At 48.8% G+C, this 69072-nt stretch overlaps 3 protein-coding genes and 1 non-coding gene across 5 annotated transcripts; 2 read left to right on the top strand and 2 right to left on the bottom strand.

The window, feature by feature from the left end:
• Window positions 1-16399: 16399 nt before the first annotated feature.
• On the bottom strand, window positions 16400-25526 carry SARAF (store-operated calcium entry associated regulatory factor). Its single transcript, XM_038759325.1, has 6 exons — window positions 25239-25526; window positions 21381-21559; window positions 19245-19662; window positions 18153-18297; window positions 17587-17735; window positions 16400-16875 (listed from the first exon to the last, which is right to left on the bottom strand). Exons 1-6 carry the CDS (start codon window positions 25336-25338, stop codon window positions 16850-16852), a joined length of 1017 nt encoding a protein of 338 aa, XP_038615253.1. The 5' UTR covers window positions 25339-25526; the 3' UTR covers window positions 16400-16849.
• A 1567-nt stretch (window positions 25527-27093) lies between these two features.
• On the bottom strand, window positions 27094-27198 carry LOC119939883. Its single transcript, XR_005454838.1, has one exon. It is a non-coding gene; the product is annotated as a U6 spliceosomal RNA (small nuclear RNA).
• An 8060-nt stretch (window positions 27199-35258) lies between these two features.
• LEPROTL1 (leptin receptor overlapping transcript like 1) lies at window positions 35259-46441 on the top strand. Its single transcript, XM_038759328.1, is given in 5 exon segments — window positions 35259-35333; window positions 42382-42457; window positions 43302-43326; window positions 43328-43489; window positions 44067-46441. Coding segments are annotated over 5 exon segments (396 nt in total). The 5' UTR covers window positions 35259-35317; the 3' UTR covers window positions 44184-46441.
• Window positions 46442-54999: 8558 nt separating this feature from the next.
• DCTN6 (dynactin subunit 6) lies at window positions 55000-68561 on the top strand. Of its 2 annotated transcripts, XR_005454659.1 has the most exons (8): window positions 55000-55057; window positions 58339-58403; window positions 60789-60894; window positions 63526-63614; window positions 64327-64374; window positions 65749-65891; window positions 67194-67364; window positions 68279-68561. XR_005454659.1 is itself a non-coding variant. In XM_038759157.1 (7 exons), the coding sequence occupies exons 1-7, from the start codon at window positions 55035-55037 to the stop codon at window positions 67290-67292; spliced, it is 573 nt and encodes a 190-aa protein (XP_038615085.1). In that variant the 5' UTR covers window positions 55000-55034; the 3' UTR covers window positions 67293-67599. The 2 variants fall into 2 exon arrangements, 1 of the variants encoding a protein (XP_038615085.1); XM_038759157.1 differs by lacking the exon at window positions 68279-68561 and having other exon boundaries at window positions 67194-67599.
• The last annotated feature ends 511 nt before the right edge of the window (window positions 68562-69072 follow it).

Raw genomic sequence — 69072 nt, 5'->3', positions numbered from 1 at the left:
CACATAAACCGATAGATTCAGGCTTCTCTGAGAGGCTGTGAGCACGTAATCAGCCCATCAATGGTATTTACTGAGTGGTTACTGCTTACTGCAGAGCACTGGACTAAGAGTACATAAACCAAGGTGTACAGGCTTCTCTGGGAGGCTGTGAATGCATAATCAATCAGTTGATGGTATTTACTGAACTTTTACTGTGTGCAAAGCACTGGACTAAGCATTTAGTCCTGAAGCAGTAGCTGGGAGAATGTGTCCTGGAAAGAAAAAATTCAAATTCCTTTAAGGAGCTTATAATAATAATAATGGCATTTATTAAGCACTTACTATGTGCAAAGCACTGTTCTAAGCACTGGTTATAATCTCATGGGGGAGACAGATAGGCAGAAATGATGTACAGAGAGTAAAAGCCAGATGGACAAAAAACACGAAGTGGAGAGCCGTCCAGAACCATCAGGATGAAACAGCTGAACAAGCAACTGAATGAACAGATATATGTATGAATACAAATACACTTTGTATGCGAGTGTTGAGGATGGGATTAAATTCTGCGAATGCTAAGGCTGGGTGTTGTGCTGAAGGGACTGGGTGTTGGGAATTAATTGGGGAAAGCCTCCTGGAGCAGATGGATGCTTAAAGAGATTTCGTAGAAGATGGGGAGAGCTGTGGTCTGTGGATTTGTGGGAGAAAGGAGTGTCAGGCCAGAGGGAACAGTGTGAGTGAGAGGTTGGTGGAAGAAATGCCAGCGGGTCTGTAGTTCCCTACTCCTGCCCTCTCACACCCATATTCCCCCCCACACTCATCAACCACAGGTAAATAACGGTCCTTGATACTGCCCTATGGCCTGGAAAGAGTTTGCTTCAGGAGCCAAATGTTCACTCACATGTTTGGTTGGTTAGCAGACTGCCTAGCTGGCTGACAGGTCGATTGGTTGGTTGGCAGACCGGCTGGCTGACTGTTCGGTTGGTTGGTTGGTTGACTGACAGACTGCGTGTATGGCTGCTCTGCATACAGAAGATATCCAGTAAATACTACCAAATGAATGAATGAGGGAGTGAGTGAGTGATGTCATATGTAAAACAGAGCTATTTTCAGTTCCCAAAGAGCCTCTCTACAGGAGCTTTCCGAATGGCTGAAAGACCCCGTTGCCTTTTCCCATTTATATCCTTCTGAAACAGAGTAGGTCCTCCCCATACTGCTGCCACCACTGGTTTTCTGCAGGGAAAGCGAGCTAGTAGAAACTCCACCTCCTAGAAGCAATTAATGGGGAAGTCATTAGCAAAGAAGTAATTAATGGAGAAGGGCAAAAGCAAGATAATGCTCGTGTGTGTGTATGTGTGTGTGTCTGCGCGCGCACGCTCTAACTCGGGGGTGTGTATGTGAGTGTGTGGAAATGTTCTATCAACCTTCATTATCGGTCTACTCCTCTGACACTAAAATGCATGATCAGAACAAAAGAAGGAATAAATCAGCATTTCATCAAGGCCCTTCCACGCTGCCTGTTTCAAGAAGAAATTCATTGTAAGGGCACAGCTCAAGGGGCCACAGAGCCACCCTCCATCCTGTCTCCAGAGCCCATAAAATAACTTAATGATGGAAAAGTCGGGCTTAAAAGGTTTCTGAGCTACTAAGACCCCTGGCCTTGATCAGTGGTTTCTGCTGACACATTCTCCAATCGCCCAGGTTCTTGTACCTGAAAGAAGACAAAGTAACTCAAGCTGTGGCAAATACAAAAACCTTCAAAGCACTGGAAAGGGTAAGGCTAACAAAGTTGATGACCTAGAGATAATGGGCGAGGGAGAGGTGAGCGCCAGGACCTGGAGCCAGAGAGAGCCAGAGCTGGAGCCGTGAACAGCCAGACTGGAGCCATGGAGAGCCAGGGCCATTGGAAAGCCAGAGCTGGAGCCAAGAAGAACCAGAGCCATGGAGAGCCGGAGCAGGAGCCGTGGAGAATCAGAGCCGGAGCCTGGAGAGATATAGCTATTAGCATTGGAGCTGGTGCTATGGAAAACCAGTGCCAGAGTCATGGAGAGCTAGCGCCAGAGTTTGGAAGAGCCAGTGAGCCATAGAAAGTCAGTGCCAGAGCAATAGGGAGCCAGAGCTAGAGCCAGGAAGACCTGGAGCCAAAGCTGTAGAGAGTCAGTGTCATCAAGACCGCTCAAGAGCCAGCGGCAGAGCCGTAGAGTCAGAGCCGGAGCCAGGAAAAGCCACTGATCTGGAAGGCCCCTGTGACCAGCCACCTGAGTTGACACTTGACACCGATCCAGCCTGAAGCCTGGTGCCTCCCCAACATCAGGAGGCGACCGGGGGCAATCCCAAACTCTGGAAAGAAGAATGCACGGTTTGTACAGACCGGCTGATGGATCAGCAGTTCCTCGGCTGGTATTTCTGCCACGGCAGCAGAGCACAGTCCATTTGGTAGAGAACCTTGGCTTCTGAGCCGTGCTAGAAACACCGTTATCTGTCCCCGGGGAAGAGGCCCCGCTCCGGATGGGTCTATTAGCAATATTACTCCGTTGACACCAGATTTACGGTGGCCCTGGGCCTCCTGCCCTGAGCCAGGAAGATGTTTTAAGAGAGAGAAACTGAGCCAAGCAGCAGCCATGGGAGTAATTGGTTTTCCTAATGGATTTTTATTTACCACTATAAACTTCGCCACCGGCAGGCCAGCTCTGAACAGGAAAAGAGTTTGACTGCAGAAGCAGCCGTCTCTGAGCCACCTCACTCCGGGAACCTGCCTGGCCCCTACCGCCAACCACCACCTCCGGCCACCTCGTCCCACCTCCACCCACACCCCACCTCCAACTTCTCCCCACCATGCCCCAGCCAGGGACGGGCTTCATCCTCCTGCCAGCCACTTTCTCCCACAGGAAGGCCTCCTGCTGCTTCCTAGGCTGGGGAGCCCGAGTCATGGGCTGATCCAGAAGGTCACACTGAGGTCACGCCACATGATGTGACATGCAGCACGAAATTCCACGTTGAGGGAAGAATAGTGACGGCCCCTGCAGGGTCATGGTGGTTACCCTCACCATCCCACCCTCCTTTGCTGTATTCTCCCGTCCCCCTCGCTGTATCCCTCGCTGTATATGTCACTGCATCCCCAGCTGCCCCACAGCCCCAAGTGGTCACTTTCCACCTGTCTGAGCTTCCTCTGCTTCACCACCTTGTTTTCTCATGAACATCCCCACAGAGGGTCCGGAGGGAGAATCTAAGGGCTCATCATGCTGCCCGGGCCGCCACCCCAGGTTCTGATTCAAGCATCATTCCCATTTCAGTTGTGAGGGATTTCTTCCTGATTGAAGTAACGTTACCAATCGCCATCTATCATCCAGCTCCCACTCAGCCTCGCATGGAGCCCCCAGTTACGACTGCGGGACCAGGAAGATCATGGGGCCCCTGGGCCACATGGCCATTTCTATCTGTTTAGCACTTCGCTGCCTGCTTCCTCCTCAACCACAATTTCCCCTTCTTGAGCCTGTGGCTGTCGGCCCTTCAATCACGAGCCTCACTCTGTCTGTGTGTCCTGAATCCCAGAGAGCTTGAAGTGGCTCACTAACGGGCTCCATTTTTCTCCAAGCTCTTCCTCAAAATTGTCCTTCCTGCTTCACCGCCTGTATCCCACTCAGCGGCTTGAGTCCGGGAATGCCCCACTCCAGACTCCAGAGAGGGGGTCCAGGAGCATCTGGTATTTCACAGAGAAGAGGTGGGAGGTGCAATTCAGGAAGAGCTTGGGAAGCTGGAAGAGTCAGGAGTGAGTGGGGCAAGTCCACCAGTCTCCTCCCAGCTCCATGCTTCTCCCTGTGGGGAGGGGCAGGTAGTTACTGGGACAGGTCCACCAGCCTCCTCACAGCTTCCCCAAGTCGGGAGGGGTAAGTAGTTACTGGGGCAGGTCCATCGGTCTCCTCCCAGTTCCAGTCTTCCCCCGGTGGTAGTTGGGGTAGGTACTGCGGCAGTACCTTCCCAGTCTCCTTCCAGCTGGATTCTTTGCCCAGTGGGGAGGCTGGGGACAGGATCACCAGTCCCCTTGAGGAAGGTTTGCAGGGATGGTGGGCGAGGAAGGACTGGGTTGGGGCAGGTGAAGGAGTAGCTAGGAGGGGAAGGAGGGGAAGGAAGGGAGAAGGGGATGGAGAGGGAGGGGGGAAGCGGCCAGGCAGTAGAGGGACCCAAATCCCAGCCCAGAGGGTTTTAATTGATCCGAATGGCCACAAGAAGTCCCAGTGGTGTTTGAGCAGGGAAATGAGGGGACTGGATGGCCAGCTGAGAAACAATGAGTCACAAAGCCCTCCTGGCAGGCAGGCAGGCAGGCAGGCACACAGGCAAGCACACCACCCGGCCACCACCCACTCACACATTCGCAGCTTCCACCGGTATCGGGCTGTAACTCCTGGCCCTCCCACACACGCTGACCTCCGGCTCCCCCCAGACGACATCTCTGTCACGCTTCCCCACCGGTGCTCTCCCGGAAGCTCAAGGCCTCGACGCACAACCACAGGGGTTTTCCACACCCAGTCTCTGGCTGACGCAGATAACCCAGTCCTGCCTACACACTCACACCCTCGCATACCCTCAGAAGCACAAAGCAGGTGGAAAACGGTGAGAATTCTGATCCGGTGGACTGATGGATTCATGAACTACTGTGCCGGGGTGGAGCCGCCCCCTCTGGCCTGCCCCGGGCCCCCAGTCTCGCCCACGGACAAAGATCACCTGGTCCAGCCAGGACAGATGGAAGAACGTGGCTGGTGGAGCCTCTGGGGACCATCAATCAATCAATCAATCAATCGTATTTATTGAGCGCTTACTATGTGCAGAGCACTGTACTAAGCGCTTGGGAAGTACAAATTGGCATCACATAGAGACAGTCCCTACCCAACAGTGGGCTCACAGTCTAAAAGGGGGAGACAGAGAACAGAACCAAACATACCAACAAAATAAAATAAGTAGGATAGAAATGTACAAGTAAAATAAATAAATAAATAAATAAATAGAGTAATAAATATGTACAACCATATATATATATATACAGGTGCTGTGGGGAAGGGAAGGAGGTAAGACGGGGGGATGGAGAGGGGGACGAGGGGGAGAGGAAAGAAGGGGCTCAGTCTGGGAAGGCCTCCTGGAGGAGGTGAGCTCTCAGCAGGGCCTTGAAGGGAGGAAGAGAGCTAGCTTGGCGGATGGGCAGAGGGAGGGCATTCCAGGCCCGGGGGATGATGTGGGCCGGGGGTCGATGGCGGAACAGGCGAGAGTGAGGTACAGTGAGGAGATTAGTGGTGGAGGAGCGGAGGGTGCGGGCTGGGCAGTAGAAGGAGAGAAGGGAGGTGAGGTAGGAGGGGGCGAGGTGATGGACAGCCTTGAAGCCCAGGGTGAGGAGTTTCTGCTTGATGCGCAGATTGATCGGTAGCCATTGGAGGTTTTTGAGGAGGGGAGTAATATGTCCAGAGCGTTTCTGGACAAAGATAATCCGGGCAGCAGCATGAAGTATGGATTGAAGTGGAGAGAGACACGAGGATGGGAGATCAGAGAGAAGGCTAGTGCAGTAGTCCAGACGGGATAGGATGAGAGCTTGAATTAGCAGGGTAGCGGTTTGGATGGAGAGGAAAGGGCGGATCTTGGCAATGTTGCGGAGCTGAGACCGGCAGGTTTTGGTGACGGCTTGGATGTGAGGGGTGAATGAGAGAGCGGAGTCGAGGATGACACCAAGGTTGCGGGCTTGTGAGACGGGAAGGATGGTAGTGCCGTCAACAGAGATGGGAAAGTCAGGGAGAGGACCATCGGCCCTAGCCTGGCCGGCACTAGTCCCGCATTCATTGACTCGTTCAAACATATTTATCAAGCGCTTACTGTGTGCCAAGCACTTTACTGGTGCTTTGTACTGGTGCCTTGCATTGTACGTTTGGGAGAGCACTGTATACCAATAAACAGACAAATTCCCTGCCCACAACAAGTTCACAGTCTAAAGGAGGAGGCAGGCATTAATATACATACATAAATAAATAAGTAATTGCAGATATGTACATAAGCACTGTGGGGCTTGGGGAGGTGGGGATTAATGAAGGGAGCAAGTCAGGGTGACGAAGAAGGGAGTGGGAGAAGAGGGCTTAGGGAAGGTTTCTTGGAGGAGATGTGCCTTCAATAAGGCCTTGAGAGGGGGAGAGCAACTGTCTGTCTGTCTGATAGGAAGAGGGAGGGCGTTCCAGGCCAGAGGCAGGATGTGGGCGAGAGGTTGGCGGTGAGATAGATGAGATCGAGGTACGGTGAGAAGGATAGCACTAGAGAAATGAAGCATGCAAGCTGGGTTGTTGTAGTAGAGTAGCAAGGGGAGGTAGGAGGGGGCAAGGTGATGGGGTGCTTTAAAGCCAATGGTGAGGAGTTTTTGTTCGATGTGGAGGTGCATGGGCAACCACTGGAGTTTCTTGAGGGGTGGGAAAACATCATCTGAACGTTTTTGTTGGAAAATGATCCGGGCAGCAGAGTAGAGTATGACTGGAGTGGAGACAGACAAGAGGCAGGGAGGTCAGCAAGAAGGATGATACTCTCTTCCTCCCTTCAAAGCCCTACTGAGAGCTCACCTCCTCCAGGAGGCCTTCCCAGACCGAGTCCCCTCCTTCCTCTCCCCCCATCCCCCCCGCCCTACCTCCTTCCCCTCCCCACAGCAGCTGTATATATGTTTGTACATATTTATTACTCTATTTATTTTACTTGTACATATTTACTATTCTATTTATTTTATTTTGTTAATATGTTTTGTTTTGTTGTCTGTCTTCCCCTTCTAGACTGTGAGCCCGTTGTTGGGTAGGGACCGTCTCTATATGTTGCCAACTTGTACTTCCCAAGTGCTTAGTACAGTGCTCTGCACACAGTAAGTGCTCAATAAATACGATTGAATGAATGAATGAATGATACAGTAATCAAGGAGAGATAGGATAAGTGGTTGTACTTACGTGGTCCCTGGAGAGAACCAGGTCCAAACTGACCCAGACTTTGAGGCAACACTAGCAGGGTGCAACCCCCCACCCCTGCACCGAGCCAAGCTGGGTACACAGACCCCCAGTGAGAGCATGCGGCACCTGGAGCCTGGGCAGGAATTCTCTCCTCCAGCAAGGCAAGGACACAGGCTCATAACAGTAATAGTAATAATAGGTAATTGTGCATTTATTAAGCACTGACACTGGGCTATATGCTGGGATAGATACAGCTGGTTATCAGCTCAGAAGCAGTCCCCATCTAGGAGGAAGGGAAAGAAAGCGGGTATCTTATCCCCATTTTCAAGATGAGGAACTGAGCCCTAGAGAGATCAAGAGACTTGCATAAGGTCACATTATCAATCAGTGGTATTCACTGAGTACTTACTTCCTGCAGAGCACTGTACCAGGCCCTTGGGAAAGGACAACACGGCAGAGTTGGTAGACATGATCCCTCCCCACAAGGATCTTACAGTCTACAGGGGGAGCCGGACATGAAAATAGGTTGGGCGTAGGGGAAGTAGAAGAATATAAGAATATATGTGTAATTATTGTGGGGCTGGGGTGAATATCAAAATGTTTAAGGGGTAATAATAATAATAATGATGGTTATTTGTTAAGCGCTTACTATATGCCAAGGACTGTTCTAAGCACTGGGCACTGTAGCCAAATGCCTAGTTGACACAGAGGGGAGGGCGGATAGGGGAAATGAGGGCTTAGTCTGGGAATGCCTCTTGGAGGAGATTTGATTTTTAAGAGGGTTTTGAAGGTGGGAGAGTGATAGATTGTCAGTTATGAAGGGGAGGGAGTTCCAGGCCTGGAGGGAGAATGTGGGCAAGGGGTCAGCAGCCAGATAGACGACTTTGAAGTACAGAGTAGACTGCTGTTGGAGGAATGGTGTGTGCGGGTTGGGTTGCAGTAGGAAATCAGCAAGGTTAGCAATTTGGATGGAGATGAAAGAGCAAATTCTAAAGATGTTGTGAACTGACTGGTGTTAATGACAGAGTGAGATGAGTGAAGGATAATGTCAAATTATGGGCTTGTAAAATAGGGGTGGTGTTGGTATCTACAGTGATGAGAAAGTCAAGGTTTGGGTGGGAAGATGAGTTCCGTTTTGGACATGTTATATTTGAGTTGTCGTTGAACATACAAGTAGAGATGTCCTGAAGGCAGGACAAGCGTGGCATGAGCCTCGGCCTCCTGGTTCCCAGTCCTTTGTTCTCCCCACTTGGCCAAGCTGAGTTTTTCTACTTCCAGAAGTTCACTTGGCTTGGCCCAGGGGAAGAGTGGATGGAGCGAAGGGGTTTGTGAAACTGGAAACCCTTCCCTAAGGAGGCCCCTGCTACCATGGGGTGCCCCCAGGAGATGCTACTCTTCGGAAAACTCCTTCATTCAGATCTCAGGATTTTGGTATGAAAAACTGTGGTATTTGCTAAGTGCTTACTATGTGCCAAGCACTGTCCTAAGCTCAGGGACAGATACAAGATAATAAAGTTGGACACAGTCCCTGTCCCACGAGAGACTCACAGCCTGGTGATGCATCTGAGCCTGAGGGTGACCGTATATCTCAATTAAACCAGGACAGTCCCTGATTTTTGCAGCCATCCTGGGCAATCTTAGGAAACAATTCCAATATCCTGACATTGGAAACTGGTTAGCCTACCTTATGCCAACCCTCAGCTGATCTTGCTTACCTCCATGACAGGCTTTTTCATCTGGACTGCTCAGGCCAGGATCCATTCAAGCACTTAGTACTGTACTCTGCACACAGTAAGCGCTCCAATCAATCAATCAATCAATCATATTTATTGAGAGCTTACTGTGTGCAGAGCACTGTACTAAGTGCTTGGGAAGTACAAGTTGGCAACATATAGAGACAGTCCCTACCCAACAGTGGGCTCACAGTCTAGAAGATTGAATGAATGGATGTGGGCTCCTGGTGGATCCCAGGACTTTCTGGAGCTTAGGATGTTTATGGCTGTAGTGATTTTTGACTCCCCATGCCACCACCCCATCTCAGATCTGGAATGGGACCAAACTCATAGGAGGAGGAATAGGAAAAGGGGATGAGGAGTAGGAGGAGGGGGAAAAGGAGGGGGAGCATTTATTGAGTGCCCACTGGGTGTGGTACACTGTACTATGTGCCTGAGAAAAGCAGAATAACAAAATGACATATTCCCTGCCCACAGGGAGCTTTCTCTCTTAACAGAGGAGATAAAACTTACAAATATTTCACACATTGCCCTAGAAGTTTTGTTACAGACTGGGAACTGTGAAAGGAGTAAGGACTCCTGGAAGCCAGACGATCAGCTGAAATCTGAGAGAATGCCTTGACAGTGTAGAGGTGGGGTAGCCAGGTATTGGGGTGCAATTGTTTTCTGTTGTGAGACCTGTCGTAGAACGGCCAGCATAGCCGCCTTCAGGATTGGTCACTTGGGCTAAGCTAATGCAGATTGGAGGGCAGGTGACCGCCTGCTGCCTGTCCGGTTTCATCCCAAAATCCAGATGCCACGGGGCTTAGATTCGGTTGCCTGGCCCTGGCCTCACTGCTCCACAGGTTTGCTAGTCGGTGGCCCTCAGGAGAGCTGGCAGCCAGCATGCCGCTCACACCATTCATGTCCTCTCCCCGTGCCGACGTGAGACGTGGTTGGACACTCTGCACCCGTGGCAGGGCGGGAGGGCCCAGGTCTGGGAGGATGGGGAAGGCCCAGCCCAGCCAGGGCCCTTTCACTGGGATCGGCAGAACCCAATGGCCATTCCTGCCTCAATCAATCAATCAATCAATCAATCAATCAATCAATCGTATTTATTGAGCGCTTACTGTGTGCAGAGCACTGTACTAAGCTCTTGGGAAGTACAAGTTGGCAACATAGAGAGACAGTTCCTACCCAACAGTGGGCTCACAGTCTAAAAGGGGGAGACAGAGAATAAAACCAAACATACTAACAAAATAAAATAGAATAGATATGTACAAGTAAAATAAATAGAGTAATAAATATGTACAAACATATATACATATATACAGGTGCTGTGGGGAAGGGAAGGAGGTAAGAGGGGGAGGATGGAGAGGGGGACGAGGGGGAGAGGAAGGAAGGGGCTCAGTCCGGGAAGGCCTCCTGGAGGAGGTGAGCTCTCAGTAGGGCCTTGAAGGGAGGAAGAGAGCTAGCTTGGAGGATGGGCAGAGGGACTGGGGGCATTCCAGGCCCGGGGGATGACGTGGGCCGGGGGTCGATGGCGGGACAGGCAAGAACGAGGCCTAACGGTGAGGAGATTAGCGATGGAGGGGCGGAGGGTGTGGGGTGGGCTGTAGAAGGAGAGAAGGGAGGGGAGGTAGGAGGGGGCAAGGTGATGGAGAGCCTTGAAGCCGAGGGTGAGGAGTTTCTGCCTGATGCGCAGATTGATTGGTAGCCACTGGAGATTTCTGAGGAGGGGAGTAACATGCCCAGAGCATTTCTGGACAAAGACAATCCGGGCAGCAGCATGAAGTGTGGATTGAAGTGGGGAGAGACATGAGGATGGGAGATCGGAGAGAAGGCTGATACAGTAGGCCTCACCGCGGAGCTGTCAGCACACAAGCCCACGCAGGGTCTGCAACGTCAGTGCCAGGCAATGGGACCGAACTGGGAGCCACTGGGAGGCACTGGGCCTCCCTGGGCAGCGGTTTTCCAGGCGCGTACCCTTGGCAGTGGAGCGCAGTCGCCCTCTAGTGGTGAAAAAGAAAATGGCCTTTCTGAAGCGCGCCCCGGAGGCGCAAGCCGCCCGCTCTCCCAGAACGCGGAAGTAGCGTTCTCGCAGAAATCCGCGTTATGGAAACCTGACGGAGGGGCACTGTCCCCGGGACCGGAGCCACGCAAGAGCGCAAAAACGTTTCTTCTGACTCGGCGGACGCGCTTCCCCAGGCAGCCATGATGGCTCCTTTAACTCCCTATTGTGCAGGCTTTTTTTGGTCATTGTTTTTGCTTTTCTAGGGGTACTAGTTAAGCTCTTACAATGTGCCAGAGACTGTACTAAGCGCTGGGAGAGATACAAGATGATCAGATTGGACAGTCTCTGTCCCACATGGGGCTCACTGTCTAAATCAAAGGGAGGAATATTTAATCCCATTTTATAGATGAGGTAACTGATACACAGAGAAGTTCAGTGATTTGCCCAGAGTCACACAGGAGACAAGTGGCAGGGTCAGCATTAGAACCCAAGTCCTCTGACTCCCAGTTAATAATAATAATAATAATAATAATGGTGGTATTTGTTAAGCACTTACTATGTGCAAAGCACTGTTCTAAGAGCTGGGGGGGCTACAAGGTGACCTGTATGTATGTATATATGTTTGTACATATTTATTACTCTATTTATTTATTTATTTTACTTGTACATATCTATTCTATTTATTTTATTTTGTTAGTATGTTTGGTTTTATTCTCTGTCTCCCCCTTTTAGACTGTGAGCCCACTGTTGGGTAGGGACTGTCTCTATATGTTGCCAACTTGTACTTCCCAAGCACTTAGTACAGTGCTCTGCACACAGTAAGCGCTCAATAAATACGATCGATGATGATGATGATGATCAGGTTGTCCCACTTGGGGCTCACAGTCTTAATCCCCATTTTACAGATGAGGTAACAGAGGCACAGAGAAGTTAAGTGGCTTGCCCAAGGTCACAAGCTGACAAGTGGCGGAGCTGGGATGTGAACCCATGACCTCTGACTCCCAAGCCCTCGCTCTTTCCACTGAGCCACACTGCTTCCCCTAGGTCACGTTATTTCTATATCTGTCTCCCTCTCTAGACTGTAAACTCGTTGTGGTTAGGGATCATGTCTACCAACTCTATTATAGTGAACATTCCCAAGCGCTTAGTACAGTGATCTGCAAATAGTAAATGCTCAATAATACCACTGAGTGAAAGGCCTGGAAGTTGGGAGGTCATGGATTCTAATCCCAGCTCTGCCACTTGTCTGCTGTGTGGCCTTGGGAAGTCACTTCACTTCTCTGTGCCTCAGTTACCTCATCTGTAAAATGAGGATTAAGGCTATGTGTTCTGCACACAGTAAGCGCTCAATAAATACGATTGAATGAATGAATGATTGACTGTGAGCCCCATGTGGGACAGGCACTTTGTCCACCCTGATTTGCTTGTATTCACCCCAGCGCTTGGCACATAGTAAGCACTTAACAAATACTACAATTATTATTATTACTGATTGAGAGATTGAGTGGACAACATGACATAATGGATAGACCACGGGCCTGGGGGCCCGACTTCGCCACTTGTCTGCTTTGTGATCTTCGGCAAGTCACAGCGTCTCTGTGCCTCAGTTACCTCATCTGTAAAATGGGGATTGAGACTGTGAGCCCCTCCACCCCCCCATCTTACCTCCTTCCCTTCCCCACAGCACCTGTATATATGTTTGTACATATTTGTTACTCTATTTATTTTACTTGTACATATCTATTCTATTTATTTTAGCTTGTTAGTATGTTTGGTTTTGTTCTCTGTCTCCCCCTTTTAGGCTGTGATCCCACTGTTGGGTAGGGACTGTCTCTATATGTTGCCAACTTGTAGTTCCCAAGCACTTAGTACAGTGCTCTGCACACAGTAAGCGCTCAATAAATACGATTGATGACAAGGACTGTGTCCAACTCGATTTTGCTTGTATCCATCCCAGCGCTTAGTACAGTGCCTGGCACATAGTAAGTGCTTAACAAATACCTTAATAATAATAACTATTATTATTATCATTATTAGGCGGCACGGAACATGAGGTTGGCAGTGGCACGGTCCCCCTTCCCTGCGGCGGCCCCGCCACCCGTCCTGACCCCGCGGCAGATCCGGGCCGGACCGGTGCCCTGGGACACGGGCAGGGATGTATGCATTCATTTATTCATTCATTCAATCAATCAATCGTATTAATCGGACGTTTACTGTGTGCAGAGCACTGTACTAAGCTATTAGTACTCGCCTCCGCCCACTTCGGTAACCGGGTGAACGGGAGAGTCGGGCGGGGCCAATGTCCCGGCCCGGAGCCTCTGGGAATTGTAGTTTCAGTGACAGAGCATGGGTACGAATAATAACAACAATATATTACGGTATTTGTTAAGCATTTACTATGTGCCAAGCACTGTACTTAAGCGCTGGGGTAGATACAGGATAATCAGATCCCACATGGGTATCACAGTCTAAGTAAAAGGAAGCACAGGTATTGAATCCCCATTTTTGCCACAGAGAATTGAGTTACTTGTAAGAGCTCACTCAGCAGGTTGGGGGTAAAGTCAGGATTAGAATCCAGGTCTTCTGCTTCTCAGGTGAGTACTCTTTCCTTTGGGCCCTGGATGCTTCCCACCTGGATAGCTGGCATTGCTCAGGGGGTATTGTGCTGTGTATTTTAATCGATCGAAGGTATTTTCTGAGCACCTACAGTGTTTCCCCTTCTGTATGCCTAAAACGTGATCAGTTCTACTCTGATCTGGAGAGCTGACGCTTGGTCTTTTTTTAACTAGGTATTTCAATTCAGTCTTACCTCCTTCCCTTCCCCACAGCACCTGTATATATGTATATATATTTGTACGTATATATATATGTGTGTATATATGTATATGTATATATTTGTATGTATTTATTACTCTATTTTACTTGTACATATCTATTCTATTTTATTTTGTTAGTATGTTTGGTTTTGTTCTCTCTCTCCCCCTTCTAGACTGTGAGCCCACTGTTGAGTAGGGACCGTCTCTATATGTTGCCAACTTGTACTTCCCAAGCGCTTAGTACAGTGCTCTGCACACAGTAAGCGCTCAATAAATATGATTGTATGCATGATTGGTACTTAGCCACTTAGTTCAGCATTGTGCTCACAGGAGGGACTTAGTAAACACTGTGTATTTCCACAAGCCCCAGTTCTGAACTCATCTTCACAGCTGCTTTGCAAGAGCCCGAAAGCTCCTGAGGTCACTTGAGACCTGAGGGCTGTGATCTCTGGCCCCCAGAGTAGCTCCCATGAGACCATAAGCCTCCTGGAGGCAGAGGACCTTATCTTTGTGTGTTGTAACTGCCTTGGGTCCTAGTCCAGCCCATGGGGTGGTGGAATCCTAACCGGGCACGCAGAAAAGACGGTTGTGCCCTGCTCCTTCTCCCCAGATAGAATCTGGAGTTGGGGGTTGGTGGGGAGGGAATGACAACACCCTAAACTCCTCATCGCCCCGACAATTTACCAAGCGCCACCCCCACTGTCACCTCCCTCGTCCTAAATGTTCCAGGGGTCAGGCGGGAAGGGGGTTCCCAGGCCACGGTGGTTGGTGGTCCGGATGAGGTAGCTTCGGACCTCGGAGCTCCAGGGATTAAAGGTGATGCTCAGTCATGTCTTTCCCTTCCCCACCCCGTCCCAAGCTGTCAATCACCTGCTGGGGCAGGAAGATGTCAGGCCCAAGGAGGAGGGGGGGGGTCCCCACGACCAACCCACCCCAAGCGGGTTTATGATTCCAATGAACAGTGAGCTAGGTCCCAGCCCGCTACACTTCCATTCGGGATCGACAAAGCAGACACTGTCATGAGTGGGTTTTTGTTTATTGAAGGAAATGGGGGCAGGGAAGAGGGAAGGAGTACAGGGATGTGGAATTCACCGCAAAATCAGCACAAGAAGGTATCAGCATTGGCATTGGAACACACGGTACCCCTCACACACAACGCCTAGAGGAAAATTCACATTAATAGATTCTAAAGTAGTCTTTCCTTATTGGAGTCCAAAGAGGGTCAAGGAAAATCACAGTTAACTGAAATACCCTACTCACGTCCTCAGTAGAAGAACTGAGGTGCAGAATGCTGCTACGATAACCTGGCCCATAAGCATCTATGACCCTCACATCTCACAGAAAAAACTTCAGCGACCAAAGGGTAAAAAAAAAAAAAATATCTAATAGCAGCACCAGACCCTGGCATGAAAAACGAGGTACTCCCCTGCTCTCTAGTTACCCCACATTTGGGATATGTGTGATAGTACGATATAAGACTCAAGCTATCGATGTCGAAGTTACTTCTCTCAGCTTCAGCTTTAAAAATAAGCATTGTTAGAAAGTCTAAGCATTTTCTATTTACGTTTCCTTTTGCCCACCCCAAGCCTGTGATTTGGAAACAGGAAGAGGCAGGTGAAATGGCAGTGAGCTCGCTCAGCAGTAACTGGAGGAAGTGAGAAGGAGGGAGGGGGAGAAGGGCAAAGACGACCCAGGACCAGAGAGAGCTGGGGTAATATTAGTATTGTGGTATTTGTTAAGCACTTTCTATGTGCCAAGGATTGTACTAAGTACTATTACCCAATTGTAATCGGATGGAGCCCAAAGCCCCAGCCATTCTGGCCTGTGGCTGCTCTCGAATGTGGGCATTTCCCCTGCCTTGGGGCAAGACGGGTGTGAGGTTCACCGGACTTCCCAAGGGGATGGGCAGATGTGTAGCCAGGCAGAGAGCAGAGGCCAAAAGGTACACTTGTGGAAGAAAACTTTTAAGCTTTCGATTTCTGGGGAGTGGATTACCCAGTTAATAATGCACAAGTGCAGAGTTTATTGGGTCCGTACTACAGTTGTACTAACTGTACTATCTGCTGCAGTAGAGGATAATCTGGTCCCAGATTATCGAAGTAGGAGGGAAAAAGGTACTGAATCCCCATTTTACAGATGACAGAACTAAGGCATGGAGGAGTGAAGTGACTCGCCCAAGGTCACTCAGCAGACAAGTGGCAGACCTGGGATTAGAACCCAGGTTCTCTGACTCCCAAGCCTGGGCTCTTTCCACTAGGCCACACTGCTTCCTGGGCTCTGGGGTCTGAGGAGCGGGCCGGACTGGGCCGGGCAGAGCAGGGCGGAGCGAAGCCCAGAGGCCTAGGGCACAAGGGGATCTAGCACCTTGGAAAAACAAGGTTTTGATGGGAACCCAAAACTCTCAAGAAAAAAAAAAAAGCAGGCAGGGGAACTAGTCTGTGAGCCCGTTGTTGGGTAGGGACCATCTCTATATGTTGCCGACTTGTACTTCCCAAGCGCTTTGTACAGTGCTCTGCATACAGTAAGCGCTCAATAAATATGACTGAATGAACTAATCGGCCCGTTTGTCCCCGGGCTGTCCAAGAGAACCGACTGCCTGCTTACCCAGGACATTTCCCTCGGGCCAGACCCACTGACTCCTGGATCCTCTCCCTGTGGGCCTCCCTGCGCCTAGCTCAGGAAGCTTTTCTGGGCCTTTACTAGGCCCCAAGGGTCTGCAACACAGCCAGGAGATCAAGAGCCCGGCCAGCTTTCAAGTGCCCTGAGAAGGGTGGCCGGTTCCTTGCCTCCATTCCCTGCCCTGGTTTCCAAATGCTGTTCCAGGTACTTCAGGAACCCCCAGGCCAGAAGGCCAGTTACAGGACTGGCCAGCATAATCTATCGTACTTATTGAGCTCTTACTGTGTGCAGAGCACTGTACACCCTCCACTCACCAGGCCGGGGCACTTTTTTCTAACCAACAGCTTGATAAAATGCTTTAAAAAATCCCCACCTGAAGGAAATGCAACACAAAGCAAAGCAGTCATCATAAACTGTCTTGGGCACAACTTCTAGAAGGTAAAGCGGAGATCTCAATGGAAATGGGCAGCTGGGACCATGGTTTCTCCGGAGCTACTCCGCCCTCGCCAGGACCACCCTGTGCCCACTCTGAGAGGCAGGGACCCGGGTACCTTTAAGAAATGCAGAAGCCATTCGCCTAAAAGGGAGAAAGTGTAACGTGGGCTTGCTCTCTGCTTGAGGGAGTTGGAACGAGTCAAAGCCATCTCTCCATTCAAAGGAATGATCAAAAAAAGCACAATGAACAATTCTGCAGGGAAAATGACGGAACTACGGGGCTTTGCATCCAAAGAAGTTTTTATTCACCCTCCGGACTTCTCATCTCCTCTTGGTGCCGCCGAATCCTGGAAGGAGGAAGGCGAGACTCAGCCCCAAATCTGATGGAGCCCAAAGCCCCAACCTCTCCGGCCTGTGGCCACTCTTGAATGGGGACTTTTCTCCTCCCTTGGGGCAAGGCGGGTGTGAGGTTCGCCAGACTTCCCGAGGGGACAGTTGGAAGGGGACAGGCAGATGTGTAGCCAGGAGGAGAACAGAGGCCTGAAGGCACGTTCATGGGAGAACACTTTTAAGCTTTTGATTTCTGGGGAGTGGATATCCAGTTAATAATGCACAAGTGCAGAGTTTATTGGTTACTTACTACGGGCCAAGCACTGCGCTAAGTACGGGGGTCATTACAAGATCATCAGATCAGACACAGTCCTATCTCACATGGGGCTCACAGTCGAAGGGAAAGGACACATTGAAGCCCCATTTTACAGAGGAGGAGATTGAAGCCCAGAGAGGCTAAGTGGCCTGCCCAGTGGCAGAGCTGAGACCAGAAGCCAGATCTCCTTGAGAGCCCTGGGCTCTTTCCTCCAGACCTCACTCCCTCAGTAGCCAGCTGGTGACTGACCCAGGCTCCAAGGCTGATACCAGAGGCTCAGGCAGGACGGAAGAGGCCAACCACCTCCCACCCCAATCCAACAGAAAGGAAGAGGGCCGACTCACAGCAAGTGAAAGCCTGGAAAATTCTCGCATACAGTCTCCTTGGCAGAGGAGGGGCGACGGTGCCTTACCCGAAGCTGTTCTTGTTCTGGTCCCTGGATCTGGAGGTGCAAAGCCAGAGGAGTTGTCCCACGGCGGACGAGGCGGAGGACTGTTCCACGTGTTGAAGTGTGGTGGGGGGCAGGAAGGGTTGGCCCACGTGTTTGAAAAAGGGTTTGCTCTGGAGAGAGAGGAGAGAGTTCGTGCAATTCTGGTTTAGATGTTGTTCTCTCAGCGTGACTGAGTGAGACCTTCCTTCCTGAATTGGGCCGTGCGGGTAGGCTGAGTTTCTGCTGTTTTAGCTCTCCCTCTCTCTGCCCCCTGCAGTTACTGCTTGGGAGAGAGGGTCCCATTTCTGTCCCACCATGAGAAAGGCAAGGGGGGTGAAGTAGCCAGAGGATCAACTGACCAGCTAAACTCCCTAGAAAACTGCTTAGCCTTCTTCCCCTTAGCTGCCCCGGCACAGCCCCCTGCAGACAACCCCCACCAGCCCCACCCCCACTCCCCTAATCCGTCCCACCCCCACCAGCCCCTAATCCCAGGCCCAAACCAGGCAGGAAGAAGCAGCAGCAGCTGAAAAATCAAAAGCAGCACCTACCTGTGGCTCCCGCCAAACAAGTATCCCAGCACGCCTCCGGTACCCAGCCCAGTCCAGAACCCGGGCCCGGAGTTCCTGGTCCCTTGGTGTCCCGAGAAAGGATGGTCAAAACCAGATGTCTCCCCAAAACCGGAATTAGGTGCTCCTTCATTCAAAATGGAAACATTATTAAGTCGCTGCCTCTTCTGCTATCCTGTCCACGCCAAGACACTGCCACTTACTGTTGTTGTTATTAACACGTCAATTAATCACTATGATCACTTATGTGTTTATTAAGCTCTTCCTGTGTGCCAAAGCACTGTGCTAAGCACTGGAATCGCTAATCCCTGCCCTGCTTGGGGCTCACAGTCTAGGAGGAAGAGCAGGGATCTTATCGCCACTTCACAGGGGACAAAACTGAGGCCCAGAGTGTTCAAGTGACCAAACCAAAGGCACATAGCAGGGCAGAGGCAGAGCTGGGCCTGGCACCTGAGTCCTGCAATCTTCCAACTTTTGGTGTTACTTTTTCAGATACAAACCTTCAGTTTCAAATCCTTTCAAAAAGGTGAGGGGGGGAGGGGGAGCAATGTGACATGCTCGCTCGTTGTAATTTCAAAGATTCCCTTCAGAGACATTATGAGAGTCAGTAGTCACTCATCCTATTAATTCAATAATAGAAAGACAGCCTGAACAATAACCTTGATATGAGGAAGACTAGATGACATTCGCAGAATGAAGAATGTGGATTCTTTAATGACTGGAGAAAAGGCGCACACGCGTGTGTACAGACATACACACACATGTACAATGAAACTATCATTAAGGATGGGTTAACGCAGCAGGGCGTCATCAGTAGCTGCCTCTGTGATCACTCATTAGCTTATGTTTCAACTTCACCTCAATCTATCTCCTGAAACTAAGGAAAAGCTAATTATGTATCGCTAATCGCTACACCAGATTCCAGTTTGTTATGATTCCTAATTCCACTGTACGTTTTGGAGGCAGGAGGGAGTGAGAGTGCATGGGGGCTGGGGGGGGGGGGAAATGAAGCAGTGTAGAAAGGCAGGTGTCCAGGCACCTCCCCACCCCAACCCCTGGCTGCAGAGACGGTACCTGTGAAATGCGTTTTGAAGCCTGGAGGTGGGGGTCCCGCCGGGTGGGAGAACCCCTGCTGGTCCTGCCACTGAGTGTCAGGGTGGTCTGAGTACGGCGGAGGAGGGTCCCGGGGGCCGGAGAGGAATAGCTTGTAGATGCCGTAGGCCAGGACAAGAAGGACCACGATAACAACTAGTCCATTCCCGACAGAGGGCTCCGCCATGTCTGCTTTCTGAGAGCGGCCCGAGAAGTAGGAGAAGCCACCGCCTCCGCCACTCCTCCTCTGCCTCTGGCCATGCTCGGTCAGCTCCAGGTTATACTCCAAACCGCAGGACCCTCTGAGCACATAGGGGTCTTCGGGGTAATCGTAGCCCTCACAGCTCACGGCGATCCTCCCAAATCTGTACGCTTGGTCCAGGTCGGCCTTGCACTCCCACTGGGGAAAACAAGCGCAGACCGTCAACCCGGCCGCCCGAGGGCAATGGCACCGCCTCGATGCTCAGCGACCGCCACGGTCTCTGAGGTCCTGGGGCGCAAAGTGAACGGCCTGGGGACTAAGTGGACCAAACGTGAGAATTCTCCACTCTTAGCAAAGAAGAACAGCAGCGGGAACTCTGTGCCTGCCAGCCCCAGCCGAGGCCCCCAAGCCCACCCGGCCCCGGCCCCAGCCCTGGCCCAGCCCCAGCCCACCCAGATGATGGGCTGGGGGAGGCCTTGTCAGAGTCCCAGAGTCTGAAGCTTTAAGAGACTCGATCCCACAGGGACCTCAACGATGACCAAACACTTCTTCCAACCAGGTAAACAGGGCTGGCATCTCGAGAGGGGGGCAATGACTAATCGTTCAATGGTATTTATTGAGTGCTTACTGTGTGCAGGGCACTAAATTAAGCATTGGTAGAGTTCAATATGACAGGGTTGGTAGACATGTTCCCTGCCCACAAGGACCTTCCCAAGCGCTTAGTACAGTGCTCTGCACACAGTAGGCGCTCAATAAATACGATTGATTGATTGATTGATTGATTGACCTTAGGGTCAAGAAGGGGAGACAGACATTAAAATAAATGACAGCTATATACGTAAGTGCTGTGGGGTGAATATCAAGTGCTTGAAGGGTACAAATCCAAGTACAGAGGAGAGGGAATAGAGGAAATGAGGGCTTAGTCGGAGAAGGCCTCTAGGAGAAAATGTGGTTTTACTATGGCTTTTAAAGTTGGGAGAGTAGTGGTCTGTCAGATATGAAGGGGGGAGGGAGTTCCAGACCAGAGACGGGACATGGGCAAGGGGTTGGCAACAAGACAGAAGATTTCAAGGTACAGTGAGGAGGTTGGTGTTAGGTGAAGTTTGTGGGCTGGATGGTAGTAGGAAATCAGTGAGGTAAGATAGGAGGGGGTGAGTTGATTGAATGGCTTAAGGCTGATGGTAAGGAGTTTCTGTTTGATACAGTGGTTGATGGGCAACCACTGGAGATTCTTGAGAAGTGTGTAGATGTGGACTGAACGGTTTATTAGAAAAATGATCAAAGTGCAGTATGGCCTGGAGTGGCGAGAGAAAGGAGGCAGGGAGGTCAGCGAGGAGGCTGATGCAGTAGTCAAGGTGAGATCAGTGTAGAAGCAGTTTGGCTGGAGAGAAAAGAGGGATTTTAGTGATGTGATGGTTGAACTGACGGGATCTAGTTACAGACTGAATATGTGAGTTGAGTGAATGAATGAGAATAACGAGTTGAGAATAATGCCAAGGTTACAGGCTTGTGAAACATGGACAGTAGTGGTCTACAGTGATGGAGAGTCAAGGGGAAGACAAGGTTTGGGTGGGAAGATGATGAGTTCTGTTTCTGGAAAGGGAGAGGATTGTGGAGGTATAAGTCTGCCTGTCAAAGGCACCCCTAGCACAGGTCCTCCCTCGGGCATGAAGCTCGTGGAATCCAGCTCCAGGGTAAGTGCAGTAAGCGCTCAAATACCACTGATTGACTGGGTGAGTGAGTCCTTGGGGGCTGCTAATCCCCTGCAAATCCTGCTCCCCTTCAAGGAAGATGCCCCTTTGCCCCTTGGATAGGGGGCGGGAGAGAAGAGGGGAGGGCGGTGGAGCCCAGGGGCCGACCAGAGGTTGGGAGGGCACTCAGAGCGGCGACCTCCACTCACAGGCCGCGGGCGTTACCTGCACGTCAAAGCCATCCCAGCCTTTGTTGTGGCACTGCACCACGTCAGGAAAATAGGCGGTACAGCCCGCACTGCCACCAGTGCACTGCAGCTGGGGAACCGGAGCGCTGCGTCGGGCGCTGGTGAACTGGCCTCGGTGCAGGGTGAGGGCCTGGATTTCCCGCAGCAGGACTTTCTCTGAAACGGACAGAGGCAGGCGGTCAGGACTTGCGGGCGGCCCAGGGCCCCCTGGGCAGCAGGGCAACTCGGGGGAGATGCTGGAAGCAGAAATAGTTCAAAGAGGTGAAGGGGACCAATGCAGGGAGGGTGGCACCCTGTCACCCTGAGCCAGAGACACTGCCTTTGGCCCCAGCTCAAACACGCTGAAAGGCCTTTTGGAGCCGCGGGCCAACCCGTGGGACTGTGGAACGGGGTGGGAAGAGGCGCCACCTCCCTCTCGCCTCCTTTGCTGTTCCCCTCGCCATCCCTGAAATGGCACAAGCTCTGGGTCTGAGACCTGGGATTCACCTATCACCTTCCCACTGGTCCTCGTTCTTCTCGGGCGGGCGGCCAACCCTTCTTCAGCTTGGACTGACCCTCTCCCTGGGCTCTCCGGGATGGTTTCTTTCCCCGGCCCGCGGGCAAACCACTCACCTCACATTCCCTCCAAACAACTAGTCCGTGATGCTGCACCTCCAAATTTCCCTAGAACCATGTTCTTTGGCACTCGTGGCCATACCTTGACACACTATGGCTTCCTCCTACCTGAAATTTATCTTCGGGCCCGTCTCCCCTGCTGGACCGTAAGTTCCTCGAGGGCAGAATTCGTGTCTAACTCTACTGCACTCACCCAAGCGCTTAGTACAGGGCCCTACACACCATAGGTGCTCAGTAAATTCATTCATTCAATCGTATTTATTGAGCGCTTACTGTGCGCAGAGCACTATACTAAACGCTTGGGAAGTACAAGTTGGCAACATACAGAGACGGTCCCAACCCAACAACAGGCTCACGGTCTAGAAATACTCCTAAGGGACCGAATCGGAGCACTAGGTGTGCCTCTCTTTCGGCTTTTTGACCCCAAACGCCCCACCCCGGAAACATGTATATATGTTTGTACGTATTTATTACTCTATTTATTTATTTTACTTGTACATATTTATTCTATTTATTTTATTTTGTTAATATGTCTTGTTGCCTGTCTCCCCCTTCTAGACCGTGAGCCCGCCGCTGGGTAGGGCCCGTCTCTATATGTTGCCGACTTGTAATAATAATAATAATAATAATAATAATGATGGCATTTATTAAGCGCTTACTATGTGCAAAGCACTGTTCTAAGCGCTGGGGAGTTTACAAGGTGATCAGGTTGTCCCATGGGGGGCTCACAGTCTTAATCCCCATTTTACAGATGAGGGAACTGAGGCCTAGAGAATCAATCAATCAATTGTATTTATTGAGCACTTACTGTGTGCAGAGCACTATACTAAGCGCTTGGGAAGTACAAGTTGGCAACATATAGAGACAGTCCCTTGGGGGGCTCACAGTCTTAATCCCCATTTTACAGATGAGGGAACTGAGGCCTAGAGAATCAATCAATCAATTGTATTTATTGAGCACTTACTGTGTGCAGAGCACTATACTAAGCGCTTGGGAAGTACAAGTTGGCAACATATAGAGACAGTCCCTACCCAACAGTGGGCTCACAGTCTAGAAGGGGGAGATGGAGAACAAAACCAAACATACTAACAAAATAAAATAAATAGAATAGATATGTACCAGATAAATAGAGTAATAAGATAATCAATCAATTAATCGTATTTATTGAGCGCTTACTGTGTGCAGAGCACTGTACTAAGCGCTTGGGAAGTACACGTCGGCAACACATAGAGACAGTCCCTACCCAACAGCGGGCTCACAGTCTAGAAGGGGGAGATGAGACATACTTTTGTCCCATCTCCATGAGCCCCCTGCTCGAACATGGGGTGTCAGGTGAAAAAAGTCAAGACCCACATAAACCTCATTCAAGACCAGAGAAGTGAAGTGACTTGCCCAAAGTCACACAGCTGACAATTGGTGGAGCCGGGATTTGAACCCATGGACTCTGTCCTGCCATCGACCCCCGGCCCACGTCATCCCCCGGGCCTGGAATGCCCTCCCTCTGGCCATCCGCCAAGCTAGCTCTCTTCCTCCCTTCAAGGCCCTGCTGAGAGCTCACCTCCTCCAGGAGGCCTTCCCAGACTGAGCCCCTTCCCTCCTCTCCCCTTCGTCCCCCTCTCCATCCCCCCCATCTTACCTCCTTCCCTTCACAGCACCTGTATATATGTATATATGTTTGTACATATTTATTACTCTATTCATTTATTTATTTATTTTACTTGTACATATCTATTCTATTTATTTTATTTTGTTAGTATGTTTGGTTTTATTCTCTGTCTCCCCCTTTTAGACTGTGAGCCCACTGTTGGGTAGGGACTGTCTCTACATGTTGCCAATTTGTACTTCCCAAGCGCTAAGTCCAGTGCTCTGCACACAGTAAGCGCTCAATAAATACGATTGATGATGATGATGATGATGTCTCTATATGTTGCCAACTTGTACTTCCCAGGCGCTTAGCACAGTGCTCCGCACACAGTAAGCGCTCAATAAATACGTCTGATGATGATGACTGTCTCTATATGTTGCCAACTTGTACTTCCCAAGCACTTAGTCCAGTGCTCTGCATGCAGTAAGCGCTCAATAAATACGATTGATGATGATGACTGTCTATGTTGCCAACTTGGACTTCCCAAGTGCTTAGTCCAGTGCTCTGCACGCAGTAGGCGCTCAGTAAATATGATTGATGATGATGACTGTCTCTATATGTTGCCAACTTGTACTTCCCAAGCGCTTAGTCCAGTGCTCCGCACACAGTAAGCGCTCAGGAAATACGACTGATGATGATGATGACTGTCTCTCTATGTTGCCAACTTGTACTTTCCAGGCGCTTAGTCCAGTGCTCCGCACACAGTAAGCGCTCAATAAATACGATTGATGATGATGATGATTGTCTCTATATGTTGCCAACTTGTACTTCCCAGGCGCTTAGTCCAGTGCTCTGCACGCAGCAAGCGCTCAATAAATACGATTGATGATGCTGACTGTCTCTATATGTTGCCAACTTGTACTTCCCAGGCGCTTAGTCCAGTGCTCCGCACGCAGTAAGCGCTCAATAAATACGATTGATGATGATGATGATGACTGTCTCTCTATGTTGCCAACTTGGACTTCCCAGGCGCTTAGTCCAGTGCTCTGCACACTGTAAGCGCTCAATAAATACGATTGATGATGATGATTATGACTGTCTCTATATGTGGCCAACTTGGACTTCCCAAGCGCTTAGTCCAGTGTTCTGCACGCAGTAGGCGCTCAATAAATACGATTGATGATGATGACGACTGTCTCTCTATGTTGCCAACTTGTACTTCCCAGGCGCTTAGTCCAGTGCTCTGCACGCAGTAGGCGCTCAATAAATACGATTGATGATGATGACTGTCTCTATATGTTGCCAACTTGTACTTCCCAGGCGCTTAGTCCAGTGCTCTGCACGCAGTAAGCGCTCAATAAATACGATTGATGATGAGGACTGTCTATGTTGCCAACTTGTACTTCCCAGGCGCTTAGTCCAGTGCTCCGCACGCAGTAAGCGCTCAATAAATACGATTGATGATGATGATGATGACTGTCTCTCTAGGTTGCCAACTTGTACTTCCCAGGCGCTTAGTCCAGTGCTCTGCACGCAGTAGGCGCTCAGTAAATACGATTGATTGATTGATTGATTGATTGAAGGTTGGCGGGGGCCAAGTGAGCAGGCCCGTCCCCTTGGCCCCGGGTCACTCACCGTGCTGGTTCCAGCCGGAGGCGCCGCCCAGGGCCCCCAGGAGGAGGAGGAGGAGGAGGAAGGGGAGGAAGGGGAGACGAGGGGTCGCGATGGCGCCCATGGCGGTTTCAGGCGCCCCCCCGCGCGCCGAGGCCCCGGGGGCGGCGGTTTCGGAGCCCCCCGCGCCCGGAGGCCGATCGGTCGGAGGGCCCCGGCTCGAGGCGCCGAACAGCCGGGAGGGCGGCGGGGAGGAGGAGGACGAGGAGAAAGAGGAGGAGGAGGAGGACGAAGGGCAGAGTGGCCAGGGGCAGGGCCCAGTCACCAGGCCCAGGAGGGCGGCGCGCATGCGCCAAGGCCGTCGGGAAGCAACCAGGGCCGCGCTTTCATCATCTAATCAGGCCCCCAAATAAACAGATTCCTCGTTCCCCAGTTCCCTCCCCCTTCCAGCTCAGCACTCTGCTTAGGTCTGCTCTGTAGGGCGGCATTAAATAATCATAATAATAATAATAATGGCATTTATTAAGCGCTTACTATGTGCAAAGCACTGTTCTAAGCCCTGGGGAGGATACAAGGTGATCAGGTTGTCCCACAGTCTTAATCCCCGTTTTACAGATGAGGGAACTGCTTAAAAAATGATCAGGCCTGCTCCAAGCAAACCCCTGGACCCTCCTGGACCCCGGGCCCTTTAGGATACGACTGGAAATGCCTTTGTAAGGTGAGGGATGGGCAGCGGGTTAGGAGCCGCCAACAGAAAAGGCCGTCCATTCGTTCAGTCAGATTTAGTGAGCGCTTGCCGTGTGCGGAGCACTGGGCTGAGCGCTTGGGAAGGACAAGACTTTTAGACTGTGAGCCCACTGTTGGGTAGGGACCGTCTCTCTATGTTGCCAACTTGGACTTCCCGAGCGCTTAGTCCAGTGCTCCGCACACGGTAAGCGCTCAATAAATGCGATTGATTGATTGACAAGTCGGCGACATCTAGAGACGGTCCCTACCCAACGGTGGGCTCACAGGCTAGGAGGGGGAGACAGACAACAAAACCAAACATATTCACAAAATAAAATAAATAGAATTGATATGGACAAGTAAAATAAATAGAGTAATAAATACGTACAAACATATATACAGGTGCTGTGGGGAAGGGAAGGAGGCAGGGCTGGGGGGATGGAGAGGGGGAGGAAGGAGGGGGCTCAGTCTGGGAAGGCCTCCTGGAGGAAGTGAGCTCTCAGTAGGGCTTTGAAGGGAGGAAGAGAGCTAGCTTGGAAAAATACGGAACGCTTCACAAATTTTCATCATCATCATCATCAATTGTATTTATTGAGCGCTTACAGTGTGCAGAGCACTGTACTAAGCGTTTGGGAAGTACAAGTTGGCAACATATACAGACAGTCCCTACCCAACAGTGGGCTCACAGTCTAAAAGGGGGAGACAGAGAACAAAACCAAACATACTAACAAAATAAAATAAATAGAATAGATATGTACAAGTAAAATAAATAAATAGAGTAATAAATATGTACAAGCATATATACATATATACAGGTGCTGTGGGGAAGGGAAGGAGGTAAGATGGGAGGGATGGAGAGGGGGGCAAGGGGGAGAGGAAGGAAGGGGCTCAGTCTGGGAAGGCCTCCTGGAGGAGGTGAGCTCTCAGCAGGGCCTTGAAGGGAGGAAGAGAGCTAGCTTGGCGGATGGGCGGAGGGAGGCCATTCCAGGCCCGGGGGAGTACGTGGGCCGGGGGTCGATGGAGGGACAGGCGAGAACGAGGTACGGTGAGGAGATTAGCGGCAGAGGAGCGGAGGGTGCGGGCTGGGCTGGAGAAGGAGAGAAGGGAGGTGAGGTAGGAGGGGGCGAGGGGATGGAGGTCCTTGAAGCCCAGGGTGAGGAGTTTCTGCCTGACAAATTTTCGTGTCATCCTTGCGCAGGGGCCATGCTAATCTTCTCTGTATCATTCCAATTTTAGTATATGTGCTGCCGAAGCGAGCCATGGCTTCAATTACCACCTCTGTGCACATGATACCCAAATCTACATCTCCAGCCCTGACCTCTCTCCCTCTCTGCAGTCCACATTTCCTCTTTCCTTCAAGATCTTCACTTGGACATCCTGCCATCACCTCCAATTTAAGAGGTCTAAAATAGTACTCCTCATCTTCCCACCCAAATCCTACCCGCCCCTTGACTTTCCCATCACTGTAGATGACACCACCATCCTTCCTGTCTCACAAACCTGTAATCTTGCCGTTATTCTTGATTCCTCTCTCTCATTCAACCCATGTATTCAATCTATCACTAAATCCTGTCGGTCCCGCCTTCACAACATCCCTAAAATCTACTACTACCACATTAATACAATCACTCATCCTATCTCACCCGAATTACTGCATCAGCTTCCTTGCTGACCTCCCCACTCCAGTCCATACTTCACTCTGCTGCTTGGATCATTTTTCTACAAAAACGTTCAGGACATGTCACCCCACTCCTCCCAAAACTCCAGTGGTTGCCCAACCACCTCTGCATCAAACAAAAACTTCTCACCATTGGCTTTAAAGCACCCCATCACCTTGCCCCCTCCTACCTCACCTTGCTGCTCTCCTACTACAACCCAATCTGCACACTTCGCTCCTCTAAATGCTAACCTCCTCAGTGTGCCTATTGCCTATCTATCTGGGTGCTAACCCCTCGTCCATGTTCTGCCTCTGGCCTGGAACGCCCTCCCTCCTCAAATTCGACAGACACTGACTCTGGGAATGTGTCTGTTTACCGTTGCATTGTATTCTCCCAAGAGCTTAGTACAGTGCTCTGCACACGGTAAGCACTAAATAAATACGAATGAATTGAATGAAATGAACGAATTGAATGAATTGCCTGATTGGGCTTGATCAAAAGAAAAACGGGCAGTATTAGTGATGGAATGTATTTAGTGCAAACTGCATGTAAAATCACTCTACTAAGCACTTGGGAAAGTAGAACACCAAAAAGTGATGTGGTTCCTACCCTCAAAGAGAGAGAGAGAGAGACATAAAAAATACTGGCAAACTGCATGTAAAATCACTCTACTAAGCACTTGGGAAAGTAGAACACCAAAAAGTGATGTGTTTCCTACCCTCAAAGAGAGAGAGAGAGAGACATAAAAAATACTGGCAAACTGAAGAATTTAGAATGTACAATTGAAATAAGCCTGTTTGCACAAGTGTCGGGGATGGGAATGAATAAACAGACATGAGATTTGTCTTGGACCAGGGCTCAGAATTTCAATCCTTGCCTCTGCACTGGCACACTACCCCTGGGCCTGCAATGGCGGGGGTTCAAGGCAAGTCCAGGAACTGTGGTCACCTATTCAACCCAAAACGCAGCTACGTGGTCCAGGCAGAATAATGTAGTCCAGGCAGGACAACTTGGTCCAGGCAAGAAAATGTGATGTGTTTGTGCCCAAGGACTGCTGGGATTTGTAGTTCCAGCAAGTGCTCAGGAATAGCAATGCACAGGAAATTCCAGGATGCAGGATTGCTACGCTTGCTTTCTCTTTCAGTTCCCATGACTTTGGAGAAGGTTAGGAAATAACCTTCCTAAAAGGGGACAGGGGACTTGAGGTTCTCTAAAGTGAATTTCAATGTCAACAGTTGATGTCTGTCTCCACCGTTCTAGACTGTGAGCCTGATGTGGGCAGGGATGGTCTCTGTTGCTGAATTGTTCTTTCCAAGCGCTTTTAGTACGGTGCTCTGCACATAGAGCTCAAAAAATACCAATGAATGAATGAATGAATAGTTCCCTCACCCTTCCAGCTCAGCACTCTGCTTAGGTCTGCTCTGTAGGGCAGCATTAAAGAATAATAATAATAATAATAATAATAATAATGGCATTTATTAAGTGCTTACTATGTGCAAAGCACTGTTCTAAGCACTGGGGAGGATACAAGGTGATCAGGTTGTCCCACAGGGGGCTCACAGTCTTAGTCCCCGTTTTACAGATGAGGGAACTGCTTAAAAATTATCAGGCCTGCTAAAAGCAAACCCCTGGACCCTCTTGGACCCCAGGCCCTTTAGGATATGACTGGAAATGTCTTTGTAAGGTGAGGTAGTGGTCCATTGAGTGTGTGATGCCGGATCAAGACCCAGTGCCAAGGAATTCATTCTAGGCTTAGTGGTTTCTCCAGGGCCACTCACACTCTTTCGCCCCTGCCCTGTTAGACTGTAAAATCCTTGAGGACAGGGATCATATCTACCTGCTGTATTGTACCCTCCCAAGTGCTTAGCACAGTGCTCTACACACATTTGGTGCCCAGTAAATACCAATGATTGATTGACCGGTTCCTACTGGGGCTAGGAGTGCAGTGAGCAAGTAGGCAGGTGGGGAGCAAGCACAGTATCTGCTGATCCAAAGCATATAATGCACTTTTTTACTCATCTTCAACATTAGATATATATGTATATATGTTTGTACATATTTATTACTCTATTTATTTTACCTGTACATATCTATTCTATTTATTTTATTTTGTTAGTGTGTTTGGTTTTGTTCTCTGTCTCCCCCTTTTAGACTGTGAGCCCACTGTTGGGTAGGGACTGTCTCTGTATGTTGCCAATTTGTACTTCCCAAGCGCTTAGTACAGTGCTCTGCACATAGCAAGCGCTCAATAAATACGACTGATGATGATGATATATATATATTTGCTTTTCCAATTATATGTTCAACAATTTATTTTGATTCCTAGATTGAGAGCCCCCTGAGAGACAGGGTCCTGTTAAATTTGCACGTTTTGTTCTCTTCCAGTCCTTAGTTTAGTGCACAGCAAGGGCTTAATGAAATCTGTTACTACGGCTACGTGTCAGTACTTTCTCTGCTTCTCTCCTTAGAGTGTAACCCCCTTAAGGTCAAGGAATGTGTCGGTTGCTTGTTTTGTACCCCCTGCCCCGCCCAAGCATCTGGTACAGTACATTTCGCTCAGTAGGCAGTGCCACTACTGCTGCTGCTATTACTAAAACCCTCTTGTGATGGAAGCCCCTTGGCGCCAAGGTGCCCGGCCTGGGATAATAATAATAATAATAATAATAATAATAATAGCATTTATTAAGCGCTTACTATGTGCAAAGCACTGTTCTAAGCACTCGGGAGGTTACAAGGTGATGAGGTTGTCCCACGGGGGGCTCACAGTCTTCATCCCCATTTTCCAGATGAGGGAACTGAGGCCCAGAGAAGTGAAGTGACTTGCCCAAAGTCACACAGCTGACAAGTGGCGGAGCCGGGATTTGAACCCATGACCTCTGACTCCAAAACCCGGGCTCTTTCCACTGAGCCACGCTGCTTCTCGCTTCAGGGAGCGGAAGGGAGCCGATCTACAGGTTTTGTTTTGTTGTCCGTCTCCCCCTTCTAGTCTGTGAGCCCGTTGTTGGTTAGGGACCGTCTCTAGATGTACTGTACTGAGTACAGTACAAGTACAGTAGAGCACTGTACTAAGCGCTTGGGAAGTACAAGTTGGCAACATATATTCATTCATTCAATCGTATTTATTGAGTGCTTACTGTGTGCAGAGCACTGTACTAAGCGCTTGGGAAGTACAAGTTGGCAACATATAGAGACGGTCCCTAGCCAACAACGGGCTTACAGTCTATGATACAGGATAATGCAAGCTAGCCTTTTTTTCAAATGAAATCATTCTAATTGGAATTCTCCTTATCATGGTAAACATCTTCTTGTAAATATATCAGTCACCCAATTCCAAATTATGCTCTTGGTTTCTTATTCTCAATGACTACTTTATACATTTTAACTATCTCGGGGTGAAGGAATAGGAGGATACTTTTTTCAAGAAAGAAAATAAAAGAAGCCACTGTTGACAGTACATCACCTGGCTTGCTTACTTAGAATTAACTATAAAGGGAAATATTCTTTGAATGTTTGTACGTATTTATTACTCAATTTATTTATTTATTTTACTTGTACATATTTATTCTATTTATTTTATTTTGTTAATATGTTTTGTTTTATTGTCTGTCTCCCCCTTCTAGACTGTGAGCCCACCATTGGGAAGGGACCGTCTCTATATGTTGCCAACTTGTACTTCCCAAGCGCGTAGTCCAGTGATCTGCACACAGTAAGCGCTCAATAAATATGCTTGAATGAATGTTAATATGTTTTGTTTTATTGTCTGTCTCCCCCTTCTAGACTGTGAGCCTGCTGTTGGGTAGGGACCGTCTCTATATGTTGCCAACTTGTACTTCCCAAGCGCTTAGTCCAGTGCTCTGCACACAGTAAGCGCTCAATAAATATGCTTGAATGATGTTAATATGTTTTGTTTTATTGTCTGTCTCCCTCTTCTAGACTGTGAGCCCGCCGTTGGGTAGGGACCGTCTCTATATGCTGCCAACTTGTACCTCCCAATCGCTTAGTCCAGTGCTCTGCACACAGTAAGCGCTCAATAAATATGTTTGAATGAATGTTAATGTTTTGTTTTATTGTCTGTCTCCCCCTTCTAGACTCTGAGCCCGCTGTTGCGTCGGGACCGTCTCTATATTGTTGCCAACTTGTACTTCCCAAGCGCTCAGTTCAGTGCTCTGCACACAGTAAGTGCTCAATAAATATGCTTGAATGAATGAATGAATGTTAATATGTTTTGTTTTATTGTCTGTCTCCCCCTTCTAGACTGTGAGCCCACCGTTGGGTAGGGACCGGCTCTATATGTTGCCAACTTGTACCTCCCAAGCGCGTAGTCCAGTGCTCTGCACACAGTAAGCGCTCAATAAATAAGCTTGAATCAATCAATCGTATTTATTGAGCGCTTACTGTGTGCAGAGCACTGCACTAAGCGCTTGGGAAGTACAAGCTGGCAACATATAGAGACACTCCCTACCCGATGTTAATATGTTTTGTTTTATTGTCTGTTTCCCCCTTCTAGACTGTGAGCCCGCCGTTGGGTCGGGACCGTCTCTCTATGTTGCCAACTTGTACTTCCCAAGCGCTTAGTCCAGTGCTCTGCACACAGTAAGCACTCAATCAATACGATTGAATGAATGAATGAACAAATACGGTTGAATGAATGAATGTTAATATGTGTTGTTTTATTCTCTGTCTCCCCCTTCTAGACTGTGAGCCCGCCGTTGGGTAGGGACTGTCTCTATATGTTGCCAACTTGTACCTCCCAAGCGCCTAGTCCAGCGCTCTGCACACAGTAAGCGCTCAATCAATACGATTGAATGAATGAATGAATAAATACGGTTGAATGAATGAATGTTAATATGTGTTGTTTTATTGTCCGTCTCCCCCTTCTAGCCTGTGAGCCCGCCGTTGGGTCGGGACCGTCTCTAGACGTTGCCGACTTGGACCTCCCAAGCGCTTAGTCCAGCGCTCTGCACACGGTAAGCGCTCAATAAATACGATTGAATGAATGAATAAATACGGTTGAATGAATCATCATCATCGTCAATCGTATTTATTGAGCACTTACTATGTGCAGAGCGCTGGACTAAGCGCTTGGGAAGTACAAGTTGGCAACATAGAGAGACGGTCCCTACCCAACAGTGGGCTCACAGTCTAAAAGGGGGGGACAGAGAACAAAACCAAACATACTAACAAAATAAAATAAATAGAATAGATAGGTACAAGTAAAATAAATAAATAGAGTAATAAATATGTACAAACATGAATGAATGAATGTTAATACGTTTGGTTTTATTGTCTGTCTCCCCCTTCTAGTCTGTGAGCCCACTGTTGGGTAGGGACTGTCTCCGCACACAGTAAGCGCTCAATAAATACGATTGATTGATTGATTGATTCTACAGCCCAGCCAGTACATCCTCTGCCGCTAACCTCCTCACTCATCCATTCATTCAATCGTATTTATTGAGCGCTTACCGTGTGCAGAGCGCTGGGCTAAGCGCTTGGGAAGTCCAAGTTGGCAACATAGACAGACGGTCCCTACCCACCAGTGGGCTCACAGACTAGAAGGGGGAGACAGACGATAAAACCAAACACATCAACATTCATTCATTCATGCTTGTACATATTTATTACTCTATTTACTTATTTTACTTGTACCTATCTATTCTATTTATTTTATTTTGTTAGTCTGTTTGGTTTTGTTCTCTGTCTCCGCCTTTTAGACTGTGAGCCCACTGTTGGGTAGGGACTGTCTCCGCACACAGTAAGCGCTCAATAAATACGATTGATTGATTGATTGATTCTACAGCCCAGCCAGTACATCCTCTGCCGCTAACCTCCTCACTCATCCATTCATTCAATCGTATTTATTGAGCGCTTTCCGTGTGCAGAGCGCTGGGCTAAGCGCTTGGGAAGTCCAAGTTGGCAACATAGACAGACGGTCCCTACCCAACAGTGGGCTCACAGACTAGAAGGGGGAGACAGACAATAAAACCAAACACATTAACATTCATTCATGCTTGTACATATTTATTACTCTATTTACTTATTTTACTTGTCCATATCTATTCTATTTATTTTATTTTGTTAGTATGTTTGGTTTTGTTCTCCATCTCCCCCTTTTAGACTGTGAGCCCACTGTTGGGTAGGGACTGTCTCTATATGTTGCCAACTTGTACTTCCCAAGCGCTTAGTCCAGTGCTCTGCACACAGTAAGCGCTCAATCAATACGATTGAATGAATGAATGAACAAATACGGTTGAATGAATGAATGTTAATATGTGTTGTTTTATTCTCTGTCTCCCCTTTCTAGACTGTGAGCCCGCCGTTGGGTAGGGACCGTCTCTATATGTTGCCAACTTGTACCTCCCAAGCGCTTAGTCCAGCGCTCTGCACACAGTAAGTGCTCAATCAATACGATTGAATGAATGAATGAATAAATACGGTTGAATGAATGAATGTTAATATGTGTTGTTTTATTGTCCGTCTCCCCCTTCTAGCCTGTGAGCCCGCCGTTGGGTCGGGACCGTCTCTAGACGTTGCCGACTTGGACCTCCCAAGCGCTTAGTCCAGCGCTCTGCACACGGTAAGCGCTCAATAAATACGATTGAATGAATGAATAAATACGGTTGAATGAATCATCATCATCGTCAATCGTATTTATTGAGCACTTACTATGTGCAGAGCGCTGGACTAAGCGCTTGGGAAGTACAAGTTGGCAACATAGAGAGACGGTCCCTACCCAACAGTGGGCTCACAGTCTAAAAGGGGGGGACAGAGAACAAAACCAAACATACTAACAAAATAAAATAAATAGAATAGATAGGTACAAGTAAAATAAATAAATAGAGTAATAAATATGTACAAACATGAATGAATGAATGTTAATACGTTTGGTTTTATTGTCTGTCTCCCGCTTCTAGTCTGTGAGCCCACTGTTGGGTAGGGACTGTCTCCGCACACAGTAAGCGCTCAATAAATACGATTGATTGATTGATTGATTCTACAGCCCAGCCAGTACATCCTCTGCCGCTAACCTCCTCACTCATCCATTCATTCAATCGTATTTATTGAGCGCTTACCGTGTGCAGAGCGCTGGGCTAAGCGCTTGGGAAGTCCAAGTTGGCAACATAGACAGACGGTCCCTACCCACCAGTGGGCTCACAGACTAGAAGGGGGAGACAGACGATAAAACCAAACACATCAACATTCATTCATTCATGCTTGTACATATTTATTACTCTATTTACTTATTTTACTTGTACCTATCTATTCTATTTATTTTATTTTGTTAGTCTGTTTGGTTTTGTTCTCTGTCTCCCCCTTTTAGACTGTGAGCCCGCCGTTGGGTAGGGACCGTCTCTAGATGTTGCCAACTTGGCCTTCCCAAGCGCTTAGCCCAGCGCTCTGCACACGGTAAGCGCTCAATCAATACGATTGAATGAATGAATGAACGAATGATCCCCCACCCGCGCGCGCGCGCGCGCCCCGCTGCCGAGGCGCGCGGCCGTAGCGCTGACGGGGTCGAGCGCGCGCTCCGGCGGAAGGCCCTGCGGGCCGCACTTCCGGGTGTTGTCTCCTCGGCCGCGCACGCGCGCGCGCTCGTGCTCGTCCGCGCTCGCGCTCGTCCGCCCGCGTGCCCATCGGCCCATCGGCCCATCGGCCCGCCCGCCCTCAGGCCGCCGCCCGCCTCCTCAGGCCGGTCCTCGGGCCCGGAGCGAAGGCCCCGCCATGGCCGGCATCAAAGGTGCGGGGCGCGCAGCGGGACCGGGAGCGGGAGCGGGAGCGGGGCCGGGGAGAAGCAGCCCCGGCCGTCGGCGGACGTTGTTTTGCTCTCCGCCTCCCCCTTCTAGACCGTGAGCCCGCCGTTGGGGAGGGACCGTCTCTACATGTTGCCAGCTTGGACTTCCCAAGCGCTTAGTCCAGTGCTCTGCACACAGTAACCGCTCAATAAATACGATTGATTGATTGATTGACCCCCGGCCCACGTCCTCCCCCAGGCCTGGAATGCCCCCAATCCCTCTGCCCACCCGCCAAGCTCGCTCTCTTCCTCCCTTCAAGGCCCTACTGAGAGCTCACCTCCTCCAGGAGGCCTTCCCACACTCACTCCCCTCGTCCCCTCTCCATCCCCCCCCATCTTACCCCCTTCCCTTCCCCGCAGCACCTGTATATATGGATATATGTCAATCCATCAATCGTATTTATTGAGCGCTTACTGTGTGCAGAGATGTTTGTACGTATTTATTACTCTGTTTATTTTACTTATGCCTATCTATTCTATTTATTTTATTTTGTTAGTATGTTTGGTTTTGTTCTCTGTCTCCCCCTTCTAGACCGTGAGCCCGCTGTTGGGTAGGGACCGTCTTTATATGTTGCCAGCTTGGACTTCCCAAGCGCTTAGTACAGTGCTCTGTACACAGTAAGCGCTCAATAAATACGATTGATGACGATGATAGGCCACTCGGGAGGGGAGTGCGTGCGTGCCTCTGTGTGTCTCTGTCTGTGTCTGTCTGTCTGTCTGAGAGAAGAGAAGACCGTGCCTCGTTCTCGCCTGTCCCGCCGCCGACCCGCCTTCCCAGACTGAGCCCCCTCCTTCCTCTCCCCTCCATCCCCCCCACCATCTTACCTCCTTCCCTTCCCCACAGCACCCGTATATATGGATATATATCAAGCAATCAATCAGTCGTATTTATTGAGCGCTTACTGTGTGCAGAGATGTTTGTATATATTTATTACCCTATTTTACTTGCACATATCTATTCTATTTATTTTATTTTGTTAATATGTTTGGTTTTGTTCTCTGTTTCCCCCTTCTAGACTGTGAGCGCACTGTTGGGTAGGGACCGTCTCCGTATGTTGCCAACTTGAACTTCCCGAGCGCTTAGTACAGTGCTTTGCACACAGTAAGCGCTCAATAAATACGATTGACTGATTGATTGATTAGTACAGTGCTCTGCACACAGTAAGCGCTCAATAAATACGATTGGGTGAGTGGATGAATCCCCCCGCCGTACCTCCTTCCCCTCCCCACAGTACCTGTATATATGTATATATGTTTGTACATATTTATTACTCTATTTATTTATTCTACTTGTACATATCTATTCTATTTATTTTATTTTGTTAGTATGTTTGGTTTTGTTCTCTGTCTCCCCCCTTTTAGACTGTGAGCCCACTGTTGGGTAGGGACTGTCTCTATGTGTTGCCAATTTGTACTTCCCAAGCGCTTAGTACAGTGCTCTGCACATAGTAAGCGCTCAGTAAATACGATTGATGATGATGACCGGGACCGGGGAGAAGCAGCCCCATCGCCGGACGGACCCCCGGCCGGGGCTAGGGCCGCCTGGGCCTCTCGGGAGGGGAGTGCCTGTGTGCCTGTGTGTGTGTGTCTCTGTGTGTGTCCGTCTGTCTGAGAGAAGAGAAGACCGTGCCTCGTTCTCGCCTGTCCCGCCGCCGACCCGCCTTCCCAGACTGGAAACAGAGAATCCAGCGCTTAGAACAGTGCTTGGCACATAGTAAGCGCTCAACACATGCCGTCAATCAATCAATCAGTCGTATTTATTGAGCGCTTACTGTGGGCAGAGCACTGGACTAAGCGCTTGGGAAGTCCAAGTTGGCAACATAGAGAGACGGTCCCTACCCAACAGGGGGCTCGCAGTCTAAAAGACTGTGCCGTCATTATTAATTTAGGCGCTGCTGGGATCTGGGGGGTCCCACGGACCCTCAAAGAGAACGTCCTCTAAGGAGCCAGCGCTGGAAATAGGGGCCGTGGACTCGCCCTGGGTAGCGCGATCTGGAAAATAATACTACTAATGATGGTATTTATTAAGCACTTACTATGTGCAAAGCACTGTTCTAAGCGCTGGGGAGGCCGCCCATCTGCCAAGCTAGCTCTCTTCCTCCCTTCAAGGCCCTACTGAGAGCTCACCTCCTCCAGGAGGCCTTCCCACACTGAGCCCCTTCCTTCCTCTCCCCCTCGTCCCCCTCTCCATCCCCCGCATCTTACCTCCTTCCCTTCCCGACAGCACCTGTATATATGGATATATGTTTGTACAGATTTATTACTCTATTTTACTTGTACCTATCTATTCTATTTATTTTATTTTGTTAGTATGTTTGGTTTTGTTCTCTGTCTCCGCCTTCTAGACTGTGAGCCCACTGTTGGGTAGGGACCATCCCTATATGTTGCCAGTTGGTACTTCCCAAGCGCTTAGTACAGTGCTCTGCACACAGTAAGCGCTCAATAAATACGATTGAATGAATGAATGAATCCCCCCGCCGTACCACCTTCCCCTCCCCACAGCACCTGTATTTATGTATATATGTTTGTACATATTTATTACTCTGTTTTACTTGTACATATCTATTCTATTTTATTTTGTGAATATGTTTGGTTTTGTTCTCTGTCTCCCCCTTCTAGACTGTGAGCCCACTGTTGGGTAGGAACCGTCTCTGTATGTTGCCAACTTGGACTTCCCAAGCGCTTAGTCCAGTGCTCTGTACACAGTAAGCGCTCAATAAATACGATTAAATGAATGAATGAATGAACTTGTACTTCCCAAGCGCTTAGTACAGTGCCCTGCATCATCATCATCATCAATCGTATTTATTGAGCGCTTACTATGTGCAGAGCACTGTACTAAGCGCTTGGGAAGTACAAATTGGCAACATATACAGTCCGTACCCAACAGTGGGCTCACAGTCTAAAAGTCTTACTGCACACAGTAAGCGCTCAATAAATACGATTGATTGATTGATAAGCGCTTACTATGTGTCAAGCATTGTTCTAAGCACTGGGGGTGATATATACTACAAGCCAACCCACACACTCCACTCCTCTAATGCCAGCCTATTCACTCTACCTTCATTTTGTCTATCTTGCTGCCAACGTCTCGCCCACATCCTGCCTCTGGCCTGGAACACCCTCCCTCTTCATATCCAGCAGACAATTAATGTCCGCCTTCAAAGCCTTATTGAAGACACATCTCTTCCAAGAGGCCTTCCCCGACTAAGCCCTCTATTATTTTTTTCTTCTGCTCCCTTCTGTCACCCTGACTTACTCCCTTTATTCATTCCCCCACTTCAAGCCCCGCAGCGCTAGTGTACGTATCTGTAATTTATTTATATGAAGGTCTGTCTTCCTGTCCAGACTGTAAACTCACTGTGGACAAGGAATGTGTCTGTTATATTGTACTTCCATTCATTCATTCAATCGTATTTATTGAGCACTTACTGCATGCAGAGCACTGTACTAAGCGCTTGAGAAGTACAAGTCGGCAACATCTAGAGACGGCCCCTACCCAACAACGGGCTCACAGTCTAGAAGGGGGAGACAGACAACAAAACATGTAGACAGGTGTCAAAATCTCCCTAGCGCTTAGTACAGTGCTCTGCACATAGTAAGCGTTCAGTAACTATGACTGATTCATTACTAGTAGGAAGCTCCACCTCCCAGAGATTGCAAAATGGAATCTCAGCAGACATTGTTGGTCATTATTATTTGTGGATCTCAGTGCCAGATTGGGTACAAAAGAGATGTTGTGTGAACAGAGGTACTGTGCAAAACTGAATGTAAAATTTGGGAGGTTTTTTTAAATAACTTCCTTCCATTTTAGTAAAACTTTCTCTGTGTTTTTATGATGCAGTAATTTCTCCAGCACACAGCTGGCTCTGAAAATGTGGGATCTTTCTTCTACTCCTTAGTGTGTCTTCTTCCAAGAAGGCTTGTGGAGAAAAAAATGCATTGTGAAAGAAATCTAGGTGAAGTGAAACCTAATTTTGTGTTTTCAGAGGGTAACAGAAAGCGATCAAATGGAAGCCTTTTCTGAAAACATCCTGCCTTTCAATTTCATCCTTAAACAATATTGTTTGACTCTTTCAGACTTCATATTGAAACAGTGTAGAAGTTGAACATTTTCTCCCAGAAAAGCTTTTTTCTTTTCTGCTGCTTGGGGCAATTAGAATAGAACTATTGCCTTTGTCCGCCTGCTGTTGGGTAGGGACCGTCTCTATATGTTGCCAACTTGTACTTCCCAAGCGCTTAGTACAGTGCTCTGCACACAGTAAGCGCTCAATAAATACGATTGAATGAATGAATGAATCTCACTTTCAAGTGACTTACTGCTGTGCCAAATATTGAGCATTTTTCTAAGCTATCAGTGTTTTAATTCCTGTAAACCTCTCTGCAGGATGGAACACCTAATCAGGAAATAACAATTCAGTTTTGCTGAGACTGTTAAGTGCCTTGTGTTTTAGAAGGATTCATTACCAAAAAAAAAAAATATTTTCTTCTTTCTTGTAAACAACATAGCCCAAGTTGGAAAGAGCACAGTCCTGGGAATCAGAGGGTCTGGATTCTAATCTAGGCACTGACACTTGTCTTCTGTATGACCTTGGGAAAGTCATTTAATTTCTCTATGCCTCAGTTTTTTAACCTGAAAAGTAGGGGTTAAATGCCTGTTCTTCCTGCTCAGAGTATGAGCCTCTTGTGGGACAGGGAGGGACTGTGTCTCACCTGATTATTATGTATCTACCACAGCACTTAGCACAGTGCTTGAACAGAGTAAGCATTTAACAAATACCCCAACTGTTGTTGTTGTTATTATTATTACTACTACTACTAAATTATTTTGTGTCTGTCTCTCCCTCTAAACTGTAAATTCCATGACAGCAGGGATTGTGTGTACTTAGGGATGACAGAGCTCTGCACAGGATAGGTCCTCAGTAAACATGCTAAATATTATTGATTGGAAACAGAATTATACCTCCTTCAGTTTTCTTAAGGCATACGGTTGTCATAATTGTCTCAAGTGCCTTGTATTTTGGGTTTGAAAAGGGCCTGGTTTCCTTATTTGTAGCCTAACAGAATAATCATTTTGCGACACCCCTCACCCACATCCTGCCTCTGGCCTGGAACACCCTCCCTCCTCAAATCTGATAGACAATTACCTCCCCCTCCTTCAAAGCCTCTTTGAAGGCACATGTCCTCCAGGAGGCCTTCCCTGACTAAGCCCCCCTTTTCATCTCCCACTCCCTTCTGCATCGCTCTGACTTGCTCCCTTTGTTCTCCCCCACCCGCCCAGCCCCATAGCACTTATGTACATACCTGTAATTTATTTATATTAATGACCGGCTCCCAAGCTGTAGAGTCTAAGCTTGTTGTGGGCAGGGAACGTGTCTGTTTTTGTATTGTACTCTCCCAAATGCTTAGTATAGTGCTTTGCACACAGTAAACACTCAGTGAATACGATTGAATGAAATTTAGGTACTAGTGGGTCACCATCTAGCACAGGTGGGACTAGCAACCACTGAAGGGATTTGTGCTTGGCCAAACAGACATGATCCCTTCCCTCTGACCTTCTTTGGAAGATCACCGTGCCTTGTGAATTGCAGTTTTACCAGAAAGGGCACTGAGCTGAGTTACAAGCCAAGGGCTTGGGTCCAGCTTCAAAACTGACACCAAACCACGAATCTGTGGGTGCCAGTCTGGTCCTGGTTCTTTCCCCGGGTGGAGTGGTGGGCGTGCGTGTGTATGTAGAGGGTGGGGGTGTCGGGAAGATCCCTGGGGTGCGGGGGGACGGTCTCCATCAGGACAAGGGCTGCTGTTTGTTGGGTTAAGCAGTTTAGTCAGATGTCTTGAGAGCATTAAGTCTGAGTGACAGATCCTACCACCGGTGGTTTTTCTCCTAGCTGCAGTGGGCTGTATCTGCCTTTGGAACAAGAATGTAGACAACTCCCTTTGTTTACTGCTATTGGGAAGACACATCTGCTATGGAGAACTCAGGGCAGAAGCTGCCATTTTCCTTGAGCCATTTGACCCACTAGGTCACTTGATCAGATTCCGGGGTGTTTTCAACTTCGGAAACTAATTGGAATTCTCCCAAACTGGTGACCGCGTGGGAAATCCGGTGCCTCTCGAGACTCATGGACTCCACAGGTCATTTCTCCCACATTTATGTGACCCTTTGCGGTCGACGCATTACCCTTTTATGACTGTAAATGATTAATCCTTCCAACAGCTCTCCTTTTTTTCATTGTTTTTGGTTGATGGGAAGCCGAGAATAACTTTTTGACTTACTGCCGAAGGCTACGCAGCAATTCGCTAGCAGAGCTAGGAACAGAATTCAGAGTTTCTTGACTCTCAGATTTCTACTCCACTTTCTTAGGCCTTATCGTGCACGTTTCTTGCCCCGTACCGTTCTTCCCCCCTCTGAGTCCCAAGGAGTCACTCTCCAAAAGATTCTACCAGCCCTTCAAGAAAGGGCATCAGCAGTTCACAGCCATTGAAATCTTGGGGCAGTCCAGGAGAGTAAAAATGCCCAATCTCATGGCTATTTGCTCTTTTCCAAGTCATCGGCTTGCTGACTCACGTCAAGCTGCTCAAAGTGGAAGAGATAGATCCAGCATTATCACTCAGTACAATTATTTACAAGTGCTATAAATCCATGCACACGAATGCCAAGGTCCAATTCTGTTTCTTCAGCATTTCAGGACAGCATTCTCTCCGGTGAGATTGGAGGACCACCAGCATCATAGTTGTGGATCTCCTTGCTTCTCACAGCAGGGCTGGAATATGGTGATGGTGGGGTTGGGGGCATTGTGGGGAGAGGTCTTTCCAACTTTCGAATTCAAGGACAACTTGGGCTTTGCTCAGTTTTAATGGCAGTAAGAAAATATGCTGCCTCTTGTGCTTCCCAACTGGGCCCAGTTTTTTAATTGCGATCCTTTTTCGCTGCAGTGAAATGTGGACTGGGGAGTTACCATAAGATTGAACATGACTCTGTTTTCCATTTCAGCTCTGATTAGTTTGTCTTTCGGAGGAGCGATCGGGCTGATGTTTCTGATGCTTGGCTGTGCCCTACCATTGTACAAGTAGGTATTCCCAGATTCAGGCTGGTTGTGGGCGGGGATCAGGTTTCCTAGTTAGTAGTGATGGCATCCATGTCTGTGAAGCCCACTCTCACTGTCCATTAAGTGCTATGCTAGGAAACCAAGTCTCCTACCTCTGTCCTACTTCCCCAAGTGCTTAGTGCTGTGCTCTGTGCCCAGCAGGCACTCAGATACCACGATTGACCGATTTGATTGATTGATTGATTGGGCTGCGGTTGCTATTGTCAGCCCAGTTCCTGGAAGGTGGTGGAGACATTTGGCTGAATTTATTTGAAAATTTGGGTTCCTTTCATGTCTGTCGGCATTTAGCGTGGGGACAGATGCATTGCGTTGTAGCATGGTACAGTGGATAGAGTGTGGGCCTTGGAGTCAGAAGGTCATCCGTTCTAATCCTGCCTCTGCCACTAGTCCACTGTGTGACTTTGGGCAGGTCACTTCACTTCTCTGGGCCTCATCTGAAAAATGGGGATCGAGAGTGTGAGCCTCATGTGGGACAGGGACTGTGTCCAACCCCATTTGCTTGTATCCACCCCAGCACTTAGTACAGTGCCTGGCACATAGTAAGCGCTTAACAAATACCATAATAATAATAATAACAACATTATTATTATTGTAGGTCTTGGAGTTAGCACTATCACCAGCCTCTGTAGTATTTGATAGCCCTGGCTCAGGAAGAAAGAAATCTTTTCTCTCAGGGACCATCAAGGGTCGGGCCACCCCAGTCCAAAGGGGAGTTCTTCTTCCAAAGGTTGAATTTGCTTGAAAAAAATGAAATTGTTTACAGCAGAGACTATATTAACATTATTGCTTTTTCCCTCTTTTTCAGCCAATACTGGCCTCTCTTTGTTCTGTTTTTTTTACATCCTCTCTCCCATTCCATACTGCATAGCGAGAAGGTACGTGGACTGTTCGGATCCGGCGACAAATGCTTGCAAGGAACTTGCTTTGTTTCTTACAACGGGCATTGTCGTCTCAGCCTTTGGACTCCCGATAGTGTTTGCCAGAGCGCGTCTGGTGAGTATTAACTTCTTGACCGTGTTCTCCCTGAATGTGCTCCGCCTTCAAGTACTGGGCGGACTCCCAGGACAAACAGGTTCCTGCAGTTGTTCTTGGGAAAGCGCTGGGGGGTGGGGGAAAGATGGGGAGGTGAGTGGGGAGGGTAAGGGAAAGGAGGGACCGCCTATGTCTTTGTAAACACAGCTATGGAGAAGCGTCTCTCATCACATGAAGAAGGCAGACATTTTTTGTGGTGACTCCCATGACTTCTCCTTTAATAATAATAATAATAATAATAATTTTGGTATTTGTTAAGCCCTTACTATGTGCCAAGCACTAATTTCAAAGGGATATAAAATCAGGCAAATAAAGAATAGCTGCCTCAAAGAGCTTGAAGTTTTGCCCAAAGGGTTCAGCTTAGTTAGATAGCTTTTTTTTCCCCTCCCTCTGAAGGTCGTTCTCACAAATCACAGCAAACAAGACCTTGCTCTTTGAAATCACTGGGAAAGTATTGATGTCACTCTGCATTTCTCGTATTATCCAGTTTGGCTTTTCCGTCTTCAGTTCCTGAGTCGTTTTTCCTCTGTATCCATAGATTGAGTGGGGAGCGTGTGCATTGGTTCTTACAGGAAACACCGTCATCTTTGCTACCATACTAGGCTTCTTCTTGGTCTTTGGCATCAACGATGACTTCAGCTGGCAGCAGTGGTGAAAGGGGATTCGGCTCCGAACTCTCGTGGAAACGGGCGCTCTGTCATTCGACAGGCAGCCCTGCCAAGGGGCCGGACAATCAAGCAAGGTAGTGGGGCGGGCCCCAGATTGGGCTACTTGCCCCTGTGCCACCATCATCGTTCGTTCCCCGTGTTCCTGATGGCATGCCGGACTGTGGGCCGGTTTTCATTTCTTGGAAGGCGGAATCTCGTCCCCTTTGCCCCTGTGTACAGTCCCCTTTCGGTCGGGTACTAGCCCTGTTTGGTTTCGTGCCTTTGTGCAGCGTCGGTACTGGAGCCCTTTGCACAGGTCACCGATGAGTTCTGAGCCTTCCACTGCAGAGCAGCGGTTGCGGGCCGACCAGAGAATTGGGGGGTGGGGGTGGTCTTAAAACCTATTGGGCCAACAATAGAATCTGTTCATAACTTTCTTTCCCCTGGGCTTCTTTCTTACCACCCTCACAACTGTGGCCGAAAGGAGGGTCGCTCGATTTTTCCCCATTCTCACTTACAAAAAGCTCCGGGTTACTGACGGGTCGTGTCAACTGGATACCCATAGCAGGATATATCTAGGGTTGTCCAGCAACAGAGCCTCTTCCCTGAAATTGGGGTGGGGGAGGGTACCAGTAGGTGGCTGTTCTATGACCGGAAAATCGTTTTCTGGGATTGCTTGAAAGGCGTCTTTTTCCTCAGCTGTTTCCATATTCAGTTCTAACCTGGTTTAGGGATGTCAGCCAGATCTTTTATAGAGAAGTTGTTATTTATCCTGACTGTGGTTCTAAGTGGCAAGATTGAGTAGTTGGGGGGAAGAAGGGGGAAACTGACATTGAAATGCCATTTTTTTTACACTTGTTTTCAATTGTCTCTCTTTATAAATACGCTTTTTGGTCTTCTGTTTATCTTTGATGTTTTACCCCAGGAGGTAAAATGGACTTTTATGGAACTACTGATGAAGAAAAAGTTATGTATTGGGGGTATATATATATATAAAACCTTTTCCCTGCTTCCTTTTTTAATTTATTTTATACATCCTATATATTGACTAAGCTTTTTCGGTGTAATTTAAGGGTACTTAAAATCCTTGGCAGTCAGCATACATAACAGATTGTATATCACTTTACGGCAAAGTCAGAGTGTTGTGGTTTCTGCAAGTCAGACTGAAGTGATTTCACAGGGACTTTTGTCAGTCCTGCAGTAACGATCCTTGTTTAGTTCAGTCATTGTTCTTGTCTTGTGAGGTTTTCCCTCATGTAATTGAGACTATTTATTACAGGTTTCCTGCAGCCCTCTCAGCTAGCTGATTTCCCCCGCCCTTTAACTCATTTTGGGCTGCTGTTTCATTTTGGGTGTTCCTATGTTGCACACCCAGTGGGGAAGTTAGTGCAGAGAGGCTAGGCGTGGCTGCCTCCTTCAGATAAAAACTTGACCAAAATTTCTCTTCTTCATAGTAAACATGGGTCCCCACGTTGGTCGGGTTGTGGGTGGGCAGGAGGGTGGGGGGTGGGGGGGTGTCAACTTGATTCTGATCCATTCAGGCTTTGCTGGGCAATTATTATGTGTCTGCTGTACGCTCCAAAATGTAAACAAAAGACAGTTCGCTCAAGAACTAGGAAGGCAGAATTGTGATAGATTTGGGGTTTCTGAGTGTTTTTTAAGAATTTGATTCCTGAAGGTGGGGAGAACATCTTGGCTGCATTTGGTTGCTGACGGTCCAGTGGCACCGAGTGTCTTAACTTAGCCTGGACCTTTTGTGACAGCGAGAAAGGAGATCTCACAGTGGCTGAGAGCAGAGCTGAGGTGGAACATCTAGCGCCAGTTTGCATGTGGCTGGCTGGGCTGGGAGCTGCTTGCGAAGCTAAATGCGCTCGATCCATGGAGCCCATCCCGAGAAGGTCATCGGTCTGAATCGGCTCTTCCGACCGCCCGCCCTCCCTGAGACCCATCCAGTCCCGTGTTTGGGAATTCCAGGTTCCACTCCATGCTCCTGGGCATCACTCTCCCCGCAGTACGCTGTGACAGTGCCCTCCTGGGACCTCGGCCTTCATGTCACCGGCCCCGCTGACCCACTGCCGGGAGGCGTTGGTAGGGTGCCGCCCCCTCTCCCCTTCCCCCGACCCCCCAGGGGCCTTGCGGTCTGGGAATCGGAAGCTAGGGTCCCGGGTGGCGTGATCTTTCACCACAGGATAGGCACTGATATAGCATTGCCACCCTTCTCTCGAAAGAACATTTTAATGATGAAACAATAAAGATTTTAAATATCCATTCAAGTTTTGTGGGGTTTTTTAAAGCATGATACCATTTCTTTCTTAATGTTTCTGAGGTGAGTTCAATATTGCCGATGAAAGAAGTTTGAAGTAAAGCTATAAGCCTTCAGTTTAAGGTGTCCTGGGTGAACAAGTTTCATTTCCAGGAGAAAATAGTAGGCACATGAATGGACCCGGACCGTTATACGTAAGAGACTAGGGCAAGGCAAGCTCTGAAAACATTACTGTATCAGCCTCCTCTCCGATCTCCCATCCTCCTGTCTCTCCCCTCTTCAATCCATACTTCATGCTGCTGCCCGGATTGTCTTTGTCCAGAAACGCTCTGGGCATGTTACTCCCCTCCTCAAAAATCTCCAGTGGCTACCAATCAACCTATGCATCAGGCAGAAACTCCTCACCCTCGGCTTCAAGGCTGTCCATCACCTCACCCCCTCCTACCTCACCTCCCTTCTCTCCTTCTCCAGCCCAGCCCGCACCCTCCGCTCCTCCGCCGCTAATTTCCTCACCGTGCCTCATTCTCACCTGTCCCGCCGTCCACTCCGGGCCCACGTCCTCCCCCGGGCCTGGAATGCCCTCCCTCCCCACATCCGCCAAGCTAGCTCTCTTCCTCCCTTCAAGGCCCTACTGAGAGCTCACCTCCTCCAGGAGGCCTTCCCAGACTGAGCCCCCTCCTTCCTCTCCCCCTCGTCCCCTTCTCCATCCCCCCCTCCTTACCTCCTTCTCCTCCCCACAGCACCTGTATATGTTTGTATGTATTTATTACTCTATTTGTACATATTCTATTTATTTTATTAATATGTTTTGTTGTCTGTCTCCCTCTTCTAGACTGTGAGCCCACTGTTGGGTAGGGACCGTCTCTATACGTTGCCAACTTGTACTTCCCAAGCGCTTAGTCCAGTGCTGTGCACACAGTAAGCGCTCAATAAATACGATTGAATGAGTGAACTTGTATTCGAGGAGGGACAGTGTCAACTCTACCACCCAAGTCCCTCTTGGGACTTTAGCCAGCCCACAGAAAGGAGAGGAGCAGAGCTCCAGGGGACGGCGTCCTCCTCAGCACGGGCAGCTCACATCCCGAGCCAACAGCCCCATGGAGTAGTGACTCTGCCTCCACACTGGGATGACGCGCGCCATTCTCGGAACGAGCTCTACGGCACCCCAGGGGGACCCGTCTAGGCGAGAGCCAGAAAGAAGCAGCTAGAAAACCCATCCGCGTTAGCCAAGGGAAGTCGTCGGGCCTCCGGCTGGACCAACTTCAGAGGTGCCAGGCGGGCAAGTGTTCAGCCCCTGTGCACCTACGTTCCCGGGGACCCGACAGGCCGAAGAGACATCCCTAAGTAAAGCGGCTTGGGATATTGGTCTGGGTGTCTTTGTCTCTATTGCCCCCGCATTCGTGAACCAGCCCGTAACACCAGGGTAGCAAGTACCGCGTTTTCCTGTGCTGGAGACCACACTGAGCTATGAGCCACCTTGTTGGCTCTTCTAAGATCTCTTTTTCATGACACTCTTTGCCACTCAGAATTGGAAACATGCAGTCAGTGACTAAATTTTCTTCCAACTGGGCTTTCTATTTTAAAATTGTGGTCATCAGAAGTAAACTTGTCGTCTTTTCCTGTTTTTGTGAAAGAAATGCTTCTTTATCAAATAAAGTAAGTGACCTTGAAGATCAGGGTGGCACAGTTAAGAATTCCAGCTCCCTTGTTTCTTCTGAGGGTTCTGCTAAGCTATCTCAGGTGCTTCCCGATGGAGTGAGCTCTTCCGATCCACCGTGTTTTGGAAGGGTTGTTCCCCTAAACCACCTGGGATTGGGGAAAACTTCCCAGAATTGGAACTAGATGGTCGTGATTGGTTTCACCAGTCACGTGGTCTGAGGCCACCAGCCCACAGATCCAGCCTGACTATTCCCAAGATCCATGTGGGAGTGATGGAGACCTGGCTCCTAGCATGTTCTCTCAGTAGTATGTTAGTACTGCTGAAGAATTGATTGACTGGTGGCTATTCTTTCCCTAATGCCTCCTGTTGGAAGGCCAGGCTCCCTAGAGCCAGCCCGAAAGCCTGGTGTTCTGTGAAAGAAATGGGTTGTCAGGGGTGGCGTGGCAGACCGGGCCCCCTGTGGAACACGTTGGGCAGAAGGGAGGGAGCTGCTAATGTGGAAAGATCCCGGGTTTGGGAGTCAGAGGTCATGGGTTCTAATCCCGGCTCCGCCACTTCATTTATTCAATTGTATTTATTGAGCGCTTACTGTGTGCAGAGCACTGTACTAAGCACTTGGGAAGTACAAGTCGGCAACATATAGAGACGGTCCCTACCCAACAACAGGCTCACACTTGTCAGCTGTGTGACTTTGGGCCAGTCACTTCACTCCTCTGTGCTTCAGTTATCTGTAAAATGGGGATGAAGACTGTGCCCCATATGGGACAACCTGATAATCTTGTATCTACCCCAGTGCTTAGAACAGTGCTTGGCACATAGTAAGCGCTTAACGAATACCATAATAATAATAATAATAATAATAATAAGTATTATTATTATTATTCTGTTGCTCGAAACGATGGTTCATGCACACGGTCCACTGTGCTCGCTGCTGCCTCCGAACTCCAGCCCTGAAACACACCGATCACACATCCACAAAGAGCCTGCGGCCAGGTGGCCGGCCGGCTGGCCCAACATGAGGCACTTCTGACACGGCTCTTCTGTTCACCGCCGCCGGCCACAGAGCCAAATGTCAATGAGGAACTTCCTCTCTATCGCTGGCCTTGGATCTCTGTATCATCTGGACACATCTCAGGGAGTGTGAGCGGCGCAAAATGACACCTGGCCAGGCCAGGCGGAGTTGCACTCTGGGATCCTCCGAATCCACCCAGTTGCCTCTGCCAAAGAATTAAATCTTGAAATCCTGTAAATAGTGGGTTAGCGTGGGCAGCGAAGACCGCGGTGTCTTCTGAGACAGCGAGCTGCTGGTCCGTGGTGCTCCGCCACAGCGTCGGCCCCAAGCTGCAGGCGTGGGTCCTCTGCAAGAAACACCTCTATGTGACGCTGCCGCCGCCCACCCACCTCCTCACTCATTGCAGTCGGGGTCCCGGCGGGCACAGGGCCTGCTGGCGGGGGCGAGACAGTGTGAGTGGTGCCGCCCGTGCAAACCGCTGATGCTATCAGCCGCTCCTCCCCCTTCACAGCCAACAGATCTCTGCTCTCCTCATCTTCAAAGCCTTTTGTTGCCAACTTGTACTTCCCAAGCGCTTAGTACAGTGCTCTGCACACAGTAAGTGCTCAATAAATACGATTGATTGATTGATTGATTTTCCAGTCATAGCTCCTCTAGAAAGCTTTTCCTGATTAGCCATTCATCTCTACATCCTCCAACTGACAGTTCAGCACTTTCACACCATCTAAGCCCCTTCATACTCACAATCTCCGCCCTCTGCCCCCACCCCCACAACCATGGCACTTATGTCTGGTCCTGCCTCCTCTTCCTTTCTATTACTTCCTCCTCGTGGCCATTTATTTCGACAACTGCCTTCCCCCACTACACTGGAAGCTCCTTTAGGGCAGGGATCATGTCTACTATATTGTATTCTCCTAAGCACTTAGTTGAGGGCATGGAGTAAGTGCTCCATGAATGCTGTTCTTTAAGGGACTAAAGACTGTTTGACTGGAGCGATGCACCTCCTGTTCCCCACTTCCTCCTCCTCCTCCTCCACTTCTTCCCTCTCCTCTGTCATCTTTGACAGGAGATACTCCGGCACTCGTGACTTTTGGGGGTAGTAGTGTCCAGAAGCTCTTCTCAGCCAAGGCACAAATGTCCTCTGTATTTCCCCTCAAGACACACAGTGAAATTCAAGAAGTTCCGACAGCTGAGCTGGAGGTTGCGGCGGAGAGCAGATACTTTTTTTTTTTTTTTTAGTTAAGTGCTTGCTATGTGCCAAGCACTGTACTAAGCACTCAGGTAAACACAAGTTAATCAGGGTGGACACAGTCCCTGTCCCCCATAGGGTTCACAATCTTAATCTCCATTTTACAGATGAGGTAACTGAGGCACAGAGAAGTTGTCAATTGCTAGGATTAGAACTCAGGTCCTGCTGATGCCCAGGCCTGTGCCCTGTCCACTAGGCCACAGTGCTTCTCTGGGCCCAGACCTGAAGTACTGTGAATTTACTTGAGGCAGAGAACTGTCACTGACCCCACGTGATAAACCAGCCCCACTTTTCTCTGTCCGTTATCCTGGGAATGACAGTAGAGGCTGGAGGGACCTGGAACCCAAACCTCAGCCCTGCAAATTCAGCATTTCAGTAGCACGGTGGCTTAGTGGAAAGAGCACGGGCCCGTGAGTCCGAGAACCTGGTTTCTAATCCCAGCTCCAACACACGGCTGCTGTACGTGACCTTGGACAAGTCGTGAGTCTCTGGGCCTCAGTGTCATCATCTGTAAAATGGAGCTTAAGAGTATGAGCCCCATGTGGGACATGGACTGCATCCAACCTGATTAGCTTGTATCTACCACAATGCTCGGTACAGTGGCTGGCACATAGTAAGCGTTTAACAAATACCATTTAAAAAAAAAAAGGACTGAACTGAATTCCGTGTGAGAGTCAGCGGAATACAGAGGATAATTAGGATGTTCACTGAGTCATCAAAGTCTTAGAATCCTCCTTGAGAAAAAAGGAACAAGTGTGGGGTAAGGGACTGCAATTTGGAAATTATAATGCAATTTAGGGCTAAGAGCCAGGTGCACCGGAGGTCAGAAGTCACCCTTCCCTGATCCCCTGGGAGGGTTGAAAGGAGGGGGCTGAGCTCAGTTTCGAAAGGAGAGCATTACCCAGGAATCTGCTTTGGGAAGATGCATTTTTGCTAATACCATATTCCTGCTACTGAAATTCTACTGTAAGGGAGCAAAATCTCTCTGTAAATGAAACATTTAAGTGCCCACATTCTGATTTCTGCTACTAATGTACATCATCAATCATTCACAATGTTAGTGTACTGTAAGTAGCAGGCGCTATCTTAGTAAGAACATCTCATTTTAAAGAATGCATAAATACATCAAATGAGCCCAAGTTCCCCTTGAGGCACAATTTTGGGAAATGTGGCCAAGAATGTTCATCATCCTTGCCAACGGCCCCGTGTGGCCCTGGTTCAGAATGCTTAATGGGATGTTTAAAAGCTTCTAGCACGGTGTCCTCAATCGACTAATGGGGAGAGAAAGTTTCATCCTGCGTGCATGAGCCGAGCCCAGCGTGTGCACATCAAACCCTCTGGGGGCCTCTCCCCCAGCTGCCTTCTCCCTTTTTGCTATATTGTACTCTCCCAAGGCATAATACAGTGCTCTCCACACAGTAAGTACTCAATAAATAGGATTAACTGATTAACAGCATCTCATTTTGGCTGCTCCCTTCTCACCTCTCCTCTGAGCTTCATTGGACAAAAACAAGAGAGAGAACCAGCATGCCCTAGTGGAAAGAGCAGGGGCACGGGAGTCGGAGGACTTGGCTTGTAATACCAGCTCTGCCTCTTACCTTGGGCAAATCACTTCACCTCTCTGGGCCTCAGTTACTTTATCTGCAAAATGGGGCTTTAAACTGTGAGGGACAGGCACCATGTCCAACCTAATTATCTCGCATCTACCCCAGGGTTTGCAACCGCACCTAGCACATAGTAAGCACTTCACAAATACCATTAAAAAAAATACATCACAGACAAAGGAAGAAGGTAAAATTCCCGGGCTTGCCACCAATCAGCAGGTTGCATTCACTGGAGCTCTCTCTAGTCTTAAAGCCTTTTTGAAAACCTTAAGAGCACATCTCTTCCAAGCGGCTTTCCCCAACTAAGCCCTCATTTTCTCTTTGCCCTTGCAATTCGATTTGCACCCATTATTCACCTCACCTTTAGCCCCACAGCACTTCTGCATATAGTCATAATTTATTTATTTATAATAATGTCTGTCTCCCCCGCTATACTGTAAGCTCCTTGTAGACAGAGAACGTGTCTACCAACTCTGATATATTGTTCTCTCACAAGCTCTTAATACAGTGCTCTGCACACAGTTAGTGCTCAATAAATACCATTGATTGATTGATAACCACCAACCACTTTCCCCATAAAAGGTGCAGGTTAAGCCCTGTTACAAGGCTCATTGCCACAGAGCATCAGTCAAGCCTCAGACACTGTCTCTTAAACACCTTCTTGCTTTGTGTCTCTTAGTTTTTTGTGCATGGCACAGTGGTTTAATGGTACGTGGTTTAATAAACAGGTATAGTGTGACGTATTTTTTTCTGCTGCCAAAAGGCTTCCCTTGTTCTCTCTATCACTAAGATGCCCTTAGTTAAAAGAGCCTGTGGCTCAGTTACACTGTGTCTGTCATGCAAAGGTGAAGGGGAGGCTGCTGGGCTTTGGGGCTTCACGGTTCTGCATTGAGTCAGTGCTTGCCAGCTGTTGTGCTAAGCGCTGGAGTGAATGGAAGCCAAGCCTAGTTCCCCTCCCACCTGGGATTCACAGTCGAGGAATGGGAGGACAGGCAGACAAACACCAAGGAGCAATGTTTGGGGTGGGGAATATCTCATCTTGCCATAGGAAAAATCGTGGGCCTGAGAAACTCTGATTCAGGGATTTGAGCACCTACTATGTACGGTGCACTGTACTAGTTATTGGGAAAGTGTAAAGTAAAATGGCGTTCCCTGCTCACACAGGGCTTGTACTCCAATAGAAGAAAATCAAGAACTTGAGTCTGCAAACTGCTTTTTCAAATTTTTCCCAAGTGTTCAATAAACACAACTATAACAGGTTACAAGTAAAGCAAAGATGAAAAATGAAGAGCAGATGACACAGAACTGGGAGTCAGGAAGTCTCATGTCCTCCCCCTGGCCTGGAATGCCCTTCCTCCGCACATTTCATTTTGTTAATATGTTTTGTTTTGTTGTCTGTCTTCCCCTTCTAGACTGTGAGCCCGCTGTTGGGTAGGGACTATGTTGTCAACTTGTACTTCCCAAGCACTTAGTACAGTGCTCTGCACACAGTAAGTGCTCAATAAATACAATTGAATGAATGAATACTACATAGCCTGGAGAGAAAGTTGAGATTTGTTCCCCCCTTCCCCCTTCTAGACTGTGAGCCCACTGTTGGGTAGGGACTATCTCTATATGTTGCCAATTTGTACTTCCCAAGCGCTTAGTACAGTGCTCTGCACACAGTAAGCGCTCAATAAATACAATTGATTGAGACTGTAAGCTTGTTGCAGGCAGGGAACGTATCTATCAATTCTGTTGTACTGTACTCTCTCAAGTTCTTAGCAGAGGCCTCACAAGGATTGGAGGGATAGAAAACGGGCCACGTGAGGAAAATTTAAGGGAAGTGGAATATCAGCTCCTAGAGCGGGATGAATCAGTACCCACTTTCAGGTCTTACATAGGAAGCTTTTAAGGAGAACTTCCATCAGCTGTTCTCCGGTCTCTGGAGTCCCAGTTAAAGGAAGTGAGTTTAAAATAATAATAATAATAATTGGCATTTGTTAAGCGCTTACTATGTGCAAAGCACTGTTCTAAGCGCTGGGGAGGATACAGGGTGACCAGGTTGTCCCACGTGGGGTTCACAGTCTTCATCCCCATTTTCCAGATAATAATAATAATGGCGTTGGTTAAGCGCGTACTATGTGCAAAGCACTGTTCTAAGCGCTGGGGGGATACAAAGTGATCAGGTTGGCCCGCATGGGGCTCACAGTCATCATCCCCATTTTACAGATGAGGCAACTGAGGCTCCGAGAAGTTAAGTGACTTGCCTAAGGTCACACAGCAGACATGCGGCAGAGCCGGGATTCAAACCCATGACCTCTGACTCCCAAGCCCGGGCTCTTTCCACTGAGCCACGCTGCTTCTCCCAGATGAGGGAACCGAGGCCCAGGGAAGTGATTTGCCCAAGATCACGCAGCAGACACGTGGCGGGGTCGGGATTCGAACCCATGCCCTCTGACTCCAAAGCCCGGGCTCTTTCCGCTGAGCTCTTTCCCCTTTTAGACTGTGAGCCCACTGTTGGGTAGGGGCCGTCTCTCTATGTTGCCAACTTGGACTTCCCAAGCGCTCAGTCCAGTGCTCTGCACACAGTAAGCGCTCAATAAATACGATTGATGATGACTGAGCCACTTTCATCATCATCATCATCAATCGTATTTATTGAGCGCTTACTATGTGCAGAGCGCTGTACTAAGCGCTTGGGAAGTACAAATTGGCAACATAGGGAGACAGTCCCTACCCAACAGTGGGCTCACAGTCTAAAAGGGGGAGACGGAGAACAAAACCAAACATACTAATAAAATAAATAGGATAGATATGTACAAGTAAAATAAATAAATAAATAGAGTAATAATCTAACTTTGGTTAGAAACGGGGAAGGACATCTTCGGTGGGATCAGTAAACACCGTTCAAGGGCCTGGAGGAAAAGTGGCACCTCCCCCGTGGCTGGGGATGACTTCAAAATGGCTAACCACGGGCCCAGGGGGCCTCTGAGGGCGGCGCTCGCGCGTGCGCGTGCGCGGGAGCCGGCTGGCGTGCGCGCTCTGGCAGCCGCGGGGGCGCGAGCACGCAAGCCGGCGGAAGGGGGAACATGGCGGAGAAGGCCTCCAAGAGGTGGGTAGTAGTTTGCCTTCCTTCCTCACGACCCATCTCAGGGGACCAGGGCGGGTCTGGGCTTTGCACATAGTAAGTGCTTAATAAATGCCATTATTATTATTATTATATATGCATATATGTTTGTACATAGTACTCTATCTTGTACATATTTACTGTTCTATTTATTTTGCTCATGATGTGCATCTAGCTTTATTAGTATTTATTTATTATTATTAGTAGTAGTAGTACTGAGAGCTCACCTCCTCCAGGAGGCCTTCCCAGACTGAGCCCCTTCCTTCCTCTCCCTCTCGTCCCCCTCTCCATCCCCCCATCTTACCTCCTTCCCTTCCCCACAGCACCTGTATGTATGTTTGTACATATTTTTTTACTCTATTTATTTTATTTGTACCTATCTATTCTATTTATTTTATTTTGTTAGTATGTTTGGTTTTGTTCCCTGTCTCCCCCTTTTAGACTGTGAGCCCGCTGTTGGGTAGGGACTGTCTCTATATGTTGCCAACTTGTACTTCCCAAGCGCTTAGTACAGTGCTCTGCACACAGTAAGCGCTCAATAAATACGATTGATTGATTGATTAATAAATGCCATTATTATTATTATTATATATGCATATATGTTTGTACATATTACTCTATTTTACTTGTACATATTTACTGTTCTATTTATTTTGCTCATGATGTGCATCTAGCTTTATTAGTATTTATTTTGATGACACCAGTCCACATGTCTTGTCTTTATTTGTATTTATTTTGATGACTTCATCAATCGTATTTATCAATCGTATTTGTTGAGCGCTTACTAGGTGCAGAGCACCGGAGTAAGCGCTTGGGAAGTACAAATTGGCAACATAGAGAGACAGTCCCTACCCAACAGCGGGCTCAGTCTAAAAGGGGGAGACGGAGAACACAACCAAACAGACTAACAAAATAAAATAAATAGAATAGATATGTACAAGTAAAATAAATAAATAAATAGAGTAATAAATATGTACAAACATATATACAGGTGCTGTGGGGAAGGGAAAGAGGTAAGATGCGGGGGATGGAGAGGGGGACGAGGGGGAGAGGAAGGAAGGGGCTCAGTCTGGGAAGGCCTCCTGGAGGAGGTGAGCTCTCAGCAGGGCCTTGAAGGGAGGAAGAGAGCGAGCTTGGCGGATGGGCAGAGGGAGGGCATTCCAGGCCCGGGGGATATATGTATGTATGTTTGTACATATTACTCTATTTTACTTGTACATATTTACTGTTCTATATATTTTGTTCATGATGTGTGTCTAGCTTTATTAGTATTTATTTTGATGACTTGACACCTGTCCACATCTCTTGTCTTTATTTGTGTTTATTTTGATGACTCGACACCTGTCCACATGTTTTGATCGTCTCCCCCTTCTAGGCCGTGAGCCCGTTGTTGGATAGGGACCGTCTCTAAATGTTGCCGACTTGGACTTCCCAAGCGCTTAGTCCAGTGCTCTGCACACAGTAAGCGCTCAATAAATACAATTGAATGGTGAGAGCCGCTCCGGCTCTCAAACCCCGGCTCTGCCACTTGTCAGCCGTGTGACTTTGGGCAAGTCACTTCACTTCTCTGGGCCTCAGTGACCTCATCTGGAAAATGGGGATGAAGACTGTAAGCCCCAAGTGGGACAACCTGATCACCTTGTAACCTCCCCAGCGCTTAGAATCAATCAATCAATCGTATTTATTGAGCGCTTACTGTGTGCAGAGCACTGGACTTAGCGCTTGGGAAGTACAAGTTGGCAACATATAGAGACAGTCCCTACCCAACAGTGGGCTCACAGTCTGAAAGGGGGAGACAGAGAACAAAACCAAACATACTAACAAAATAAAATAAATAGAATAGATATGTGCAAGTAAAATGAATAAATAGAGTAATAAATATGTACAAACATATATACATATATACAGGTGCTGTGGGGAAGGGAAGGAGGTAAGATGGGGGATGGAGAGGGTGACGAGGGGGAGAGGAAGGAATCAATCAATCGCATTTATTGAGCGCTTATTGTGTGCAGACCACTGTAATAAGCGCTTGGGAATCTATCAATCGTATTTATTGAGCGCTTACTGTGTGCAGAGCACTGTACTAAGCGCTTGGGAAGTACAAGTAAATAGAATAGACATGTACAAGTAAAATAAATAAATAGAGTAATAAATATGTACAAACATATACAGGTGCTGTGGGGATGTGCTGCTGCCGATTTGTACTTCCCCAGCGCTATGTACAGTGCTGTGCACACAGTAAGCGCTCAGTAAATACAGTGGGCTCACAGTCTAAAAGGGGGAGACAGAGAATGAAACCAAACATACTAACAAAATAAATAGAATAGATATGTACAAGTAAAATAAATAAATAGAGTAATGAATATGTACAAACATATATACATATATACCTGGTCCTTCAGCTTGCTGTGGAAGACAGTCGTGTAGTCCCGAAACCCCAAGTTTGAGCCCAGGAAGGTAGTTGGTGCCGCACAGGGGAAGAACTTGGGCCTGGGAGTCACTAGGACCTGGGTTCTAAATCCGCTGCCACTTGGCTGCTGTGTGACCATGAGTGAGTCGCCTAACTCCTCTGTGCCTCGATTACCTCTCCTTACAATGTGAATTGTCACTGGGAGCCCAATGTGGGAGTTGGAAGCAGCATGGATTCGTGGATAAAGCCCGGGCCCGGGAGTCCAAAGGTCATGGGTTCTAATTCTGGCTCCCCCACTCGTCTGCTGAGTGACCTAGGGCAAGTCACTTCACTTCTCTGGGCCTCAGTTATCTCATCTGTAAAATGGGGATTGAGACTGTGAGCACCACGTGGGACATGGACTGTGTCCAACCTGATTTGCTTGTATCTACCCCAGCACTTAGAACAGCGCCTGACACATAGTAAGTGCTTAAGTGCCATAATAATAATAATTATTGAGTGTGTCCAACCTGATTAGCTTGCATCTAACCCGGCGCTTAGTACAGAGCCTGGCCCATAGTAAATGCTTAACAAGATAAAGCAAGGCGATTCCCCGTTTCACAGGGCATTTGTGTGGGCTCTGACTCTATTCATCCCACCCCTACAGTAATGTGCATATCTTTAAATTATTTATTATAAATTTATTCATATTAGAGTCTTCCCCTTTAGACTCTAAGCTCATTAAGGGTAAGGAACATGTCTGCTAATTCTGTTGTACGCTCCCAGGCACTTAGTACAGTGCTCTGCACATAGTATGCGCTCAGTACATGCCATTGACTAATCAACTGGTTAATTTCTCTTCTGCTCCCTGATCCAGTGTGAAGATCGCTCCCGGAGCAGTCGTGTGTGTGGAAAGCGAGATCAAGGGGGATGTGACGATAGGTGAGAGGCGACATTTTCTTTTTGTTGGCGGCATTCCCTGGCAGCCTCCTTGGGTGCAGCCAGCCCCCACGTTAGGGATGAATTTGGGACTGTTCCGGCGTCCCCGTTGTCCTACGCCCACGTCTCGGTGGCCCCGCCGCAGTGCCATGGCCAACACCGGGGGTGACCCGACCCCTCCAGGGTTCGGGCCGTGCAGGGAGTTGGTCTCCTGGCCAGAGCAGCTCCCGCTACGTGTATGGTGAAGTGCAGCGTTTGGACTTCAGAGAGTGACCTAAGTGTGTGCATGCCTAGTTCTGAGTGCATGTCTAATACCTTGCCTGCATAGTTGTGCAGATGTGTGTGTCCATCCGTGTCCCAGTAACTGTCCCCATATCCACATGGGCTGGCATCGCCAGGAGCCTCCAGCAGGTACCCCCCGGGACTGGACTGGACCAGGGAAATCGGGGAAATGTAGAACAACGGTGCCCCTAGGACGATCCTTGTCTATGAGGCGCGAGCTCCCGAAGGCCGTCCCTTCACGGCCCAGAGGTGAATTTCACCAATTTCACCTGTTCTCGTTTGAACTGTAGGCGTGTGCTTGCCCGCATCAGCCCTTTCCTGCTTTGCATGGTGAGCCCCGTGAGGGCCATTAACTCAGTCCCCTCCCTTGGCACCTCCTCCCCCCGACAGTACCCGCACCCCGCTTTTGCCTGCTGAAAGGCCCTGAGGCAGTTCCAGAAGCCCTGGGTCAGGAGCTGCCGGAGAGTCATTTCATTCATTCAATCATATTTATTGAGTGCTTACTGTGTGCAGAGCACTGTACTAAGTGCTTGGGAAATACAGATCAGCAACATATAGAGACGGTTCCTACCCCACAACGGACTCACAGTCTAGAAGGGGGAGACAGACAACAACACAAAACAAGTAGGCAGGTGACAAAATAAGTAGACAGGTGGCATGTAGGCAGGCAGGCAGGTTGAGAAGCAGTGTGGCTCAGTGGAAAGAGCACGGGCTTTGGAGTCAGAGGTCATGGGTTCAAATCCCGGCTCCTCTGCTTGTCAGCTGTGTGACTTTGGGCAAGTCACTTCACTTCTCTGGGCCTCAGTTCCCTCATCTGTAAAATGGGGATGAAGACTGTGAGCCCCCCGTGGGACAACCTGATCACCTTGTAACCTCCCCAGTGCGTAGAACAGTGCTTTGCACATAGTAAGCGCTTAATAAATGCCATTATTATGATGATGATGATGATGATGATGATGATGTCTGACATATCCATGGGGCAGAACGTTTGCCATTCCGTCTCGGCTCAAGCCTGTATCTCTGGCCTGCGCATTACTTCCCAAGGCAGTTGGGCAGAGATTTGTTTCCCCCACGTGGCCTAATGGAAGGAACCCGGGCTTGGGAGTCAGAGGCCCTGGCTTCTAATCCTGGCTTCATCACGTACCTGCTGTGTGATATTGGGCAAGTCACTTCACTTCTCTGTGCCTCAGTTCCCTCATCTGCAGAATGGGGATTCAATACCTGTTCTCCATCCTACTTAGAATGTGAGCCCCATGGGGAAACCTGATGATTTTTTAGACTGTGAGCCCACTGTTGGGTAGGGACTGTCTCTGTATGTTGCCAATTTGTACTTCCCAAGCTCTTAGTACAGTGCTCTGCACATACTAAGCGCTCAATAAATACGATTGATGATGATGATGATGATGATTTTGTATCTACCCCAGTGCTTTGTACAGTGCTTAGCACATAGTACGTGCTTAACAAATCCCCCAATTATGCTTAGAGAAGCAGCGTGGCTCAGTGGAAAGAGCACAAGCTTGGGAGTCAGAGGTCATAGGTTCTAATCCCGGCTCCGCCACTTGTCGGCTGTGTGACTTTGGGCAAGTCACTTCACTTCTCTGTGCCTCAGTTATCTCATCTGTAAAATGGGGATTGACTGTGAGCTCCCTGTGGGGCAACCTGATCACCTTGTACCCTCCCCAGCACTTAGAACAGTGCTTTGCACATAGTAAGCGTTTAATAAATGCCATCATTATTATTATTATTATTAAAATGAGGATTAAGACTGTGAGCCCCATGTGGGACAACCTGATCACCTTGTATCCCCCCCAGCACTTAGAACGGTGGCTTCACACATAGAAAGTGCTTAACAAATACCATCATCATCACTATTATTATTGTTACTTCCCTCCAGGGTCTATTGTGATCAGGTCAGGTACCCATCGATTCCAAGAATCCGTCTGGCATGCTTCATTCCCTGTCTGGTTCTGGGGTGGTCTTGGAGGCCTGGTCCGCCCAAGAGCCATCCGCATCTCCTCTTGGCTTTTGGGCTCTTCCAGATGGTTTGTGCGGTCACAGGAGTTGGAAGCTGCCTGCTGACCCGGCACCCTTACCGTGTCTCAACAGGTCCCAGGACCGTGATCCACCCCAAAGCGCGCATCCTCGCCGAAGCTGGCCCGATAGTCATCGGGGAAGGGAACCTCATAGAAGAGCAGGTTCTCATCATCAACGGGTGGGTGAGCGGTCTTGCGGCATCCCGCTGTCCGTCCTCTGTCATCTGTCCCCAGGCAGAAGGCGTCCTTTCCCGGGGGTGACCGGAGCTGGGCGCAGCAATCCGGCTCCGATCGCGGGTCGGCTCGGCTGACCGGGTGGCCACACCCAAATGGGTGCCAGGAGGCTTTCCCAGCCAGATCCCGCCGTGGCATCTGGCCGAGAGGCTCAGGTGGGCCCCGGTGAAATGACGGGGTTGGAGGCTCATCCCCTTCTGCGTTGGTGTCTGCCTCGCTCCGTCATTCCAAAGCTGGACCCGGAAAGTCTCTCACCGTTGGAAGGAAGGAAGGGCCATAGTCTTCACTTCATTTTTTTTTTTTTTAACAGGCTTGATGTGTTTGAGAATTTAGAGAAACAACGTAGCCTAGTGGAAAGAGCCCGGGCCTAGGAGTCAGACCTGGGTTCTAATCACGAGAAGCAGCGTGGTTCAGTGGAAAGAGCACAGGTTTGGGAGTCAGAGGTCATGGGTTCATATCCCGGCTCCGCCGCTTGTCAGCTGTGTGACTTTGGGAAAGTCACTTAACATCTCCGTGCCTCAGTTACCTCATCTGTAAAATGGGGATTAAGACTGTGAGCCCCACTTGGGACAACCTGTTCACCTGGTTACCTCCCCAGTGCTTAGAACGGTGCTTTGCACATAGTAAGCGCTTAATAAATGCTATTATTATTATTAATCCTGGGTCTGCTGTTTTTCTGCTCTGTGTCCTTGGACAAGTCATTTCACTTCTCTGGGCCTCAGGTCCCTCATCTGTAATAAGGATATTAAGACTGTTAGCCCCACTGGGACAAGGACTGTATCTGGCCTGATAAACTTGCATCTACCCCAATCAATCAATCAATCAATCGTATTTATTGAGTGCTTACTGTGTGCAGAGCACTGTACTAAGCACTTGGGAAGTACAAGTTGGCAACATAGAGACAGTCCCTACCCAACAGTGGGCTCACAGTCTAGAAGGGGGAGACAGAGAACAAAACCAAACATACTAACAAAATAAAATAAATAGAATAGATATGTGCAGGTAAAATAAATAAATAGAGTAATAAATATGTACAAACATATATACATATATACAGGTGCCCATGACCTCTGACTCCAAAGCCCAGGCTCTTTTCCACAGAGCCACGCTGCTTCATTTGTCAATTGTCAGCTGTGTGACTTTGGGCAAGTCACTTCACTTCTCTGTGCCTTGGTTCCCTCATCTGCAAAATGGGGACTAAGACCGTGACTAAGCACCCCAGTGCTTAGAACAGTGCCTGGCACATAATAATCGCTTAGCAAATACCATTAAAAAAGTAGTGTTTGCTAGGTGGCCTAAGTAGTAATATTTTAATTCCAGAATTCTTGCAGCCCCTTTATGGCAATAGTGTGTGGAATTTGAAACCAGAAACCTTGAGAACTCTATAGCTACAAGTGTTGTGATTCCGAGTTTTTTTAAGTTGACATTTATTTAGGGTATTTCTACAGGTCACTGGGGAATTCTTAGTATAACAAACCATTTTCCAGTGCATCTATGTGTGTGTGTTTGGTGTGTGTGTGTATTTGGAGGGAGTATGAACGTGTACTGTGATCAGTGACAGGATTCCTCCGCACCCTCCGCTCCTCCACCGCTAATCTCCTCCTGTACCTCGCTCTCGCCTGTCCCGCCGTCGACCCCCGGCCCACGTCATCCCCCGGGCCTGGAATGCCCTCCCTCTGCCCATCTGCCAAGCTAGCTCTCTTCCTCCCTTCAAGGCCCTGCTGAGAGCTCACCTCCTCCAGGAGGCCTTCCCAGACTGAGCCCCTTCTTTCCTCTCCCCCTCGTCCCCCTCTCCATCCCCCCGTCTTACCTCCTTCCCTTCCCCACAGCACCTGTATATATGTATATATGGTTGTACATATTTATTACTCTATTTATTTATTTATTTATTTTACTTGTACATTTCTATCCTACTTATTTTATTTTGTTGGTATGTTTGGTTCTGTTCTCTGTCTCCCCCTTTTAGACTGTGAGCCCACTGTTGGGTAGGAACTGTCTCTATGTGATGCCAATTTGTACTTCCCAAGCGCTTAGTACAGTGCTCTGCACATAGTAAGCGCTCAATAAATACGATTGATTGATTGATTGATTGATTGATTCCTGGAGAAGGCAAGCCTAGAGGAATCGGCCCACATTGTACATTCAGAAAATGGCTGTCTTGGCCAAACAAACTTTAACGCTCCCATCGAGAGGGCTGAAGGAAGAAATTCTTTAGGAAATTGTTGTCTTCTGGTCTCTCATGACTTCCACGTGCAGCTCCAGTTCAGGGATGGGACCATCTAGACCTCCTGCTGTGTTATGCACTCTCCCAAGCACTTAGTGCATATTCTGTGCAGAGTAAGCCACTCGGGAAATATTAGATTGACACTGATGCTAGTAGTGACCGCCTCAGTCCTGAGCAGAGGAAAAAATGATTTACCCTCAGTAAGACATCCTCTAACATGCTTCGGTTGCGTGTTGTAAGCTTGGAAAAAATGAGTTTGCAGAACTAAAAGGATGATCCAAAATAAGAGGACAGAAAACAGTATTTTCATTAGGTTCTGGACTTTGCTCATCTGTCTCCTATTTCTTCCCAGCCATCCTGAAAACATCACCCCCGACTCCGAAGATGTGGAACCCAAAACCATGGTCATCGGCACCAACAATGTGTTCGAAGTCGGGTGCTGTATCCTTGATGGTGAAGTGCTCCAGGGGACTAACCACTGACATTTGTGTCTCAGCATGCCCTCCTCTCCCCTCTCAGCCCCCTATGGAGGTACCTCCCTCCCCTTCCAGAGCCCCCCGCCCCAAAGATCGGAGATCCCTATGGAACTCACCATTGCAATTCCATTCCTGGCTCCAGGTAGCGCTTGGGACTTGGTTTACTAAAGTGAACTTAAGAGCAATCCTTGCCGTTCAGCCTTACGACTGATTAGTGACAAACCCCAAATTGGCTAGTCCACTGATCCAAATCATGCCCTCAACGATCTAAAAATAAAATTCTCTGATGCCCCTGGAACCTTAATGGACACTCTGAGGCGGACTCGTCCCCATTTCTCCTTCCAACCTTGATGTCATCTGAGAGCTGAGAAGATTCTGGCTGTCAACTAGTGTGGCGATGCGGGGAAGGGGATCCTGTGTATGTGTGTTTGGGGTGGGATGTTTAATGAACTATTGCCATAGAGTCCCTTGGGTCAGGCCGAGGTTGGAACTTTTTTGTCGTCCAGTAGAGCTGAAGTTGGGATAGCCTTTGAAGTCCTCCATCCCTTAACATGGCGCTTTTACGGAGTCTCTGCCCACTTTTTTTCCCCTCCCCTGGGGAAACGGAGCCATGCTGGGTGAATTTCCAGATCCGGGAAGGTAAACCTTGAAGCATCATTGACTTTAACCTGATTTAGATTCACAAGCAATGAAAATGGGCGACAACAATGTCATTGAATCAAAAGGTAATTTATTTTTTTTAACGGTATGGTTTTTAAGCACTTACTGTGTGCCAGGCACTGTACTATGGGATAGGTACAAGCTAATCAGGTTGGACACAATCCATGTCCCACATTTTATAGTTGAGGTAGAGCTGAGGCACAGAGGAGTGAAGTGACTTTCCCAAGATCACCCAGCAGGCAAGTGTCAGAGGCAAGGTTAGAACCCAGGTCCTTCTGACTCCAAGGCCTGATCTGTATCCACTAGGCCACACCGCTTCTCAAAATGTTTTCAGAAACTGTTCATTTTCCTGTATGGGAGCATCCTGCAGCCCATCAAGGTAGTCCCATTTATCAAAAATCCAGCCGCCCCTGTCCAGTGTAGGGGACGTGAGTGAATCCCACCATAGAGTTAAGAAGGTAAAGAGGCAAATGTGGTGGTAACTGCACACTAATATCAGTGCCATCGGGCAGCCTCTCCTATGCTTTTTGCTTTTGAGCATCAGACATGGAGGAATGCTAAGAATTTAGCTTCCTTTTTCCATTGATGGTAACAAAACTGCTCTCTCAGCCTTCAGAGGGAGAGGAGGCCCCGAGAGTGATACTGTTCTCTTTATTAAATTGTAAATTCCTTGAGGGCAAGGCCTGGGTCATTTATCATCTCTGTTGTACTCTCCTGTGTACTTAGTGCTGTGCTCTGAACAAAGTAAGTGCTCAAAAAAGACTCCGGCAGGAAAGCTGAATGAGTGGGTGTGGAATGGGCGGAGTGATGTGTTGGAGGGCTCAGGAGTTGGGGGCCCCTTTGGTCTCCCAGCCTCCTTCCTGGTGGGCGCACCCATTTGCTTCCCTAGCCTCTTCACTGCCAGCCATATCCATTCACTTTCCCAGCCTCCTGCCTGACAGGCATTCCCGTCTGAGAACAGGCGGCAGGTTACTGTGCTCATCCTGAAAAAGGGCAGTAAGTTATCGTTTGAATTCTTGAATTTTGACCCGAGTTCCATTTGAACAGAGAAGAAGCATTTTGGCTGGGGCTGGCCCAACCCCGACTCCATCTGGTGCCGCTCCTCTCCTCTCCTGCCTGGCCTCCCGCTTGGTGATGGCGGCCCCAAGCTCTGGGAGAGCTATCTGTGCATCCGGGTGATTGGGCAGGAAAGGAGAAGAGACAGCCGGGGCAACCAAGAGACATCGCCCACCTGCTTCATTTTGGTTTACGTTGGCCTCAGAACCTGTATCTGCTGCCCACTGCTCAATGGCTTTGTGCCCCGTCCCAGTGGGAAAGGGCTCAGGAAGCCCCCTCCCTCATCTGTGCCCGCCTCCCTCCCTACCCGCCTGTTCGCCTGAAGGAAGGAAGTCGTGGCTTCCCCAGTCAGTCACCTGTTGGCTTGTTTCTCTGCACTGCAGCGTACGTGGGTCGGAACGTGATCCTCAGTAATGGGTGCATCATTGGAGCCTGCTGCAGCCTGAACACCTTTGAGGTCGTCCCCGAGAACACAGTGATCTATGGCACGGACTGTCTGCGGAGGGTGCAGACCGAGCGCCCCCAGGTACGGGGCCTTCTCCGAGGGCCTTCCCCCTCCCATCAACTCCCAAGGGGAACTCTGTTTTCAGAGGCCCCCTCGCCTCCACAGAGGTTGTTAGGGTCTTCCCCCTGCTCAAAGCAGGCTGCTCTGCAGGCAGCTTGGCAAAGACAGGGGTAGGAGAATTGTATTTGGTAAACCCTGATGGTGCGCCCAACACCCTACTTGGCTCTGGGGTAGATAAAATGCAGTCAGGTCAGAAACTGTCCCCGTCTCACACGGGGCTCGTAGGGTAAGTGGAAGGGAGAACAGATGAGGAAACTGAGGCCCAGAGAAATAAAGTGACTGGTACTAAGTCCCACAGCAGCCAAGGGGCAGAACTGGGATTAGAACCCGGGTCTCATGACTCGCAGGTTCATGCTCCTTCTAGTAGACTGTGCTGGTTCTCCTAGGCCCCGTGGCATAGACCACGCGCCGTGGCCAACTCTCCCCCAGGAGGCTCTCAGAGAGCTGAAGGGTGGTACCTGAAGAGCATTTAATGTGGGGGGTGCAGGGGAGCTTCAGTGCTCTCCTGGCTTGATTCCATCTATCCCTTCTTCCCTTGGCTTCACAGCTCCCTGCCCTGAGGTCAGCCCTGGACTGGAGGGTCAGGGCCAAAATGAGGCCCAGAGGTCTTTGGCCTTGTCTCCCTACCCATCCCTGCCTAGCTTGGGGGATCTCCCGCCTGGTGGGATCTGGGGCTATGCCAGACAATTGGAGAGCAACTCCGTTCTCCACTCACTTCCTTGAGCAGCCTGGGTTTCCCTCTTCAAACTCCCACCTGGGGACTCACCATTCGCTCGCCCGTAAAGTGCCATTTCCTGCTTTCCCGTGAACAGAGTCTGCTCCACAAACAGCGGGTTGCGGCCTCCCCGGGGCCTCCCGGGCCGCGGGTCTGCGTGGCAGGTGATCGACCCAGGGAAATCCTCGCCTGCTTCCTCTCTCCGAGTCACAAGGCCAGCCTTGAGGGTCAGCTCCACTCCTGGACACTAGACCACAAAGGAAGCGTCCAGCCTGGTGGGCGGAGCGAGGGCTTGGAGAGGCACGGAGGGAGTTAGAGTGCATTGGTGACGATAATGCTGCCGATGAGGCCGTGGTTCCCAGTACGAGAAATAATGCTCCCCCTGGGCCAGGGCCCTCAGAGGGGCAGTTCAAGGTGGAACTGCCGGTGACTGCCGACATCGGGTCCCCAGCGACCGTGAGTGTCGGGACCCTGGTGACCGTGGGTGTCGGTATCCTGGTGGCGCACCCCTTGAGTGACCATGATTTTTTTGTGTCTTTTTTTTCCAGCCCCAAACACTGCAACTAGATTTCCTGATGAAAATCCTCCCCAACTACCACCACCTCAAGAAGACCATGAAAGGAGGCTCCACTCCCGTCAAGAATTGATGGCTCTGGGCCGTTTGACAGCACCGTCTCTTTAAGGTGCTTCTGGCCCACCCGTGGACTCCCCTGAAGGAGGTGAGCGAGCAGGGGCGTGCTTGGTTTGCTGCTGTTTTGTGTGTTTTGTGTTTGTGTGAAGTGAGTTTTCCAGATTCCCTTTCCACCGGGATGTTTGTTTCCTTGCCGCTTTAATGATAGCATTCTGTAGCATTGTATTTTTTAATGTGGTTTGTTTTGTAAAAGACTTTTGACCACCGATTTCATTTGTGAAATAGGGCTGATTGAATTTGGCAGTAAAGATGTTAACACAACACAGTTAGGGTTTTGATGAGCGTTTTTTCACGAATTTTCACTGTTCTGGATGAGCTCTGCCGTGTGTGCAGTGCTCTGCACACAATAAGCGCTCAATAAATACGATTGATTGATTGAGCCCCACCCAACTCTGCCAGTTTGCCCTCTGACCTCGGCTCACACTGGATCAGTTAGCAGGAGTCTAGCTTCCATCTGAGAAGCAGCGTAGGCCAATGGAATGAGCACAGGCCTGGGTTCTAATCCTGGCTCTGCCATTTGTCTACTGTGTGATCTCAGGCAAGTCACTTAACTTCTCTGTGCCTCAGTTTCCTCAGTTGTAAAATGGAGATTAAGATTATGAGCCTCATGTAGGACATGGACTGGGTGCAACCCGATGATCTTGTACCTAACCCCAGTGCTTAGTATAGGGCCTGGCACATAGTGTTTAGGGAAAACAATTTAAAAAATGGTTTGAGGGAGAGTGTCGGCCTCCACTTCATCCTCTGCAGCATTTATCCAGCACTTACTCTGTGCTGAGCACTAGGGTGCTGGGGTAGAGCCCAGGTAACCAGATCTGACCAGCCTCTGTCCCACACACGAATTCCAGGAGTAAGAGGAAGGAGAAGGGAAGCTGTTACTCTTTTCTGGGGAGAAAATACATTTATAAATTTAGGGTCGTTGTCTTATTTTTCTCTTCTTAGAGGAAGTCATAGACTCTACTCCCAGAAACCCTTGCATGAAAAGTGAAGTTGTTTCACAACAGTGCGCTGCTTATACGTATGGAAATGGTGATTATGATGATGATGGAGCTTCTCAAATAGCGATGGTCTTGAAACTGTAACTCTGAGGTATTGCTTTGGACCCTATTAGACTTTATTGAACTATCAAAGGGAGGAAAGATATTTTAGCTTATAAATCCATAAATGTCTGTCTCTCCCTCTAGGTTGTAAGCTCGTTATGGGCAAGGAAGGTATACTGCTAATTCTATTGGATTGTACTCTCCCAAGTACTTAGTACAGTACTCTGCACATGGTGAGCTCTCAATAAATACCAATGATTGATTGATTGAGTGATGGGAAAACTGTTGCAAGGGAGGTGACATAAGCTAGATGGAGGCATGGAATTTGTCTACCAACTCTGTCATAATAATGATGGTATTTGTTAATCACTTACTATGTGTGCCCCTGGTGTAGTGGATAATAATAATAATAATAATAATAATAATAATGGCATTTATTAAGCATTTACTATGTGCAAAGCACTGTTCTAAGCGCTGGAAGAGCACGGGCCTGGGATTCAGAAGGTCATGAGTTCTAATTCTGCCTCCGCCACTTGTCTGCTGTGTGACCAAGTCATTTCACTTCTCTGGCCTCAGTTCCTTCATCTGTAAAATGGGGATTGAGACTGCGAGCCCCATGTGGGACAGGGCCCGTGTCCAGCCTGATTTGCTTAGATCCACCCCAGCGGGTAGTACAGTTTTCTGCACACAATAAGA

This window comes from Tachyglossus aculeatus, chromosome 17, assembly GCF_015852505.1.
Source record: "Tachyglossus aculeatus isolate mTacAcu1 chromosome 17, mTacAcu1.pri, whole genome shotgun sequence".
Classification (NCBI taxonomy): Eukaryota; Metazoa; Chordata; class Mammalia; order Monotremata; family Tachyglossidae; genus Tachyglossus; species Tachyglossus aculeatus.
This window is presented reverse-complemented; position numbering and strand designations above follow the sequence as displayed.

Excerpts from the sequence above, each read along its gene's own strand:
- SARAF (XM_038759325.1), bottom strand. The coding sequence starts at position 25,338 with ATGGGCGCCATCGCGACCCCTCGTCTCCCCTTCCTCCCCTTCCTCCTC. Across the intron at positions 18,298-19,244 it reads CTTCAAAACGCATTTCACAG|GAGCACCTAATTCCGGTTTT; the intron begins GTACCGTCTCTG and ends TTTTGAATGAAG. Across the intron at positions 17,736-18,152 it reads TTGTTTGGCGGGAGCCACAG|AGCAAACCCTTTTTCAAACA; the intron begins GTAGGTGCTGCT and ends CTCTCTCTCCAG.
- DCTN6 (XM_038759157.1), top strand. The coding sequence starts at position 55,035 with ATGGCGGAGAAGGCCTCCAAGAG. Across the intron at positions 58,404-60,788 it reads CAAGGGGGATGTGACGATAG|GTCCCAGGACCGTGATCCAC; the intron begins GTGAGAGGCGAC and ends GTGTCTCAACAG. Across the intron at positions 64,375-65,748 it reads CAATGTCATTGAATCAAAAG|CGTACGTGGGTCGGAACGTG; the intron begins GTAATTTATTTT and ends TCTGCACTGCAG.